Genomic DNA, 72,089 nt, shown 5'->3' with positions numbered 1-72,089 from the left:
ACCTATACAAATCTGGCTGAAATTATACAGAAAATACACTTCAATAACCATTAAAAGGCCCAAATGGCAAAAAAGTAGACCAATTCCCCACTTGCCCCTACATCTAAGATAAAGAGAGAAATATATTTTGGTGTATCAGTGTTTTTCCACAACCAAGGGTGAAAGTGCGGTTAGTGGAGCTCATGGAGCTGAATGTGGAGTTTGGGAAAGAGCAGGAGGAACACTGCTGGGGGTGGGAGAGCATTCCTCCCTCCCTGTGCTCTTTATCAGTGGAGATCAGATCTGGCCTCAGCTGCACTTACACTGATAAACAAGTCTATGATTCACTGCTGAACTGAGACATTTCTCTGCAACCAGTAACCTCACCAATGTGCCCCCACCCCCCACCACCCCAAATCTCAGGTCCTGAACTCTGATGACATTTCTGAATTATCTCTCAAATGTCTCAAAGAGATTTTATCTCATTGATTCTTTGCAATAATTTCCAAAGATGCTGTGCGATTACAGGGAATGGATTATCCCAGAATGCATGGGGATCTCCTCATCAGTATTAATGCAACATTGATCAACATGAATAAAAAAATAATAATTGTGATTTAGCCCTAGCCAAACCTTTAATATGGACAAAAATTTCATTCAACATATTTCATGTGTGGGCTAAGATTCTACGACCCCATCTCTGGTAAAGTGACCATAATTTTCAATTTCAGTCTTTTGTTCAATCTCTGCATATTTTTTTTGCCTTCTCAAGTGGTGATCGAGCTCCATTTCCTTTTTTTTCTTGAGGAAAGATTCAGAAAACTGATTCTGACCAATACTTTTGGCTGTGTGTTCCGTCAATGAAATGTTTTTTCCTATAAAATTACAATGGATTTTAAGAAAAAGCTTTGGATGATCTAACATTAACATTTACAGAAAGTGTTTTACGTTTGAGAATATTAGAGTTATTATTGGTCAAAGTAGTTCAGTGTTTTAGAGCAGAGCCCCTCAGTGTTACAGATCAGTGCCTCCCCCATAAGCACCTGCAGTAGGTCCCAGTTGCAGCAGTGTAGTCTCTGTGAAGTCTGACTGAGGGAGGTTTTTGTACGGCTCTGTATCACTGTGTGAACGGCCAGCTACTACCGATGTTATGTAAACTCTGACAGTAATAATCTCCAGCATCTTCAGCCTGGACTCCAGTGATTTTGAGTGAAAACTGAGTCCCAGATCCACTCCCACTGAAACGATCAGGAATCCCAGACTGGCAGGTTGAGATATAATAAATCAGAAGTTTAGCAGCCTGACCAGGTTTCTGAAGGTACCAGGAGAGGCAGTTGCTGTAAACACTCTGACTGAGTGTACAGCTGATAGAGACAGTGTCTCCCTGCTGAACAGCCTGAGCTGATGGAGACTGAGTCAGGACTACTTGAGCCATTGATTCTGAAAAAGAAAGCATGGAAATGGATGTCAATGCACATTAGTATTGTCTAACAAAACATTCAACCATAATGACACGGTTTTGAAAACACACATGTTGTTAAGAAACAGCAAAGATGATATAAAATACTCCCAAAATCCTGAGTTAAAATGAAAAATAATTTCTCACCCTGAGCAAAGAGTCCCAGCATCAGCAGCAGTAGAAAGACTGACTTCATCATAATGCTGCCTGTGTCAGTGTCTGTGAAAGGACTGGACAGTCACTGATCAGTACTGGGGGTCTTAAAGTGTGTGGAGCAGTGAGGCAGGACAGGTATGCAAAGCCCCTTCCTCTATACAAATCCTGTCACACACAGTTAGAGGAGCTCTGATGTGTGAACAGCAGTGGGTATTAATTGAAATTATATTACATTACATTCTTGTTACTGCTGAAATGTGACTGCATTTGTACTAATGTTTGTTAAAATGTGTTTATTAATACATTCCCATGTTGGGTGTTCCGATAGAAGTAGTTCTGAGAGATCAGGAAGTCAGTGCCCTGAGAATGATTCAAATGCAATCCATCTGAAATGTGAGCTAAGAACTAACTGTATTATGGTGTTTATTTCCCATTTGTCAACATGAACAGATACTTTCTTTATATTTGACATTGTAGTTTTCAGATGAGTAGAATGAGAGCCTTGTGTTAACACAGGGAATACTGTGCTAACTGTAGAAGGCACTAGAATGTTTTCCCATCATATTTTCAACAGTGATTTCTTTCTGTTGTCCTAATTTTTCATTTCTTCTCCCACACTGCAGTTCACTCACTCAGATGCAGAGCCATTGTGATGGAGGGCTGTACATCCTGTTCAGGGAGTGAATTATCCCAGAATGCCTCGGGATCTCCTCATCAATATTCATGTAACATTAATCAAAGTGAAAAAAAAAAACCTTTAGATCCTAAATTACTGGATGATGTACTCCTGGTAATCCTCAGAAAAGTACAAACACTCTTTTCATCATATTCACCATGTGTGTTGAGACTAGGGTCCCATCTCTGGTACAGTAAACATCATTCAATTGCAATTCACCATTTCTGTTTTGCTGAATCTTTGCATATTTTCCTTGTGTTTACAAAGTTGTGAGTCGCCCTTTCTTGGTATGTTTTAGAAAAGATGAAACAAGTTGGTTCTGACCAATTCCCATGTGTAAAGGCTGTTCTCTCAATTAAAAATGTTCGCTTATAAATGTATGGATTTTATGGTTTGGTTCTAACATTCACATTTAGAGAAAGTGTGTTAGGTCTGGGAATTGGAGAGTTATTATTGCACAAAGTAGTTCAGAGCAGAGCCCTTCAGTGTTACAGATCAGTGCCTCCCCCCTCAGCACCTGCAGTCGGTCCCAGCTACAGCAGTGCAGTCTCTGTGCAGTTTGACTGAGGGAGGTTTTTGTACGGCTCTGTAACACTGTGTGAACACATATTGACTGTTGATGATATGTAAACTCTGACAGTAATAATCTCCTGCATCTTCAGCCTGGACTCCAGTGATTTTCAGTGTAAACTGAGTCCCAGATCCACTCCCACTGAAACGATCAGGAGTCCCAGACTGGCGAGTTGTGGCGATATTTATCAGAAGTTTAGGAGCCTGACCAGGTTTCTGCTGGTACCAGTGGAGGTAGCTGCCACCGTGCACACTCTGACTGACTGTACAGCTGATAGAGACAGTGTCTCCCTGCTGAACAGCCTGAGATGATGGAGACTGAGTCACAACTATATCTGCCATTGATTCTGAAAAATAAAACAAAGAAATGGCTGTCAATGCTCATTAATATTATCAAACACTCAGCAATATTTGGTAATATTCTAAAATTCAACAAAAAATAATGGCATTGTTCTGAAAAGAGTTGTTTTGTGAAAACTCAGAAAATAAAACATCAAATTGAACCAAAATCACAAGTTAAAAAGTTTCAATCTTGCTCACCCTGAACAACGAGTCCCAGCATCAGCAGCAGGAGAAAGACTGACATCATCATAATGCTGCCTGTGTCAGTGTCTGTGAAAGGACTGGACTGTCACTGATCAGTACTGGGGGTCTTAAAGTGTGTGGAGCAGTGAGGCAGGACAGGTATGCAAAGCCCCTTCCTCTATACAAATCCTGTCACACACAGTGAGAGGAGCTCTGATGTGTGAACAGCAGTGGCTATTAATGGTCGCTTTTCTGAAACTATTTTACACTTTCAAATCCATGTTACTGGTGAAATGTGACTGCATTTGAACTAAAGTTTCTTTATAGTTTCTTTATAGTTCAGTTTAATCATACCTTCCCATGTTGTGTATTCAGATAGAAGTAGGACTATGAGAAATCAGGAAGTCAGTGCCCTGAGAATGATGCAAATGCAATCCATCTGAAATGTGATTTAAGAACTAACTATGGTGTTTATTTCCCTTTTGAACAGATACTTTCTTTATATTTGACACTGTAGTTTTCAGATGAGTAGTATGAGAAGTGTTGTATTAACACACGGAATACTGGGCTAACTGTAGAAGGCACTGGAACGTTTTCCCATAATATTTTCAACAGTGATTTTTTTTTATTTTATTTTGTATGTTGGATCATATTTATCAACAACTGTCATTTCTGCAATGTCCTCCATCACTTGGGGAGAGCACTGAAAAGCTGGTTCTCCCATACAGCACATTCTCCCAGCAGCCCCTTCTTTTCCCACACTGCAGTTCACTCACTCAGATGCAGAGCCATTGATCCATTGTGATGGAGGGCTGTACATCCTGTTCAGGGAGTGAAGTATCCCAGAATGCCTCAGGATCTGCTCATTAATATTTATGGAACATTGATGAAAGTGGAAAAAAAACCTTCTTCAGATCCTAAATTACTGGATGACGTACTCGTGGTAATCCTCTGAAAAGTCCAACACTCTATTCAACATTTTCACCATGTGCGTTGAGTCTAGGGTCCCATCTCTGGTACAGTAAATATAATTAAATTGCAATTTACCATTTCTGTTTTTTTCTCAATCTGTGCATCTTTTCCTTGCGTTTACAAAGTTGTGAGTCGCCCTTTCTTTGTATGTTTTAGAAAAGATTAAACAAGTTGGTTCTGACCAATTCCCATGTGTTCTCTCAATTAAAAATGTTTGCTTTTAAATGTATCGATTTTATGGTTTGGTTCTAACATTCACATTTAGAGAAAGTGTGTTAGGTTTGGGAATTGGAGAGTTATTATTGCACAAAGTAGTTCAGAGCCGAGCCCTTCAGTGTTACAGATCCAGTGATTTTCAGTGTAAACTGAGTCCCAGATCCACTATCACTGAAACGATCAGGAATCCCAGACTGGCGAGTTGTGGCGAGATATATCAGGAGTTTAGGAGCCTGACCAGGTTTCTGCAGGTACCAGTGGAGGCAGTTGCCACTGTAAACACTCTGACTGACTGTACAGCTGATAGAGACAGTGTCTCCCTGCTGAACAGCCTGAGCTGATGGAAAACAATGAAATGGATGTCAATGCACATTAATATTACCAAACACTCGGAAATATTTGTTAATATTCTAAAATTCAACAAAAAATAATGGCATCGTTCTGAAAAGAGTTGTTTTGTGAAAACTCAGAAAATAAAACGTAAAATTTAACCAATATCACAAGTTAAAATGTTTCAATCTTGCTCACCCTGAACAGCTTCAGCAGCAGTAGAAAGACTGACATCATCATAATGCTGCCTGTGTCAGTGTCTGTGAAAGGACTGGACAGTCAATGATCAGTACTGGGGGTCTTAAAGTGTGTGGAGCAGTGAGGCAGGACACGTATGCAAAGCCCCTTCCTCTGTACAAATCCTGTCACACACAGTGAGAGGAGCTCTGATGTGTGAACAGCAGTGGCTCTATTTTTTGGGGTGTATGAACTGAATGTATTCTGAAACCGAGCTGATTGACACCCTGCCACAGATCAGTTCTGTGTCCAATTCTGCTCTCCGTTGTGTGGCTGCTTCAAACAGTCAGCACTGGCCAGGTCTGAGTTTAACACCAGACTGTAGTTTCCTCTCTCTGATTATACTGCAGTGCTTTTACATCAGGAGCAACAGTAGAACTTTGTCTCCCTCCTGTGGTTGGAGAGTGTAATGCCAGCTTGTGTGGCGTAAACAGAGAGCTCTGGAAGCAGAACCCATCGCTGTTTCTCTACAGCCAAACAACACTGAATGATTTGGGATGGAGATCAATCCTTCATTACCTCTACAAATTTGGCTGAAATTATACAGAAAATCCCCTCCGAGGAATCGCCACCTTAACGTGGTGGAGGGGTTTGTGTGTCCCGGTGATCCTGGGAGCTAGGTTGTCGGGGGCACTGTTAGCCCCCAGTAGGGTCTCCCAAGGCAAATTGGTCCCGGGGGAGGGGCCGGACTAAGAGCGAATTCAAAGACTCCCATGATACGGCCACACAAAGACCCAGTTACCTCGCCCGGAAAAGGGAAACCGGGGCCCCCTGCTGGAGCCAGACCCGGGAGGGGAGCTCGTCGGCGAGCGTCTGGTGGCCGGGCCTTATCCCATGGGGCCCGGCCGGGCACAGCCCGAACTGGTCACGTGGGGTCGCCGCCCTGTGGGCTCACCACCTGCAGGGGTCGGCATCGGAGTCGGGTGCTTTGTCCAACGGGCAGTAGGCAAAGGCGGGGATCCGGGCGTGCTGATCCTCGGTGTCGCAGACTGGTTCTGGGGACGTGGAACGTCACCTCTCTGGTGGGGAAGGAACCGGAGCTAGTGCGGGAGGCGTAGCGGTACCAACTAGATATAGTTGGGCTCACCTCCACGCACAGTACTGCTTCCGGAACTCCTGGAGAGGGGCTGGACTCTGTTCTTTTCTGGAGTTGCTCAAGGTGAGAGGCGCCGGGCGGTTGTGGGGATACTCACAAGCCACCGGCTGAGCGCCACTGTGTTGGAGTTCCACCCGGGGAACGAGAGGGTCGCCTCTCTGCGACTACGTGTTGCTGGGGGGAAAGCTCTGACTGTCGTTTGTGCCCATTCACCAAATGGCAGTTCAGAGTATCCGGCCTTCTTGGAGTCACTGGGCGGCATCCTGGAAACGGTGCCACCCGGAGACTCCATAGTTCTGCTGGGCGACTTCAACGCTCACGTGGGCGATGACGGAGAAACCTGTAGGGGGGTGATTGGGAGGAACGGCCTGCCTGATCTGAACCCAAGCGGTGTTTTGTTATTGGACTTCTGTGCTGGTCATGGATTGTCGATAACAAACACCATGTTCGAGCATAGGGTAGCTCATAAGTGTATTTGGTACCAGAGCACCTCAGGCCAAAGATCGATGATCGACTTTGTGGTCGTATCATCAGACCTGCGGCCGTATGTCTTGGACACTCGGGTGAAGAGAGGAGCAGAGCTGTCAACTGATCACCACCTGGTGGTGAGTTGGATCAAGTGGCCGGGGAGGCTGCCGGACAGACCCGGTAAACCCAAAAGTGTAGTGAGGGTGAACTGGGAATGTCTGGCGGAGGCCCCTGTTCGCGAGTTCTTCAACTCCCACCTCCGGAAGAACTTCTCACGCATCCCGGGGGAAGCTGGGGACATGGAGTCCGAGTGGGCCATGTTCAAAGCCTCCATTGCAGAGGCGGCAAGCAGGAGCTGTGGCCAGAAGGTCATCGGTGCCTGTCGGGGCGGCAACCCAAGAACCCGCTGGTGGACACCAGCGGTGAGGGAGGCCGTCAAGCTGAAGAAGGAGGCCTTTCGGGCTTGGCTGGCCCGGGGGTCCCCTGAAGCAGCAGACAGGTACCGGGTGGCCAGAAGGGCTGCAGCTTCAGCAGTCGCTGAAGCAAAAACCCGGGTATGGGAGGAGTTCGGGGAGGCTACGGAGAAGGACTTTCGGTTGGCCTCGAGGAAGTTCTGGCAAACCATCCGACGACTAAGAAAGGGAAAGCAGGGCTTGTCTCAGGCTGTTTTCAGCAGGGGAGGAGAACTGCTGACCCGGACTGGGGATATTGTCGGGTGGTGGAAAGAGCACTTCGAGGAGCTCCTGAACCCAAACCACACATCCTCTGTGGAAGAGGCAGAGCCTGAAGACTCGGAGGAATCTGCACCTATATCCCTGGCGGAAGTTGCTGAGGTAGTCAAAAAGCTCCTTAGTGGCAAGTCACCGGGTGTAGATGAGATTCGCCCTGAGATGCTGAATGCTCTGGACATTGTTGGGCTGTCTTGGCTGACACGCCTCTTCAGTGTCGCGTGGAGGTCGGGGACAGTACCTGTAGAGTGGCAGACTGGGGTGGTGGTAACCATTTTCAAGAAGGGGGACCGGAGGGTGTGCTCCAATTACCGGGGTATCACACTCCTCAGCCTCCCTGGGAAAGCTTACTCTAGGGTACTGGAAAGGAGGCTCCGACCGACGGTTGAACCTCGGATTCAGGAGGAGCAATGTGGCTTCCGTCCTGGCCGTGGAACAGTGGACCAGCTCTTTACCTTGGCAGGGTTGCTGGCGGGGTCATGGGGGTCTATGTGCTTTGTGGACTTGGAGAAGGCTTTCGACCGTGTCCTGCGGGAGTATGGGGTACCGGGGCCGTTGTTACGCCAAGGTTGCCCCTTGTCACCGGTCCTGTTTGTGGTATTCATGGACAGGATCTCAAGGCGCAGCCGAGGTGAGGAGAGTGTCCGGTTTGGTGACCTCAGAATCGCATCTCTGCTTTTTGCGGATGATGTGGTTCTGCTGGCTTCATTGGACCGTGACCTTCAGCAAGCACTGGAGCGGTTTGCAGCCGAGTGTGAAGCGGCCGGGATGAGAGTCAGCACCTCCAAGTCCGAGGCCATGGTCCTCTGCCGGAAAACGGTGGATTGCTCCCTCCGGGTTGGGAACGAGTCTTTGCCCCAAGTGAAGGAGTTCAAGTATCTTGGGGTCTTGTTCACGAGTAAGGGTAGAAGGGAGCGTGAGATCGACAGGCGGATCGGTGCAGCGTCAGCAGTAATGCGGGCGTTGCACCGGACCGTTGTGGTGAAGAAGGAGCTGAGCCGGAAGGCGAAGCTCTCAATTTACTGGTCGATCTACCTCCCAACCCTCACCTATGGTAACGAGCTTTGGGTAGTGACCGAAAGAACGAGATTGTGTATACAAGCGGCCGAAATGAGCTTCCTCCGTAGGGTGGCCAGGCTCAGCCTTAGAGATAGGGTGAGGAGCTCGGACATCCGGAGGGAGCTCGGAGTAGAGCCGCTGCTCCTTCGCGTCGAAAGGAGCCAATTGAGGTGGTTTGGGCATCTGATCAGGATGCCTCCCGGGCGCCTCCCTTTGGAGGTTTTCCGGGCTCGTCCAACTGGGCGGAGAGGGATGCCTGGAATACCCGGCTTTGCCTACTGCCCCCGCGACCCGACTCCGGATAAGCGGGTGATGATGGATGGATGGATGGATATACAGAAAATAGACTTCAATATCCATTAAAAGGCCTCCTAAAACATGGCGAAAAAGTAGACCAAAGCCCCACTTGCCCCTACATCGAAGATAAAGAGAGAAATATATTTTGGTGTATCAGTGTTTTTCCACGACCAAGGGTGAAAGTGCGGTTAGTGGAGCTCATGGAGCTGAATGTGGAGTTTGGGAAAGAGCAGGAGGAACACTGCTGGGGGTGGGAGAGCATTCCTTCCTCCCTGTGCTCTTTATCAGTGGAGATCAGATCTGGCACAGCTGCACTTACACTGATAAACAAGTCTATGATTCACTGCTGAACTGAGACATTTCTCTGCAATCAGTAACCTCACCAACCTGCCCCCACCCCACCACCACCCCAAATCTCAGGCCCTGAACTCTGATGACCTTTCTAAATTATCTCTCAAATATCTCAAAGAGGTTTTTACCTCATTCATTCTTTGCATTAATTAATGCTGTGCGATTAAAGGGAATTGAGTATCCCAGAATGCATCTCCTCCTCAGTATTCACGTCACATTGATCAACATGAATATTTTAAACATAAATTATGATTTAGCCCTGGCCAAACCTTTAATATGTACAAAAATTTCATTCAACATATTTTATGTGTGGGCTAAGAGTCTATGACCCCATCTCTGGTACAGTGACCATAATTTACAATTTCAGACTTTTGTTCAATCTTTGCATATTTTCCTTGTCTTTTCAAAAAAAACTTTAACATTAACATTTAGAGAAAGTGTAATACCTTTGAGAATATTAGAGTTATTATTGCACAAAGAAGTTCAGTGTTTTAGAGCAGAGCCCCTCAGTCTTGCAGATCAGTGCCTCCCCCCTCAGCACCTGCAGTAGGTCCCAGCTGCAGCAGTGCAGTCTCTGTACAGTCTGACTGAGGAAGGTTTTTGTATGGCTCTGTATCACTGTGTGATTTCATACTGACTGTTGATGTAGATACAACTCTGACAGTAATAATCTCCTGCATCTTCAGCCTGGACTCCAGTGATTTTCAGTGTAAACTGAGTCCCAGATCCACTCCCACTGAAACGATCAGGAATCCCAGACTGGCGAGTTGTGGCGAGATATATCAGGAGTTTCGGAGGCTGACCAGGTTTCTGCAGGTACCAGTGGAGACGGTGGCCATAGCTTGAGTCGGAGTAAACACTCCGACTGGCTTTACAACTGATAGAGACAGTGTCTCCCTGCTGAACAGCCTGAGCTGATGGAGACTGAGTCACAACTATATCTGCCATTGATTCTGAAAAAGAAAATAAAGAAATGTAGGTCAGTGGACATTAATTAATTTCCAAACGCTGTGTCATATTCTGGCATATTTGAATGTACAATAATGGCACTTTTGTGAAACTTTGTACTGTGAAAAGTAGGAAAATAAAATTTAGAACCAAAATCACAAATTAAAATGTTTTAATCTTGCTTACCCTGCACAAAGAGTCCCAGCATCAGCAGCAGTAGAAAGACTGACATCATCATAATGCTGCTTGTGTCAGTGTCTGTGAAAGGACTGGACAGTCACTGATCAGTACTGGGGGTCTTAAAGTGTGTGGAGCAGTGAGGCAGGACACGTATGCAAAGCCCCTTCCTCTATACAAATCCTGTCACACACAGTTAGAGGAGCTCTGATGTGTGAACAGCAGTGGGTCTATAGAGGGCTGGGACACATGCACTATTTAACTATGTACATGGAGACATGGGAGGATGTGTACATGGTCAAGAAGGGATGAAGTTGTGGTAAAATACAAATCCTGTCACAAACAGTTAGAGGAGCTCTGATGTGTGAACAGCAGTGGGTATTAATTGAAGCTTTGCTGAAATTATATTCCACTTTCATATCCTTGTTACTGCTGAAATGTGACTGCATTCGTACTAATCTGTGTTAAATGTGTTTATTAATACATTCCCATGTTGGATGTTCTGATAGAAGTCGGACTATGAGAGATCAGGAAGTCAGTGCCCTGAGAATGATTCAAATGCAATCCATCTGAAATGTGAGCGAAGAACTAACAGTATTATGGTGTTTATTTCCCATTTGTCACCATGAACAGATCCTTTCTTTTTATTTGACACTGTAGTTTTCAGATGAGTAGAATGAGAGCCTTGTGTTAACACAGGGAATACTGGGCTAACTGTAGAAGGCACTGGAACGTTTTCCCGTCATATTTTCAACGGTGATTATTTTCTGTTGTCCTAATTTTTTCTGTTTCTTCTCCCACACTGCAGTTCACTCACTCAGATGCAGAGCCATTGTGATGGAGGGCTGTACATCCTGTTCAGGGAGTGAATTATGCCAGAATGCCTCAGGATCTGCTCATTAATATTAATGTGACATTGATCAAAGTGAAAAACAAAAACCTTGTTTAGATCCTAAATTACTGGATGACGTACTCCTGGTAATCCTCTGAAAAGTACAAACACTCTATTCAACATATTCACCATGTGTGTTGAGTCTAGGGTCCCATCTCTGGTACAGAAAACATAATTTAATTGCTATTCACCATTTCTGTTTTTTGTTGAATCTGTGCATCTTTTCCTTGTGTTTACAAAGTGGTGAGTCGCCCTTTCTTTGTATGTTTTAGAAAAGATGAAACAAGTTGGTTCTGACCAATTCCCATGTGTAAAGGCTGTTCTCTCAATTAAAAATGTTTACTTATAAATGTATGGATTTTATGGTTTGGTTCTAACATTCACATTTAAAGAAAGTGTGTTAGGTTTGGGAATAGGAGAGTTATTATTGCACAAAGTAGTTCAGAGCAGAGCCCTTCAGTGTTACAGATCAGTGCCTCCCCCATCAGCACCTGCAGTAGGTCCCAGCTGCAGCAGTGCAGTCTCTGTGCAGTCTGACTGAGGGAGGTTTTTGTACGGCTCTGTATCACTGTGTGAACACAGGACCACTGTGAACACTCTGACAGTAATAATCTCCTGCATCTTCAGGCTGGACTCCAGTGATTTTCAGTGTAAACTGAGTCCCAGATCCACTCCCACTGAAACGATCAGGAATCCCAGACTGACGAGTTGTGATATAATAAATCAGAAGTTTAGGAGCCTGACCAGGTTTCTGCAGGTACCAGTGGAGGTCGTTACTGTAAACACTCTCACTGAGTGTACAGCTGATAGAGACAGTGTCTCCCTGCTGAACAGCCTGAGCTGATGGAGATTGAGTCAGACTACTTGAGCCATTGATTCTGAAAAAGAAAGCATGGAAATGGATGTCAGTGCACATTAGTATTGTCAAACAAAACATTCAACCATAATGACACGGTTTTGAAAACACACATGTTGTTAAAAAACAGTAAAGATGAAAGTACGACCAAAATCTTGAGTTAAAATGAAATATAATTTCTCACCCTGAGCATGGAGTCCCAGCATCAGCAGCAGTAGAAAGACTGACATCATCATAATGCTGCCTGTGTCAGTGTCTGTGAAAGGACTGGACAGTCACTGATCAGTACTGGGGGTCTTAAAGTGTGTGGAGCAGTGAGGCAGGACAGGTATGCAAAGCCCCTTCCTCCATACAAATCCTGTCACACACAGTTAGAGGAGCTCTGATGTGTGAACAGCAGTGGGTCTATAGAGGGCTGGGACACGTGCACTATTCACTGCTATTTTTAACCAGGTAAAAACTTAATTTTCTGTAATCTCTGAGTCTTCTGAAATTGAATGACAGACATTGCAGAAAAGATATGTGTCTAAACGCATGCCAACTAAATTTTTATTTTTTTCTGATGGAGGTTTCAGTATTAGAAATAATATAGTCAGTGATACCTGTCTGAGTCTTTTAGTTTATTATTGTTCTTCTTGTAATTTATTATTTTTCATTATTATATCTGGTTTTCTGTTTCCCATCCATTACTGTTCATTACATTTCATCATCCCCTGTTATGTCTGTGTCAGGGTGTTTTTGTGCCATTGTCACTCCCCTGGCTGCGTGCTGCACTACTCGGGTGGTTTCGGTAGTTTCCAGATTTCCATCATTTCTTCCAGCCTCGCATTCCTTACTTGCTTGCATGCTTCTTTCGCTAGTTAATGTTGTAAAGCACTATTCTTACTAACAACTGCTGATTTATTGTACAGTCTAATCATATTAATACACTTACTGTCTGTCTCACTAATAAACTACACTTATTTTTGGGTATTTAGATTTAGACACGTAACTAACTCACTAACAATTATCTCCTGTTTCGAGTCTACTCTGTAACTCCGCCTCTCTGTTCTATCATTGATTACTTGCTAAGTTTCAGTGAAGTGTTCACACCTGTCTCTCACTATCACTATGTCTCCTAACCCTATGCAAATGTATACTCCCTAATCCGGAGCCGTCTGTATTACATCTTAATCTATGTGCATCCAGTCCGCATTTTAGTTTCCCCCTTGTTATTATATCATGACCAAATTATGTTCTCCACCTGTTGTCCATTTATTTAGCCCACCTCAGTCCTGTGCCCCGCCTAGTTTGTTAATTTCCCTCATGTATTTAAACCCCAGTCTCTGCATTATTCCTTGTCAGAACGTTGGTCAATATTCAGTCACTGATTGTGTGTAAGCCGGTTTATTTGAAATTCTGGAACGGCACCTTTCTGCCTTGATTTCGAGTTTGCCTTATCCTTTCTGTTTTGTCTGCATATCTGATTATTTGTTTTTGACATTTCTTCTGCTTTTAGCCACTGGTTTATTCTTTTGCATCTCAATTCTGGCATTGTCTGTTACTGGAATACCTGACTTTGACTTTGGACTGATTAAATGCAATGTTTTCTGTGTACTCCCTGGTCTGTGTCTGGGTCCTCTAAACAGTCCGTCACATTATCACTCATGGAGCTGAATGTGGAGTTTGGGAAAGAGCAGGAGGAACACAGCTGGGGGTGGGAGAGCATTCCTCCCTCCCTGTGCTCTTTATCAGTGGAGATCAGATCTGGCCTCAGCTGTACTTACACTGATAAACAAGTCTATGATTCACTGCTGAACTGAGACATTTCTCTGCAACCAGTAACCTCACCAACCTGCCCCTACCCCGCACCACCCCAAATCTTAGCTCTGACGACCTTTCTGAATGATCTCTCTCATGTCTCAAAGAGATTTTTATCTCATTGATTATTTGCAATAATTTCCAATGATGCTGTGCGATTACAGGGAATGGATTATCCCAGAATGCTTATGGATCTCCCCATCAATATTCATGTAATGTTGATTGACATGAAATAAACTAACAAAATTATGATTTAACCCTGGTCAAACCTCTGATATGTAAAAACACATTACATTCAAGATATTTCACGTGTATTTTTAGTCTAAGACCCCATCTCTGGTACGGTGACTAATTTACAAGTTCAGTAATTTCTTCAATCAGTGCATCTTGATTTTTCCTTTTGGTTACAAAGTGGTGATAGAGTCCCTGTTCTATTTTTTTGGTTTTAGAAAAGATGAAGAGAACTGATTCTGACCAATTCCTTTGTGTTCTTCAATGAAATGTTTTTGCTTATGAAATAAAAATGGATTTTAAGAAGAAGGTTTGGATGTGCTAACATGAACATTTAGAGAAAGTGTAATACATTTGAGAATATGAGAGTTATTATTGCACAAAGTAGTTCAGGGTTCTAGAGCAGAGCCCCTCAGTGTTACAGATCAGTGCCTCCCAGCTGCAGCAGTGCAGTCTCTGTGCAATCTGACTGAGGGAGGTTTTTGTACGGCTCTGTATCACTGTGTGAACACATATTGACTGTTGATGACATGGAAACTCTGACAGTAATAATCTCCTGCATCTTCAGCCTGGACTCCAGTGATTTTCAGTGTAAACTGAGTCCCAGATCCACTCCCACTGAAACGATCAGGAATCCCAGACTGCCGAGTTGTAGAATAATAAATTAGAAGTTTAGGAGGCTGACCAGGTTTCTGCAGATACCAGCTGAGGTAGTTGCCACCGTGCACACTCTGACTGACTGTACAGCTGAGAGAGACAGTGTCTCCCTGCTGAACAGCCTGAGCTGATGGAGACTGAGTCACAACTATATCTGCCATTGATTCTGAAAACGAAAACAAAGAAATGGCTGTCAATGCTCATTAATATTATCAAACACTCAGTAATATTTGGTAATATTCTAAAATTCAACAAAAAATAATGGCATTGTTCTGAAAAGAGTTGTTCTGTGAAAACTCAGAAAATAAAACATCAAATTTAACCAAAATCACAAGTGAAAAAGTTTCAATCTTGCTCACCCTGAACAAAGAGTCCCAGCATCAGCAACAATAGAAAGAGTGACATCATTATAATGCTGCCTGTGTCAGTGTCTGTGAGAGGACTGGACAGTCACTGATCAGTACTGGGGGTCTTAAAGTGTGTGGAGCAGTGAGGCAGGACAGGTATGCAAAACCCCTTTCTCTATGCAAATCCTGTCACACACAGTTAGAGGAGCTCTGATGTGTGAACAGCAGTGGGTCTATAGAGGGCTGGGACACGTGTACTATTCAATGCTTCATTTAATCTGTCAAACATTCAAATGTCAAAATAACAGTTTCTGGCATTCAACTGTGTACATGGAGACATGAGAAGATGTGTACATGGTCAAGAAGGGATGAAGTTGCGGTAACATACAAATCCTGTCACACACAGTTAGAGGAGCTCTGATGTGTGAACAGCAGTGGGTATTAATTGAAGCTTTGCTGAAATTATATTACACTTTCATATCCTTGTTACTGCTGAAATGTGTCTGCATTTGTACAAATGTTTGTTAAAATGTGCTTATCAATACATTCCCATGTTGGGTGTTCTGATAGAAGTAGTTCGATGAGAGATCAGGAAGTCAGTGCCCTGAGAATTATCCAAATGCCATCCATTTGAAATGTGATCTAAGAACTAACAGTATTATGGTGTTTATTTCCCATTTGTCACCATGAACAGATACTTTCTTTATATTTGACATTGTAGTTTTCAGAGGAGTAGAATGAGAGCCTTGTTTCCTCTCTCCGGTTATACTGTCGTGCTTTAACATCAGGAGCAGCAGTAGTTCTCTGTCTCTATCCTGTGGTTGGAGAGTGTAATGGCAGCTTGTGTGGTGTATAGAGAGAGAGCTCTGGAAGCAGAACCCATAGTGGTTCCTCTTCAGACAAACAACACTGAATTCTGGGGGATTTGGTGGACAGGTCAATCCTGCATTACTTATTCAAAATTTCACTGAACATAATCTTCGATAACCATGAAAGTGCCTCCTAAATCATGGCTACTACAAAGAACAATGCTTTCCCTTACCCTTAGATCTAAGATAAAGAAAGAGAAAAAACAAAATTATGATTTAGCCTTGGTCAAACCTTGAATATGTAAAAACATTCCTTTTAACATAATTCATATTTGGGCTATGAGTCTAAGACCCCATCTCTGGTATAGTGACCATAATTCACAATTTCAGTCTTTTGTTCAATCTCTGCATTTTTTCCTTGTGTTTCCAAAATATCCCTCTTCCTTATTTTTTTTAAGAAAATACGAAGTGACCAATTAATTCAATTCATTCATAAGTGTTTTCCTTCGACTACATATTTTTGTTTATGAAATAATAATGGATTTTAAGAGAAAGCATTGGATGTGCCAACATTTACATTTCGCAAACATGTGTTAGGTTTGAGAATATGAGAGTTATTATTGCACAAAATAGTTCACTGTCCGTGTTTTAGAGCAGAGCCCCTCAGTGTTACAGATCAGTGCCTCCCCCCTCAGCACCTGCAGTAGGTCCCAGCTGCAGCAGTGCATTCTCTGTGCAGTCTGACTGAGGGAGGTTTTTGTACGGCTCTGTATCACTGTGTGAATGCAGGAATATTATGGTAACTCTGACAGTAATAATCTCCTGCATCTTCAGCCTGGACTCCAGTGATTTTCATTGTAAACTGAGTCCCAGATCCACTCCCACTGAAACGATCAGGAATCCCAGACTGGCGAGTTGTAGCGAGATAAATCAGAAGTTTAGGAGCCTGACCAGGTTTCTGTAGATACCAGCTTAGCCAGTTGCCACTGTAAACACTCTGACTGACTGTACAGCTGATAGAGACAGTGTCTCCCTGCTGAACACCCTGAGCTGATGGAGACTGAGTCACAACTATATCTGCCATTGATTCTGAAAAAGAAATCAAAGAAATGTAGATCAATGGACATTCATATTTCCAAATGTTGTGTCATATTCTGTTGTATTTGAATATCCAACAATGGCACTGATGTGAAAAGTGTTGTATTGTGAAAAGTAAGCAAATAAAATCTAGAAGCGAAATCCCAAGTTAAAATGTTTAAATCTTGCTCACCCTGTACAACGAGTCCCAGCATCAGCAGCAGTAGAAAGACTGACATCATCATAATGCTGCCTGTGTCAGTGTCTGTGAAAGGACTGGACAGTCACTGATCAGTACTCGGGGTCTTAAAGTGTGTGGAGCAGTGAGGCAGGACAGGTATGCAAAGCTTCTTCCTCTATACAAATCCTGTCACACACAGTTAGAGGAGCTCTGATGTGTGAACAGCAGTGGGTATTTATGGGAGCATTGCTGAGACTATTTTACACTTTCATACCCATGTTACTGGTGAAATTTGACTACATTTTGGCTAAAGTTCTTTAAAATGTGTATTCATTTATTTCTATGTTGTGTGTTCTGATATAAGTTGTCGAATGAGTGATCAGGAAGTCAGTACCCAGAGAATGATTCAAACTCAGTTCATCCATCTGAAAGAAATGTGATGTAAGTCTCAGGATTATGGTGGGTTTTTTTCATTTCCAATACTGGGCTAACTGCAGAAGGACACTTTCTGCTCGCTACACTCTGACAACTGTGATATTTGCTGCAGGGCAGCTTTGGAATGTTTTCCATCTTATTTCCATCACAGCTTTTTTCTAGTGTCCTAATTTAGTATGGTGGATCATATTTATCAACAAATGTCATTTCTGCAATGTCCTGCATCACTTGGTGAGAGCACTGAAAAGCTGCTTCTCCCATACAGCACATTCTCCCAGCAGCCCCTTCTTCTCCCACACTGCAGTTCACTCACTCAGATGCAGAGCCATTGTGATGGAGGGCTGTTCATCCTGTTCAGCTAATACAGGCAGCCTGCAGACTGCAGGTGAGCAGAAGAAAGGCTCTTGTGTGATAAGACAGGGGAAAACGAGTCGATTGACACGCTCCCACGGATCAGTTCTGTGTCCAATTCTGCATTCCCTTGCGGGGCTGCTTCAAACAGTCAGCACTGGCCAGGTCTGAGTTTAACACCAGACTGTAATTTCCTCTCTCTGATTATACTGTAGTGCATCGACATCAGGAGCAACAGGAGCACTATGTCTCCCTCTTTTGGTAGGAGAGTGTAATGGCAGCTTGTGTGGCGTATGGAGAGTGCTGTAGAAGCAGAACCCATAGTGGTTCCTCTACAGTAAAACAACACTGAATTCTGGACGATTTGAGGGACAGGTCAATCCTTCATTACTTATTCAAGCTTTGCGAAAATTATACTGAAATTAGTCTTCCATAACCATGAAAGTGCCTCCTAAATCATGACTACAACAAAGAACAATGCTTTCCCTTACCCCAAAATCTAAGAAAAAGAAAGATAGAAATATATTTTGGGGTATCAGTGTTTTTCCACGACCAAGGGTGAAAGTGCGGTTAGTGGAGCTCATGGAGCTGAATGTGGAGTTTGGGAAAGAGCAGGAGGAACACTGCTGGGGGTGGGAGAGCATTCCTCCCTCCCTGTGCTCTTTATCAGTGGAGATCAGATCTGGCCTCAGCTGCACTTACACTGATAAACAAGTCTATGATTCACTGCTGAACTGAGACATTTCTCTGCAACCAGTAACCTCACAAATGTGCCCCCACCCCCCACCACCCCAAATCTCTGGCGTTGAACTCTGATGACATTTCTGAATGATCTCTCTAATGTCTCAAAGAGATTTTATCTCATTGATTATTTGCATTAATTTCCAAAAATGCTGTGTGATTAAAGGGATTTGAGTATCCCAGAATGCATCTTCTCCTCAGTATTAATGTAACATTGATCAACGTGAATATAAAAAAAAAAAAATGATTTAGCCCTGGCCAAACCTTTAATATGTACAAAGATTTCATTCAACATATTTCATGTGTGGGCTAAGGGTCTACGACCCCCATCTCTGGTACAGTGACCATAATTTACAATTTCAGTCTTTTATTCAATCTCTTCATATTTTCCTTGTCTTTTCAAAAATAGACTCTGTATGTGCGAACATTAACATTTAGAGAAAGTGTAATACCTTTGAGAATATTAGTTATTATTGCACAAACTAGTTCAGTGTTTTAGAGCCGTGTTACAGATCAGTGCCTCCCCCCTCAGCACCTGCAGTCGGTCCCAGCTGCAGCAGTGCAGTCTCTGTGCAGTCTGACTGAGGGAGGTTTTTGTACGGCTCCGTATCACAGTGTGAATACATATTGACTGTTGGGGTAGTGAAAACTCTGACAGTAATAATCTCCTGCATCTTCAGCCTGGACTCCAGTGATTTTCAGTGTAAACTGAGTCCCAGATCCACTCCCGCTGAAACGATCAGGAATCCCAGACTGGCGAGTTGAGATAGAATGAATCAGAAGTTTAGGAGCCTGACCAGGTTTCTGCAGGTACCAGGCGAGGTAGTTGCTGTAAACACTCTGACTGAGTGTACAGCTGATAGAGACAGTGTCTCCCTGCTGAACAGCCTGAGCTGATGGAGACTGAGTCAGGACTACTTGAGCCATTGATTCTGAAAAAGAAAGCATGGAAATGGATGTCAATGCACGTTAGTATTGTCAAACAAAACATAAGACCATAATGACAGTTTTGAAAACACACATGTTGTAAAAAAAACAGAAAAGATGATATAAAGTACTTCCAAAATCCTGAGTTAAAATGAAAAATAATTTCTCACCCTGAGCAAAGAGTCCCAGCATCAGCAGCAGTAGAAAGACTGACATCACCATAATGCTGCCTGTGTCAGTGTCTGTGAAAGGACTGGACAGTCACTGATCAGTACTGGGGGTCTTAAAGTGTGTGGAGCAGTGAGGCAGGACAGGTATGCAAAGCCCCTTCCTCTATACAAATCCTGTCACACACAGTGAGAGGAGCTCTGATCTGTGAACAGCAGTGGGTCTATACAGGGCTGGGACACATGCACTATTCAATGCTTCTTTTAATCTGTCAAACATTCAAATGTTAAAATAATAGTTTCTGGCATTTAACTGTGTACATGGAGACATGGGAAGATGTGTACATGGTCAAGAAGGGATGAAGTTGTGGTAAAATACAAATCCTGTCACACACAGTTAGAGGAGCTCTGATGTGTGAACACCAGTGGGTATTAATTGAAGCTTTACTGAATTTATATTACACTTTCATATCCTACTGTTACTGCTGAAATGTGACTGCATTTGTACTAATGTTTGTTAAAATGTGTTTATTAATACGTTCCCATGTTGGGTGTTCTGATAGAAGAAGTTCTATGAGAGATCAAGAAGTTAGTAGCCTGAGAATGATTCAAATGGAGTCCATCTGAAATGTGAGCTAAGAACTAACATTATTATGGTGTTTTTTTCCCATTTGTCACCATGAACAGATACTTTCTTTATATTTAACATTATAGTTTTCAGATGAGTAGAATGAGAGCCTCGTGTTAACACAGGGAATACTGGGCTAACTGTAGAAGGCACTAGAATGTTTTCCAGTCATATTTTCTACAGTGATTTTTTTCTGTTGTCCTCATTTTTTCTGTTTCTTTTCCCACACTGCAGTTCACTCACTCAGATGCAGAGCCATTGTGATGGAGAGCTGTACATCCTGTTCAGGGAGTGAATTATCCCAGAATCCCGATCTCCTCATTAATATTCATGTAACATTAATCAAAGTTAAAAAAAAAAACCTTCTTTAGATCGTAAATTACTGGATGACGTACTCCTGATAATCCTCTGAAAAGTACAAACACTCTTTTCAACATGTTCACCATGTGTGTTGAGTCTAGGGTCCCATCTCTGGTACAGTAAACATAATTTAATTGCTATTCACCATTTCTGTTTTTTGCTGAATCTGTGCATCTTTTCCTTGTGTTTACAAAGTAGTGAGTCGCCCTTTCTTGGTATGTTTTAGAAAAGATGAAACAAGTTGGTTCTGACCAATTCCCATGTGTAAAGGCTGTTCTCTCAATTAAAAATGTTCGCTTATAAATGTATGGATTTTATGGTTTGGTTCTAACATTCACATTGAGAGAAAGTGTGTTAGGTTTGGGAATAGGAGAGTTATTATTGCACAAAGTAGTTCAGAGCAGAGCCCTTCAGTGTTACAGATCAGTGCCTCCCCCCTCAGCACCTGCAGTAGATCCCAGCTACAGCAGTGCAGCCTCTGTGCAGTCTGGCTGAGGGAGGTTTTTGTTCGGCTCTGTATCACTGTGTGAACACCCAGCTATCACTGATGTGATGTGCACTCTGACAGTAATAATCTCCTGCATCTTCAGCCTGGACCAACATACGCTGACTAATAAATTTAACTTTACACAACTTAAAGCTACTCAAAAGATTAAACATGAATAGATAGTAATTCTATATGATTAATAGAACTAAACTTTAAAACTTTAAACTTAATCTAAATTCTGAAAAGAATACATTGATACAATACAAGTTATTTATTAAGTTGTAAAACAACCTGCCATTTCAGACATTAACTTTTAGCAGAATATTTCAGATCAGAATGAAAACATGGGCACTTTGCCCTCAATGAGCATAGTGTCTGCCTTAACAGTTGACTAGAAAGCAATACGTGGTACATACATAACAAGTTTATGGCATTGACAAAGCCTTTCCAAAGGTGCTCACAATCATTATCAATGGCTGAACCCCCTATGCATGACAACAAAGTGACAGCTTTTTAACAACACCAAAATGTTGGATGGTAGAAAATTAACCATCAAAAATCTCTTTTTGTTCATCCTCTGACACATCAAACAACTACATAATTTTAAATTCACCTAAAAAACATTTACAGGCTTCCTGTAACAAGCAGGGCAATGTTAACATTTACATGTGGGCCGCTCCTTTGAAAAAACAATATAAAAAACAATATAAATGCTTCAGTCAACCTTGGAAGATCCCTCAAAACAACCTCCCCCTCAACCACAACGAAGACCACAACCACTTCTTGGCACTGAAGGTGCCCGCCCCAGATGTGAGGAGAGCAACAGGAGCAGCGCTGATATCTTGCTCCTCTTCTTGCTGCAAAACATAATCAATGCAATTATCAGGTGTTCTAGAAGCAAGATCACAAGTCATAAACTATATGTACTCACTGTGGCTCCCTTCTGTTTTTCTGCATCACTCACATGTGACCATGTGTCACATGGTACAGTATATTGAAGGTTAATGGTGGTAGCAATCTTTTTTCCTGTCATTACTGGCTGTGTCATGAATCTTTTCTAATGTGACAATCATGTAACATTCAGATTCTGTAGAAGCTACAGTACCATGAGGCTGCAACAGTATGCATGACTTCTATCCTTATAGAAGAAATCCATGTCAGAAATTCTAAAAGTGCTGTGACCTTTAGGTTATTTCCATTCATCAAAAGGAACAAATGATTACATCCACTAATGACTTTAATTTGCACACATTTGTTTTTATGTTAGTATTATTTATATTAATAGTGCTTACATTGCAGGTCTTGAAGAACTCAGAATCATCCTCACGTAGGTAAAGAGGAAGTGCACAAAGGGACAAAGTGCATCTCATGTTCCTCCTTGATTAACAAATCAAAAATGATAATAATTGTAGAAATATTTCCCCACTTGTTCACTGCAGTCTAGGCCCTACCGACAATGATCCATAGATGTACAGGAAAGTAATCAAACAAGTGATACAGTCATGGACGAAAGTATTGGCACGCCCTCTGGAAGTTTTGGTTTTCTAACAAAATTTGCATACTTTTGGAAGTTTTTTGATGAAATAACCAAACCAGGACCATTTCAATGCAGATTGAAATGACACACCACTTGGCCTCTACTTGAGCCTAAGAGAGAGTACAAAACATAAATATAAGCTTCATACATTATTTGTTGGACATTTATCACAAACATAATCAGTCATGCTCATTTACTATCACGTAGCAACGTTGTGTATGCTGTAAATCTGTGGTTATGCCTAAATTAACTTCATATCTAACTCTAGGCTAATTGTCTACTTCTCATTACTTCTTTCTCATGACAATCGCACATATCAAAAATGACCGGGAAATTAACTCCGCGCCAGAATGACTCCCTCCAAAAACTGGACGGAAAAAAAGCTCCACCTCGGTCACTTTTCTTGCTCCAAACACACTCTCTTCATGCTCCAGTTTGCCACACACACTTAAGTAATTCCAGTTCGGCTAGTAGTGTCTACCAACCGGCTGTATTTTTCACATTCATTTCAGATAATGCTGTGACCCGAACATATTAGTGCATTACACGGTTGTCATGCTCACTACGTTTACTTTAACACTTACACCTGCCTATCTATAGTCACCTAGGTGGAAACAATACAAACTAAAAGCTGTTAAATTTATCTTCCATGGATACTTCGCTAGGCGGCACGGATGGTGCAGTGGGTAGCACTGCCGCCTCACAGCAAGGAGGTCCTGGGTTCGAATCCCCGTCGGCCGGGGCCTCTCTGTGCGGAGTTTGCATGTTCTCCCCGTGTCTGCGTGGGTTTCCTCCGGGTACTCCGGTTTCCTCCCACAGTCCAAAGACATGCATGTTAGGCTGATTGGAGAGTCTAAATTGCCCGTAGGTATGAGTGTGTGAGTGAATGGTGTGTGTGCCCTGCGATGGACTGGCGACCTGTCCAGGGTGTATTCCTGCCTTTCGCCCAATGTATGCTGGGATAGGCTCCAGCCCCCCTGCGACCCTGTTCAGGATAAGCGGGTTCAGATAATGGATGGATGGATGGATGGATGGATACTTCGCTAGCGAGCTGTTACCCACAGATAGCTAAGCTAGCAAACGGTCAACGGTACATAAAAAAGAAATCGATTTACTTACCAAATGAGAACGCTTATAACAAAAAGCAGGACAAAACTTGTGAAAATGATCGCTTGACTCGATGATGAGGCTTGCAGGTACATGCAAAAATATGTTAATATTCCTATCCGTTATGCTCGAAAATCTCTCATGCCCGCTCGAGGTTAGCCATCTTAATTTTTCTGAAAGCCTAGAAAGACGTTGATGACATCAGACGCTACGTACGACTAGATACTCAAAATTATTATGTAGCGGTGCAATGTTTACTCAAATAATTATATTCCAATAAAATTAAAACCTCATTGCTCATTGACAGAAAACAACAGTTTAGAGTTTGGTTAACTAAATATCAGGTTTTAAGTACTACATTGATGATATTTGTAAGTTAGTATAACTGTTGGGGTTTGCAGTGTGAGAGACCTCTGTGATTACACCAGTTACTCAACACCTGGGAGCAGCCCAGACAGAGCTCTGTGATTACACCAGTTACCCAACACCTGGAATGACTTCAGACAGCTGCACTGAGGGTGTGTGACCTTCCCCACAGATGCTGACCCAAGCCTGGAAGCCTGTGGCCCTCTGTGAACCCCATGAAACAGCTGGTCTGTTCTCACCTGCAACCCCTTCATATTCCTATGTTCAGGAGTTGGTAGTGTTCTGAATAATGCATCAGACACTGTCTTACTCAGCATTGGCTCACATTTATATGCAGTTTGGAAACTCAACACTTGCCAAATTCACTTTGATGAAGAAATAAAATAATTATTTCATCTTCTTTGAGGTCAAAGATAAAAACAGATGTTGAATTAATGAGGAGAACCCGGTATCCACTTCTTGATCAGCTTTCTGAATATCATTTTAACGGTCGTTTCACAATTGTCCAGCAGGGGACTTACGAACACTGCACAGTCGGTCGGATCAACCATCTGTACGACTGGCAGGTTTTTATACAGCCAGTTAACCAGACTTTCGGTGGCGGGGCCAAACTGGAAATCGGCAGTAAGTTTCTACACAATAAGACTTTTCAGGATTTTCCGCAAAAAGAGTTGGAAATTCGATCAGTTGTTATTGGCTAAATGAATTTTGATGGTTGGTTTTGCGAATTGCTAGCATTGTATATTTATATCTTATTACAACCGAGTCAGTCGTTAAAATAAACATAAAAACAACATGAATTTGAAAAGCTCAAGAGAGTAAGATACATTTGTGTAGCATATGCCTGGCCTACATAAATAGTTAATGGTGTGCTGTTACACATTATAAACGGTTGACTCAAAATCTGCGTTAAATCAGAATGAAAAAGGCACAGGACGGCTGTGTGTCTTGAGTGAGAGGTTTTTGTACGGCCGGTGAATGAGTCTGTATCACTGTGGTACACTTTCGGTAGCGGAACAAAATTGTCAATTGGACGTAAGTAATTTCTATTTCAGATACATCCATGTCGTTGTTTGTGTTTTCTTTTTCAATATATTGTCATTTTACGATGTTAGATGTCGTCCATCAAAATTGTAATAATTCTCGCGATGCTTAAATAACAGGAATCCTTGCAAGATTAACCATTGATTTCAAATGATTTCTAATCTCGCCAAAGAAACGCTTCGTAGAGTAGAATATATTTGCTTATGATGCGTAAAATCTAAAAAAATGTTACACATTTTTCAAGCAAATGATTGACTCGTTTGAAAAGCGACGTTAAGTTAGAATGCACTAGAAAAAGCAGTGTCTTTTGAGCAAGAGGTTTTTGTACAGCTGGTGAATGAGTCTCTTCACTCGGGTTCACTTTCGGTGGCGGAAAAAAACTGTCAATTGGAAGTAAGTAATCTCTCTTTCAGTTACGTCCGTATCGATATTTTTGCTGTATTTTTGAATATACTGTAATTTTCCGACGTTCAAACAAGATTATTTGAATAAGCTTGGCAATTTAAACTAGCTCACTAGATTCAAATAGTGTTTGTAACTATGGCGTTGATGTTCAGAATACAGTCCTGAATGAATTTTATTCCGTGCAGAACTAAATTAATTGCATTGGTTCATTCGGTTGAATAAAAGCGGCTCTGTAGCTGTTTGAAGTACAGCCAGATGTTATTTGCGTCACATTAAATGAAATATGATGATATAGCCTATCCATCATCATAACCTGACTATTTTGAATTCTAAAACTTAAAATTCCGAAGTTATTCATTACAGTTATTTATTTTACATAGGCTACTTGATTGAAATAAGACCGCGCTTGAAACGCGTTATGGTTGTATTGGTGATTAAATTGGATCGTTTTATCATATTCGACTTTATTTTTGATAATTGTATAATTATAACGTATGATCATATTATTAGATGAATAACACGTCTATTACATTACACATTTCTGTTCTTTAGTCCCAGGCTCGGTCATAACGTTCCGTAGCTACTCGACACCATTGGTTTGAGTCTTAAAAAACGTGAAATGTCAATTTACTGAACATTTTTGTTGAATTGGTTAATCTTTAAAAAAAAAAAAAAGATTATATTGTTGTCGTATTTAATGCGTATTTATTTAGTAAATGAGACGGAGCACAAATTAACCTTATTCTGAAGGTTTTCAGAGCATAATGCCATTGTCGATTAAAATATTTTTTAGTAAGTATAAATTATAAGGATATGGCAATCCAATCAGACAGTTGGAGCTGCAAAAGTGGAGCAAAATACAACTGTAACTACCCAAAAACATTTTTGTTGTGGTGCTGTCACAGGTTCTGATAATAATCGAATGCAAATAGATAGAACCTTTAAACAGGTCAATGTGGTTTATCCTGTACAAGATGAAGCAAACCAGGACACATTCTCTTCAGCCATTGCAAATGAGTAACACCTCATATTCTCTGTGTCACATTCATGTCTTGCTGTGAGGACAGAATGATTGGCGCATGGGGGTGTGTCCACTCTCTGAGCTCATGTCTCTCTGTGTCTCCCAGGTGACACAGTTCCCACCCTCACAGTCCTGCCCCCCTCCAGTGTGGAGCTGGAGCAGGGAAAGGCCACACTGGTGTGTCTGGCCAACAAGGGCTTCCCCTCAGACTGGACTCTGCGCTGGAAAGTGGATGACGCCAGCTGGAGCTCGGGCGTGGCCGGGAGTGTGGGGGTCCTGGGGAATGACGGCCTGTACAGCTGGAGCAGCTCGCTGACTCTCAGTGCGGGAGACTGGATGAAGGCGGCGTCACTGACCTGTGAGGCCACAAAGGGCTCCCAGTCTGCCCCCCCTCAGACACTGAGGAGAGCCCACTGTTCTTAGTAGGCCGGGTGGAGGCCCAGCTCACACACTCTGATCACACTGTTTTTACCCTGTTCTGCCCTCAGCCTCTCTGCTCCTTACTGCTGTCACACTGAGCTGAGCCTGTGTGTGAATCCTTCCTCCAGCCTGAGCTTCCAGTGCTAATATCTCTCATGTGCTCTGCTTGTGTTCATTAAAACAAATATGCACACGTGTGCTCTTATTTGTGTTTGTGTGGTTTTGAGAATAGCTGTTAGATCAATTTCATTGACATAATAAAGATTCTTTGAAGAACTACTGTGTCTCTGGCAGTTATTATAAAAATAGAGGTTTGTGCTTCTGATGATCCTGTGGTTTTGGGGGTTCCCTTTCTCTGATTCAATCATAATTATATTCTTGGCACTGAAAATACTTTTACAAAACACTCAAAAATGAATATGAGATGATAATGATAGTAAGTAAATTGACAAAAAGATATTTTTGTACCTATTTTTTAAATTCATATTAATTCTCAGATATGTAGAGTGATTCTGATGTAAGTGTCTGGAGAAACCACACAGAAATGCATGCTGGGTGTTCTTTTCTTTGAAAATACTGTAATAATTACATGGATTGCTTTGTCCAAATTAAAATTATAATAGCACATGATCTATAAGAAATACCCCAGCTCTGGAGGCCTGCTGAGAGGAGCAGTGATGTGTGCAGCGTGCTCAGAGCACTTCTGTACAGCAGGATGTGTGCTCAGCTCACACTAACCCCCTGGGGACGGCCCAGACACCTGGCCACAGTGCTGCTCTATTCTGAGATTGAGTCAGTCCCACTGAGGGACAGCAGAACCAGCCTGCCCCGCCCTGCACATGCAAATCTGAGTTTCACCCCCACTGCTCACAGTTTCTCAGCCCAAAATACCCAGCCCTGAGACAGCTGTTTGAACATGAGGAGGAGGAGGGCTCATTTATGTAGTGAGGTGAGAAAGGGAGGGGGCTGTACTTCACACATGCTTTAGCATCAGTCTCAGATTAGAGATTTCATGTCTGGAGGTTGGGTTTTGTTCATTCTTTTACCTCTGATACATCAATGTCAGCACCGAGGGCATTCATTACAATTAAAACAATGAAGTGAACAGATTTGCACTAATGCCTTCAACACTTCAACCTGGTGACATATCATGATTTGAAAAAGAGACGTCTGTTTGTGTTTCTTCCTTGACCTGTAAACCACCTTTGATATTTTGAGATCCATGAGATTCTGCTCTCATCGCTGTCTGGGATGGGTGTCACAGGATCTGCACCTCTCTGGTCGTTCCTACCAGGTGACATGGAGGTCCCACAGGGCTCAGTTCCTGGTCCTCTCCTCTTGTCTCCATACACCATGTCTCTTGGTTCTGTTATCTTTTGGCTTTTCTTACCATTCATATGCTGATGTCACTCAACTCTTTTGTTCCTTCCCTCCAAATACCTCGGTCACCATACAGATCTCTGCCTGCTTGGCTGATATCTCTATGTCTATGACTTCCCACCACCTGAAGCTTAACCTTGGCAAGACTGAGCTTCTCTACATCCCTGCCAAATCCTCTCCGACAATTGCCCTCTCACTGATTGTCGAGGACTTTGCAGTATCCTCCTGCCATACGGCCAAGAATCTTGGGGTGACTCTTGAGACCCACATCACTCTCGCTCCACGTGTGTCCTCCACTGCCAGAACCTGCAGGTTCTCCCTCTACAATATACGCCGTATCCATCATCTCCTGATGGAGAAAGCCACCCAGCTCCTAGTCCATGCGCTCATCATCTCCCTTCTGGATTACTGCAACTCCCTCCTGGCTGGTCTCCCAGCTTGTGCCATCAAGCCCCTCCAGCTGGTCCAGCATGCTGCAGCCCGCCTGACCACCAGTCAGCCCAGGTCGGCTCATGTCACCCCGCTCCTCATTGGCCTCCACTGTCTTCCTATTGCCGCACACATCCGCTTCAAGGCGCTAGTGTTGGCATTCCAGGCTACTAAGGGGACTGCCCCATTTTCAATCCAATCTTCAATTGCTCCCTACACCACAGCAAGACCACTCCGATCTGCCAGCTTTGGTCACTTGAAGGTTCCGTCACTACGAGCATCAGATGGTTGAGCTGCATGTTGATGCCTGTTTTCCGTTCTGGTGCATCAGTGGTGGAATGACTTGCCTACCACTGTCAGGACAGCAGAATCCCTCCCCATATTTTGACACAGACTAAAAACACAACTTTTCAGACTATACCTTTGTCCTCCCTCCTGATTTCCTCCCCCACTTCCGATTTCCCTCTTGTCTAACCGTAACCCATAAAGAAGTGTAAACAAATATTTTCTTTTTGTTTAGAACCGCTCTTCATGCATGTTTTGCTTGTTATGCATTTCATGCTTTTAACCTGTGGAAAACCTATTTACTTGTAAATCGCTTTGGATTAAAAGTGTCTGCCAAATGACAAAAATGTAAATGTAATGTAAAATGTGTAAATATCCCCTTTTAGAAAATTGAAGGTGCACAATGCCACATTTTTCACTGAACTTAAAGATGTTCTGGAAATAAAAATCCTTTCCTGAAATACTGTGATGTTTTGTTTCAGAAGTGTGTTTGGTACACTGTGTGATCGTACAGAAGTGTGTGTGGTTCAGCAGCAGCTCTGTGGTGGGGATTGTATGTGACACAGAGCAGAGAGGTGTGTATTCAGGGCTGTAGCTCATTGTTGCCCCCTACAGCCCTGCGTGCAGTATTGCTGTCCCAGATCAGTGCCTCCCCCCTCAGCACCTGCAGTCGGTCCCATCTGCAGCAGTGAAGTCTCTGCTGAGGGAGGTTTTTGTACGGCTCTGTATCACTGTGTGAGCACACCACCACCATGGTCACTCTGACAGTAATAATCTCCTGCATCTTCAGCCTGGACTCCAGTGATTTTCAGTGTAAACTGAGTCCCAGATCCACTCCCGCTGAAACGATCAAGAATCCCAGACTGCAGTCTTGTGATGCCAAAAATCAGAAGCTTCGGAGCCTCACCAGGTTTGTGCACGTACCAGGAGAGACAGTCCTGGTTATTGTTGGTATGGAAGCAGTTGGCAACCCCCTGACTGGCTCTACAGCTGATAGAGACAGTGTCTCCCTGCTGAACAGCCTGAGCTGATGGAGACTGAGTCAGGATGATTTCTGCCATTGATTCTGAAACAGAAACATGGAAAGCAATGTTAAAATAGAAATATGTATTTATTTATTTTTTAATTAAATGAAAAATGTCAAGTGAAAAAAATCCCAAGTGTTTAATTTCAATGAGATCTGGGTCTCTTACCCTGTGCAAAGAGTCCCAGCATCAGTAGCAGTAGAAAGACTGACATCATCATAATGCTGCCTGTGTCAGTGTCTGTCAAAGGACTGGACAGTCACTAATCAGTACTGGGGGTCTTAAAGTGTGTGGAGCAGTGAGGCAGGACAGGTATGCAAAACCCCTTCCTCTATGCAAATCCTGTCACACACAGTTAGAGGAGCTCTGATGTGTGAACAGCAGTGGCTATAAATGGTAGCTTTTCTGAAACTATTTCACACTTTCATATCCATGTTACTGGTGAAATTTGACTGCATTTGAACTAAAGTTTGTTAATATGTGTTTAATAATACCCATGTTGTGTATTCAGATAGAAGTAGGACTATGAGAGATCAGGAAGTCAGTGCCCCTAGAATGAGGCAAATGCAATCCATCTGAAATGTGATTTAAGAACTAACAGTTTTATCGTGTTTATTTCCCTTTTGAACGGATACTTTCTTTATATTTGACACTGTAGTTTTCAGATGAGTAGTATGAGAAGTGTTGTGTTAACACAGGGAATACTGGACTAACTGTAGAAGGCACTGGAACGTTTTCCCGTCTTATTTTCAACAGTGATTTTTTTCCCTTGTCCTAATTTTGTATGTTGGATCATATTTATCAAGAACCGTCATTTCTGCAATGTCCTCCATCACTTGGTGAGAGCACTGAAAAGCTGCTTCTCCCATACAGCACATTCTCCCAGCAACCCCTTCTTTTCCCAACTGCAGTTCACTCACTCAGATGCAGAGCCATTGTGATGGAGGGCGGTTCATCCTGTTCAGCTAATACAGGCAGCCTGCAGACAGACTGCAGGTGAGCAGAAGAAAGGCTCTTGTGTGATCAGACAGGGGAAACCGAGTCGATTGACACGCTCCCACTGATCAGTTCTGTGTCCAATTCTGCGTTCCCTTGCGGGGCTGCTTCAAACAGTCAGCACTGGCCAGGTCTGAGTTTAACACCAGACTGTAATTTCCTCTCTCTGATTATACTGTAGTGCATCTACATCAGGAGCAACAGGAGCACTCTGTCTCCCTCCTTTGGTAGGAGAGTGTAATGGCAGCTTGTGTGGCGTATGGAGAGAGCTCTAGAAGCAGAACCCATAGTGGTTCCTCTACAGTCAAATAACACTGAATTCTGGACGATTTGGGAGGCAGGTCAATCCTGCATTACTTATTCAAATATGACACTGAAATTAGTCTTCCATAACCATGAAAGTGCCTTCTAAATCACGATTACAACAAAGAACAATGCATTCCCTTACCCCAAGATCTAAGATAAAGAAAGAGAGAAATATCTTTTGGTCTATCAATGCTTTTTCATGACCAAGAGTGAAAGTGCGGTTAGTGGAGCTCCTGGAGCTGAATGTGGAGTTTGGGAAAGAGCCGGAGGAACACTGCTGGGGGTGGGAGAGCATTCCTCCCTCCCTGTGCCCTTTATCAGTGGAGATCAGATCTGGCCCCAGCTGCACTTACACTGATAAACAAGTCTATGATTCACTGCTGAATTGAGACATTTCTCTGCAACCAGTTACCTCACCATCCTGCCCCCACCCCCCACCACCCCAAATCTCAGGTCCTGAACTCCGATGACATTTCTGAATTATCTCTCAAAAATCTCAAAGAGATTTTATCTCACTGATTCTTTGCAATAATTTCCAAAGATGCTGTGCGATTACAGGGAATGGATTATCCCAGAATGCATGGGGATCTCCTCATCAGTATTAATGCAACATTGATCAACATGAATAAAAAAATAATCATTGTGATTTAGCCCTGGCCAAACCTTTAATATGTACAAAAATTTCATTCAACATATTTCATGTGTGGGCTAAGATTCTACGACCCCATCTCTGGTAAAGTGACCATAATTTACAATTTCAGTCTTTTGTTCAATCTCTGCATATTTTTTTTGCCTTCTCAAGTGGTGATCGATCTCCATTTCCTTTTTTTTCTTTGAGAAAAGATTCAGAAAACTGATTTTGACCAATACTTTTGGCTGTGTGTTCCGTCAATGAAATGTTTTTTCCTATAAAATTACAATGGATTTTAAGAAAAAGCTTTGGCTGACCTAACATTAACATTAACAGAAAGTGTTTTACGTTTGAGAATATTAGAGTTATTATTGGACAAAGTAGTTCAGTGTTTTAGAGCAGAGCCCCTCAGTGTTACAGATCAGTGCCTCCCCCCTCAGCACCTGCAGTAGGTCCCAGCTGCAGCAGTGCGGTCTCTGTGCAGTCTGACTGAGGGAGGTTTTTGTACGGCTCTGTATCACTGTGTGAACACCCAGCTACCACTGATGTGATGTGCACTCTGACAGTAATAATCTCCTGCATCTTCAGCCTGGACTCCAGTGATTTTCAGTGTAAACTGAGTCCCAGATCCACTCCCACTGAAACGATCAGGAATCCCAGACTGCCGAGTTGTAGAATAATAAATTAGAAGTTTAGGAGCCTGACCAGGTTTCTGCAGATACCAGCTGAGGTAGCTGCCACCGTACACACTCTGACTGACTGTACAGCTGAGAGAGACAGTGTCTCCCTGCTGAACAGCCTGAGCTGATGGAGACTGAGTCACAACTATATCTGCCATTGATTCTGAAATAGAAAACGAAGAAATGTAGGTCAATGCGCATTTATATTTCCAAACCCAGTGTAATATTCTGACATATTTGAATATAGAAAAATGGCAATGTTGTGAAAAATGTTTTGTGAAAAGTAATCAAATGAACGGAAAAATATGACAAATCACAAGTTAAAATGTTTGAATCTTGCTTACCCTGAGCAAAGAGCCCCAGCATCAGCAGCAGTAGAAAGACTGACATCATCATAATGCTGCCTGTGTCAGTGTCTGTGAAAGGACTGGACAGTCACTGATCAGTACTGGGGGTCTTAAAGTGTGTGGAGCAGTGAGGCAGGACAGGTATGCAAAGCCCCTTCCTCTATACAAATCCTGTCACGCACAGTTAGAGGAGCTCTGATGTGTGAACAGCAGTGGGTCTATAGAGGGCTGGGACACGTGCACTATTCACTGCTATTTTTAACCAGGTAAAAACTTAATTTTCTGTAATCTCCGAGTCTTCTGAAATTGAATGACAGACATTGCAGAAAAGATATGTGTCTAAACGCATGCCAACTAAATTATTCTGTTTTTCTGATGGAGGTTTCAGTATTAGAAATAATATAGTCAGTGATACCTGTCTGAGTCTTTTAGTTTATTATTGTTCTTCTTGTAATTTATTATTTTTCATTATTATATCTGGTTTTCTGTTTCCCATCCATTACTGTTTATTACATTTCATCATCCCCTGTTATGTCTGTGTCAGGGTGTTTTTGTGCCATTGTCACTCCCCTGGCTGCGTGCTGCACTGCTCGGGTGGTTTCGGTAGTTTCCAGATTTCCATCATTTCTTCCAGCCTCGCATTCCTTACTTGCTTGCATGCTTCTTTCGCTAGTTAATGTTGTAAAGCACTATTCTTACTAACAACTGCCGATTTATTGTACAGTCTAATCATATTAATACACTTACTGTCTGTCTCACTAATAAACTACCAGTCACTTATTTTTGGGTATTTAGATTTAGACACGTAACTAACTCACTAACAATTATCTCCTGTTTCGAGTCTACTCTGTAACTCCGCCTCTCTGTTCTATCATTGATTACTTGCTAAGTTTCTGCGAAGTTTTCACACCTGTCTCTCACTATCACTATGTCTCCTAACCCTATGCAAATGTCTACTCCCTAATCCGGAGCCGTCTGTATTACGTCTTAGTCTATGTGCATCCAGTCCGCATTTTAGTTTCCCCCTTGTTATTATATCATGACCATATTATGTTCTCCACCTGTTGTCCATTTATTTAGCCCACCTCAGTCCTGTGTCCCGCCTAGTTAGTCAATTTCCCTCATGTATTTAAACCCCAGTCTCTGCATTATTCCTTGTCAGAACCTTGGTCAATATTCAGTCACTGATTGTGTGTAAGCCTGTTTATTTGAGATTCTGGAACGGCACCTTTCTGCCTTGATTTTGAGTTTGCCTTATCCTTTCTGTTTTGTCTGCATATCTGATTATTTGGTTTTTGACATTTTTTCTGCTTTTATCCACTGGTTTATTCTTTTGCATCTCGATTCTGGCATTGTCTGTTACTGGAATACCTGACTTTGACTTTGGACTGATTAAATGCAATGTTTTCTGTGTACTCCCTGGTCTGTGTCTGGGTCCTCTAAACAGTCCGTCACATTATCACTCATGGAGCTGAATGTGGAGTTTGGGAAAGAGCAGGAGGAACACTGCTGGGGGTGGGACAGCATTCCTCCCTCCCTGTGCTCTTTATCAGTGGAGATCAGATCTGGCCCCAGCTGCACTTACGCTGATAAACAAGTCTATGATTCACTGCTGAACTGAGACATTTCTCTGCAACCAGTAACCTCACCAACCTGCCCCCACCCCCCACCACCCCAAATCTCAGGCGTTGAACTCTGATGACATTTCTGAATGATCTCTCTAATGTTTCAAAGAGATTTTACCTCATTGATTATTTGCAATAATTTCCAATGATGCTGTGCGATTACAGGGGATGGATTATCCCAGAATGCTTATGGATCTCCCCATCAATATTCATGTAATGTTGATTGACATGAAATAAACTAACAAAATTATGATTTAACCCTAGTCAAACCTCTGATATGTAAAAACACATTACATTCAAGATATTTCACGTGTATTTTTAGTCTAAGACCCCATCTCTGGTACGGTGACTAAATTACAATTTCAGTAATTTCTTCAATCAGTGCATCTTGATTTTTCCTTTTGGTTACAAAGTGGTGATAGAGTCCCTGTTCTATTTTTTGGTTTTAGAAAAGATGAAGAGAACTGATTCTGACCAATTCCTTTGTGTTCTTCAATGAAATGTTTTTGCTTATGAAATAAAAATGGATTTTAAGAAGAAGGTTTGGTTGTGCTAACATGAACATTTAGAGAAAGTGTAATACATTTGAGAATATGAGAGTTATTATTGCACAAAGTAGTTCAGGGCTCTAGAGCAGAGCCCCTCAGTGTTACAGATCAGTGCCTCCCAGCTGCAGCAGTGCAGTCTCTGTGCAGTCTGACTGAGGGAGGTTTTTGTACGGCTCTGTATCACTGTGTGAACGGCCAGCTACTACCGATGTTATGTAAACTCGGACAGTAATAATCTCCTGCATCTTCAGCCTGGACTCTGAGTCCCAGATCCACTCCCACTGAAACGATCAGGAATCCCAGACCGGCGATGTATGGAGCGATAAATCAGAAGTTTAGGAGCCTGACCAGGTTTCTGCAGGTACCAGTGGAGGAAGTGGCCTCGGGAGTCACTGTAAACACTCTGACTCACTGTACAGCGGATAGAGAGAGTGTCTCCCTGCTGAACAGCCTGAGCTGATGGAGACTGAGTCACAACTATATCTGCCATTGATTCTGAGAAAGAAAGCATGGAAATGGATGTCAATGCACGTTAGTATTGTCAAACAAAACATTCGACCATAATGACACGGTTTTGAAAACACACATGTTGTTAAAAAACAGCAAAGATGAAAGTACTACCAAAATCTTGAGTTAAAATGAAAAGTAATTTATCACCCTGAGCAAAGAGTCCCAGCATCAGCAGCAGTAGAAAGACTGACATCATCATAATGCTGCCTGTGTCAGTGTCTGTGAAAGGACTGGTGAGCCACTGATCAGTACTGGGGGTCTTAAAGTGTGTGGAGCAGTGAGGCAGGACAAGTATGCAAAGCTCCTTCCTCTATACAAATCCTGTCACACACAGTTAGAGGAGCTCTGATGTGTGAACAGCAGTGGGTCTATAGAGGGCTGAGACACGTGCACTATTCACTGCTGCTTTAACTGAGTGTGCTGCAGAGACTGGATGCCCCGCCCCCAGATCTTTTCTTTCTCTCTCTCTCTCTCTCTCTCTCTCGCTCTCTCTCTCTCTCTCTCTCTCTCTCTCTCTCTCTCTCTCTCTCTCTCTCTCTCTCTCTCTCTCTCTCTCTCTCTCTCTCTCCTGTCACCTCCCCCAATTCCCAATGTCTGCAGCACCATGGACAGCACACACAGGCCAGAGTGGAGCAGCCCAGACAGAGCTCTGTGATTACACCAGTTACTCAACACCTGGGAGCAGCCCAGACAGAGCTCTGTGATTACACCAGTTACTCAACACCTGGGAGCTGCCCAGTCAGAGCTCTGTGATTACACCAGTTACTTAACACCTGGGAGCAGCCCAGACAGAGCTCTGTGATTACACCAGTTACTCAACACCTGGGAGCAGCCCAGAGAGACCTCTGTGATTACACCAGTTACTCAACACCAGGAGTTACTTCAGCAGCACCGAGAGGCTCCCCAGCGCCAGATAAAGGGGCCACTGCCCACAGCCTGGGGCCCTCAATGTGGGACTGCTGCACTGAGGGTGTGTGACCTTCCCCACAGATGCTGACCCAAGCCTGGAAGCCTGTGGCCCTCTGTGAACCCCATGAAACTGCTGGTCTGTTCTCACCTGCACCCCCTGCACTGCAGCTGAAGACATGAGGGAACATAAACCCTTTTTATTTTTCCTAACTGCTTGACCTTTCTGTTCATCAAATACACAAGTCCTAATTTGAGCTCTGCTATTGGTTTTCCTTGTCTGCCTCTCTGTTGCACTCACTGTATAAAGATTTCAACATTTGTTTTATTCCTGTTCATCACAGGGTGGAATGCTATCTATGCTTTACTGTTTCAGCGCCACAAAGATATATATGTTCAGGAGTTGGTAGTGTTCTGAATAATTAATCAGACGCTGTTTTACTGAACTTTGGCTCACATTTATATGCAAATCTGAATGTGTTCTGTACAAGCAGTTTGGAAACTCAACACTTTCCAAATTCACTTTGATGAAGAAATAAAATAATTACTTCATCTTCTTTGTGGTCAAATATAAAAACAAATGTTGAATTAATGAGGAGAACCCTGTATCCACTTCTTGATCAGCTTTCTGAATATCATCTTAATGGTCGTTTCAAAATTGTCCAGCAGGGGACTTACGAACACTGCACAGTCGGTCGGATCAACCATCTGTACAACAGGCAGGTTTTTGTACAGCCAGTTAATCAGACTCAACCACTGTGGTGGACTTTCGGTGGCGGGACCAAACTGGAAATCGGCAGTAAGTTTCTACACAATAAGACTCTTCAGGATTTTCCGCAAAAAGAGTTGTTATTGGCTACATGAATTTTGATGTAAGGTTTTGAGAATTGCTAGCATTGCATGTTTTTATCGTATTACAACCGAGTCAGTCGTTAAAAGAGACATAAAAGCAACATGAATTTGAAAAGCTCAAGAGAGTAAGATACATTTGTGTAGTATATGCCTGGCCTACATAAATAGTTAATGGTGTGCTGTTACACATTATAAACGGTTGACTCAAAATCTGCGTTAAATCAGAATGAAAAAGGCACAGGACGGCTGTGTGTCTTGAGTGAGAGGTTTTTGTACGGCCGGTGAATGAGTCTGTATCACTGTGGTCCACTTTCGGGAGCGGAACAAAATTGTCAATTGGACGTAAGTAATTTCTATTTCAGATACATCCATATCGTTGTTTGTGTTTTCTTTTTCAATATATTGTCATTTTACGATGTTAGATGACAATCAAAATTGTAATAATTCTCGCGATGCTTAAATAACAGGAATCCTTGCAAGATTAACCATTGATTTCAAATGATTTCTAATCTTGCCACAGAAACGCTTCGTAGAGTAGAATATATTTGCTTATGATGCGTAAAATCTAAGAAAATGTTTTTCTCAAGCAAATGATTGACTCGTTTGAAAAGCGACGTTAAGTTAGAATGCACTTGAAAAGGCAGGTTTTTGTACGGCTGGTGAATGAGTGTTGACTCGGGTTCACTTTCGGTGGCGGAAAAAAACTGTCAATTGGAAATAAGTAATCTCTCTTTCAGATACGTCCATATCGGTATTTTTGCTGTATTTTTGAATATACTGCAATTTTCCGACATTCAAACAAGATTATTTGAATAAGCTTGGCAATTTAAACTAGCTCACTAGATTCAAACAGTGTGTGTAACTATCGCGTTGATGTTCAGAATACAGTCCTGAATGAACTTTATTCCGTGCAGAACTAAATGAATTGCATTGCATTGAATCAAAGCATTTCTGTAGCAGTTTGAAGTGCAGCCAGATGTTATTTGCGTCACATTAAATTAAATACGATCAGATAGCCCATCCATCATCAGAACCGGACTATTTTGAATTTTAAAACTTAAAATTCCGAAGTCAAAGGGTTCTTTATTTTACATAGGCTACTTTATTGAAATAAGATCGCGCTTGATACGCGTTATGGTTGTATTGCTGATTGAATTTGATCGTTTTATCACATGCAACTTTATTTTTGATAATTTTATAATTATAACGTATGATCGTATTATTAGAGGAATAACACGTCTATTACATGACACATTTCTGTTCTTTAGTCCCAGGCTCGTGTCATAACGTTCCGTAGCTACTTGACACCATTGGTTTGAGTCTTAAAAAAACGAGAAATGTCAATTTACTGAACATTTTTGCTGAATTTTTAAAAAAAGGTTATATTGTTGTCGTATTTAGTGCGTATTTATTTGGTTTTTAATTTGAGCACAAATTAACCTTATTCTGAAGGTTTTCGGTGCATAATGACATTATCGATTAATATATTATTTTTTAAGTATAAATTATAAGGATATGGCAATACAATCAGACAGTTGGAGCTGCAAAAGTGGAGCAAAATACAACTGTAACTACTCCAAAAATAAATTGTTGTGGTGATGAATTTGTCATTGTAAAGTGCAGTCACAGGTTCTGATAATAATGGAATGCAAATAGATAGAACCTTTAAACATGTCAATGTGCTTTATCCTGTACAAGATGAAGCAAACCAGGACACATTCTCTTCAGCCATTACAAATGAGTAACACCTGATATTCTCTGTGTCACATTCCTGTCTTGCTGTTAGGACAGAATGATTGGCGCATGGGGGTGTGTCCACTCTGAGCTCATGTCTCTCTGTGTCTCCCAGGTGACACAGTTCCCACCCTCACAGTCCTGCCCCCCTCCAGTGTGGAGCTGAAGCAGGGTAAGGCCACACTGGTGTGTCTGGCCAACAAGGGCTTCCCCTCAGACTGGACTCTGCGCTGGAAAGTGGACGACGCCAGCTGGAGCTCGGGCGTGGCCGGGAGTGTGGGGGTCCTGGGGAATGACGGCCTGTACAGCTGGAGCAGCTCGCTGACTCTCAGTGCGGGAGACTGGATGAAGGCGGGGTCACTGACCTGTGAGGCCACAAAGGGCTCCCAGTCTGCCCCCCCTCAGACACTGAGGAGAGCCCACTGTTCTTAGTAGGCCGGGTGGAGGCCCAGCTCACACACTCTGATCACACTGTTTTTACCCTGTTCTGCCCTCAGCCTCTCTGCTCCTTACTGCTGTCACACTGAGCTGAGCCTGTGTGTGAATCCTTCCTCCAGCCTGAGCTTCCAGTGCTAATATCTCTCATGTGCTCTGCTTGTGTTCATTAAAACAAATATGCACACGTGTGCTCTTATTTGTGTTTGTGTGCTTTTGAGAATAGCTGTTAGATCAATTTCATTGACATAATAAAGATTCTTTGAAGAACTACTGTGTCTCTGGCAGTTATTATAAAAATGGAGGTTTGTGCTTCTGATGATCCTGTGGTTTTGGGGGTTCCCTTTCTCTGATTCAATCATAATTATATTCTTGGCACTGAAAATACTTTTACAAAACACTCAAAAATGAATATGAGATGATAATGATAGTAAGTAAATTGACAAAAAGATATTTTTGTACCTATTTTTTAAATTCATATTAATTCCAAGATATGTAGAGTGATTCTGATATAAGTGTCTGGAGAAACCACACAGAAATGCATGCTGGGTGTTCTTTTCTTTGAAAATAGTGTAATAATTACATGGATTGCTTTTTCCAAATTAAAATGATAATAGCACATGATCTATAAGAAATACCCCAGCTCTGGAGGCCTGCTGAGAGGAGCAGTGATGTGTGCAGCGTGCTCAGAGCACTTCTGTACAGCAGGATGTGTGCTCAGCTCACACTAACCCCCTGGGGACGGCCCAGACACCTGGCCACAGTGCTGCTCTATTCTGAGATTGAGTCAGTCCCACTGAGGGACAGCAGAACCAGCCTGCCCCGCCCTGCACATGCAAATCTGAGTTTCACCCCCACTGCTCACAGTTTCTCAGCCCAAAATACCCAGCCCTGAGACAGCTGTTTGAACATGAGGAGGAGGAGGGCTCATTTCTGTAGTGAGGTGAGAAAGGGAGGGGGCTGTACCTCACACCTGCTTTAGCATCAGTCTCAGATTAGAGATTTCATGTCTGGAGGTTGGGTTTTGTTCATTCTTTCACTTCTGATACATCAATGTCAGCACCAAGGGCATTCATTGTGCAAGCAGAGAGGTGTAATAGAGAGGAGAGGCGATCACCATCTAAAGTAAAGATGTCAATGAATAATACTGTACATGAATAATCTTTATGTCCACATGAAAGCACATACATTTACATTTACATTTTTGTCATTTGGCAGACGCTTTTAATCCAAATTTACAAGTGCATAGGTTCTACCACAAGTCAAAGCATCACATCCATAACTAGGAAAATACACATGGAATGCTGTTCTAAACATACAGTCGTCATCAGCAGTGCAAAAATATTATTATTATTATTATTATTTTTTTTTTTTGGGTTAGACAAGAAGGATAGGGATATCAGAAAGGGGGGCGGGGGAAATCAGGAGGGAGGACTAAGGTAGAGTTTGAAATGGTGTGTTTTGAGTCTGCGTCGAAATAAGGGGAGGGATTCTGCTGTCCTGACAGTGGTAGGCAAGTCATTCCACCACTGAGGAACCAGAAGGGAAAACAGGCGTGAACGTGCAGCTGGACCGCCAGGTGCACGTAGAGAGGGAACCATAAGGCCACCAGAGCTGGCAGACCGGAGTGGTCTAGCTGGGGAGTAGGGAGTGATCAAGGATTGTATGTAAGGTGGGGCAGTCCCCTTAGCAGCCTGGAATGCCAACACTAGGGCCTTGAATCTGATGCGTGCGGCAATAGGAAGCCAGTGAAGGCCAATGAGAAGTGGAGTGACATGAGCCGACCTGGGCTGACTGGTGATCAGGCGGGCTGCAGCATTCTGGACCAGCTGGAGGGGCTTGATGGCACACGCTGGGAGACCGGCTATGAGGGAGTTGCAGTAATCCAGGCGGGAAATGACGAGCGCCTGGACTAGGAGCTGGGTGTCTTTCTCCGTCAGGAGATGACGGATACGGCGTATATTATACAGAAAGAACCTGCAGGTTCTGGCAGTGGAGGATACTTGTGGAGCCAGGGTGAGGCAGTTATCAAGAGTCACCCCAAGATTCTTGGCCGTACGGGAGGAAAACATAGAGAAGCAGTAGAGATGCTAAGTGCAAGTTCTAAAGAGTCTTGAGACTGAAATAGGCTGCTGGGTAGATCACTCAGTAAAATCTCCACTCGTGGTAAGTGAGTGAGCACCATAGTCTCAGACTGACTGACTGGCAGCCCTGCAAGGGTCGGTCCACATGGGCTTTGCGTCACCCAAGGGAACGAAAACAAAGAACCTATAGGAAGGTGTCAGCCGTGAACACACACTAACCAACTGAACACCTTCCTTACCTTTTCTTTTCTTTTTAAGATTGTCAGAAAAACTAACCAGCACATTACCTGACTCAACCAGCTCTGAGTCTACCTTGTGCATACCAGCTTTGTACCAGAGCGAACAGTGGACATCAAAGCGCCGATCGAATGTCAGCACAATACTCTGAGGGGAACGCTTCCCTGGCACTAATGAGGCCAGGTGAAGGCAATGAGCCCCCTGCCCCCTGGTGGCCCTATTCGGTCACTACACCATGACATGTGCAGCTTGTGCCTGCAGTGTGAATAGAAGGGTGTGGCTGGCGTTGGGCGTTACTTTTGGAAGAGAACCGCCAGTCTTCTGCTGGTGATGCTTGGTGAAGCTCTCAAATTGGGCGTTCATAATTTGGTGGGATTGGAGATGACACATTTAGAATGAAAACAGTGAAGTGAACAGGTTTGCACTAATGCCTTCAACACTTCAACATGGTGACATATCCCAGTGTGGGTGCTTTACTGATATTCACATTCATTTTAATCCTGTGCGAATAACAAATGTATTTTTGTTTACATATGCCCTTTTAGAAAATTCAAGGTACTCAGTGCCACATTTGTGCACTGAACTCAAACATGTTCTGGTAATAGCAATCCACCACTAAATCATGTCTGAAATATAATGGATGCATGTGCCTGTATAAAAATCCATATATGAATAGTATCTGATATTCTCATGGATTTAAGTTCATGCTGGTTTATGCAAAGTAATTAAGGGGGTACATAATCACATTATTTGATATTTTATGCTTGTTAAACGCTTAAGGAAAATGTTTCATATTCCCTGGTGTGGATGATCCAGTCATGCCATGGACACTATTACAAAAATGATGATCGGGTCAATTTAGGTAAAAAATTATATCGCTGTACATTTTGATTCTCTGATTCAGTCCAGCAAAGGTGAGAGTCACTTGTATTGCATCTGAACAGACACAGCTTTGATGACATAAATGTGGATTTGTGTACTGAACTCAAATCCTCTGAAAGTAATCTACTTGAAAGCCCACTCACTGCACCTCTGGGAGTTTGTACACATCCTCTGCATTTGGGTGAGCTCAGGGCACCCGGGTGAACATTACCAGAGGCCTTACCCACCTTCCCTGCGTTCTGGACAAGGGTGGCCAGACCCTGCACCATGATGATGTTGACAATGTCTGGGACCCCCCGCCCCCCATTCCGCTCCTCCTTGAGGAGGGTGACGCGTTTCAGCTTTTCCATGGTGCTCCCCCAGACAAAGCGGAAAGCCATCCGGGTAATTAGCTTCCCGGTGGCTTTGTCTGGGGGAAACACCCTCTCCACATAGAGCAGAATGGGTAGGACTATTGCCTTCAGGAAAAGGATCTTACATGGTCAAGGTAGCAGTGAGCTAAAAATGGTGAATGTGATGTCACCATGAGCTGGTCCTTCCAAAACATGGAATCAGCCAATCGTGCTGGCACACAACCAACCAGAGGATTGACTCTTCCTCATTGAGGAAGGGACAACTGGGCCAAATGAAGCCCTCCCTCCTGTGGTGAAGAAGCATACAGTTAGACGAGGCCCTTTCACACAGCTGCTCACAGGATTGGACAGGACTGCATATCAGAGTGAAGTTTCAGCTCTTTTATGATGGTGCTGGAGTATGGAGTCTGTGCCAATTCCAAATCAATGGTGTGGATGAACTGAAATTGATATGTAGTTGCACATGTTCTGATTAAAGACCCTGACAGATTTAATAATAATCCCCTGCAGCTCATTGTTTTAGAGCAGAGCCCCTCAGTGTTACAGATCAGTGCCTCCCCCCTCAGCACCTGCAGTAGGTCCCAGCTGCAGCAGTGCAGTCTGACTGAGGGAGGTTTTTGTACGGCTCTGTAACACTGTGTGAATACATATTTACTGTTGAGGTAGTGTGAACTCTGACAGTAATAATCTCCTGCATCTTCAGCCTGGACTCCAGTGATTTTCAGAGTAACTGAGTCCCAGATCCACTCCCACGGAAACGATCAGGAATCCCAGACTGGTGATTTGTGGAGAATCAGAAGTTTAGGAGCCTGACCAGGTTTCTGCAGGTACCAGTGAAGATAGTGGCCATAGCCTGAGTGGTGGTAAACATTCTGACTGACTCTACAGCTGATAGAGACAGTGTCTCCCTGCTGAACAGCCTGAGATGATGGAGACTGAGTCACAACTATATCTGCCATTGATTCTGAAAAAGAAAACAAAGCACATTCAAAGCACATTAATATTATCAAACACTCTGCAATATTCGGTCCTATTCTAAAATTCAACAAGAAATAATGGCATTGTTCTGAAAAGAGTAGTTTTGTGAAAACTCAGAAAATAAAATGTCCAATTTTACCAGAATTACAAGGTAAAATGTTTCAATCTTGCTCACCCTGTGCATCTTTTCCTTGTGTTTACAAAGCAGTGAGTCGCCCTTTCTTTGTATGTTTTAGAAAAGATGAAACAAGTTGGTTCTGACCAATTTGCATATGTAAAGGCTGTTCTCTCAATTAAAAATGTTCGCTTATAAATGTATGGATTCTATGGCTTGATTCTAACATTCACATTTAGAGAAAGTGTGTTAGGTTTGGGAATAGGTGAGTTATTATTGCACAAATTAGTTCAGAGCAGAGCCCTTCAGTGTTACAGATCAGTGCCTCCCCCCTCAGCACCTGCAGTAGGTCCCAGCTGCAGTCTCTGTGCATTCTCTGTGCAGTCTGACTGAGGGAGGTTTTTGTACGGCTCTGTATCACTGTGTGAATACATATTTACTGTTGAGGTAGTGTAAACTCTGACAGTAATAATCTCCTGCATCTTCAGCCTGGACTCCAGTGATTTTCAGTGTAAACTGCGTCCCAGATCCACTCCCACTGAAACGATCTGGAGTCCCAGACTGGCGAGTTGTGGCAGTATATATCAGAAGTTTAGGAGCGTGACCAGGTTTTTGCTGGTACCAGTGGAGGTAGCTGCCACCGTGCACACTCTGACTGACTGTACAGCTGATAGAGACAGTGTCTCCCTGCTGAACAGCCTGAGATGATGGAGACTGAGTCACAACTATATCTGCCATTGATTCTGAAAAAATAAAACAAAGAAATGGCTGTCAATGCTCATTAATATTATCAAACACTCAGCAATATTTGGCAATATTCTAAAATTCAACAAAAAATAATGGCATTGTTCTGAAAAGAGTTGTTTTGTGAAAACTCAGAAAATAAAACATCAAATTGAACCAAAATCACAAGTTAAAAAGTTTCAATCTTGCTCACCCTGAACAATGAGTCCCAGCATCAGCAGCAGTAGAAAGACTGACATCATCATAATGCTGCTTGTGTCAGTGTCTGTGAAAGGACTGGACTGTCACTGCTCAGTACTGGGGGTCTTAAAGTGTGTGGAGCAGTGAGGCAGGACAGGTATGCAAAGCCCCTTCCTCTATACAAATCCTGTCACACACAGTGAGAGGAGCTCTGATGTGTGAACAGCAGTGGGTCTATAGAGGGCTGGGACATATGCACTATTTAACTGTGTACATAGAGACATGGGAAGATGTGTACATGGTCAAGAAGGGATGAAGTTGTAGTAAAATACAAATCCTGTCACAAACAGTCAGAGGAGCACTGATGTGTGAACAGCAGTGGGTATTAATTGAAGCTTTGCTGAAATTAAATTACACTTTCATATCCTTGTTACTGCTGAAATGTGACTGCATTCGTACTAATCTGTGTTAAATGTGTTTATTAATACATTCCCATGTTGGATGTTCTGATAGAAGTCGGACTATGAGAGATCAGGAAGTCAGTGCCCTGAGAATGATTCAAATGCAATCCATCTGAAATGTGAGCTAAGAACTAACAGTATTATGGTGTTTATTTCCCATTTGTCACCATGAACAGATCCTTTCTTTTTATTTGACACTGTAGTTTTCAGATGAGTAGAATGAGAGCCTTGTGTTAACACAGGGATTACTGAGCTAACTGTAGAAGGCACTGGAACGTTTTCCCGTCATATTTTCAACGGTGATTATTTTCTGTTGTCCTAATTTTTTCTGTTTCTTCTCCCACACTGCAGTTCACTCAGTCAGATGCAGAGCCATTGTGATGGAGGGCTGTACATCCTGTTCAGGGAGTGAATTATGCCAGAATGCCTCAGGATCTGCTCATTAATATTAATGTGACATTGATCAAAGTGAAAAACAAAAACCTTGTTTAGATCCTAAATTACTGGATGACGTACTGCTGGTAATCCTCTGAAAAGTACAAACACTCTATTCAACATATTCACCATGTGTGTTGAGTCTAGGGTCCCATCTCTGGTACAGAAAACATAATTTAATTGCTATTCACCATTTCTGTTTTTTGTTGAATCTGTGCATCTTTTCCTTGTGTTTACAAAGTGGTGAGTCGCCCTTTCTTTGTATGTTTTAGAAAAGATGAAACAAGTTGGTTCTGACCAATTCCCATGTGTAAAGGCTGTTCTCTCAATTAAAAATGTTTACTTATAAATGTATGGATTTAATGGTTCGGTTCTAACATTCACATTTAGAGAAAGTGTGTTAGGTTTGGGAATAGGAGAGTTATTATTGCACAAAGTAGTTCAGAGCAGAGCCCTTCAGTGTTACAGATCAGTGCCTCCCCCCTCAGCACCTGCAGTCGGTCCCAGCTGCAGCAGTGCAGTCTCTGTGCAGTCTAACTGAGGGAGGTTTTTGTACGGCTCTGTATCACTGTGTGAACACACCACTACTGTGGTAACTCTGACAGTAATAATCTCCTGCATCTTCAGCCTGGACTCCAGTGATTTTCAGTGTAAACTGAGTCCCAGATCCACTCCCACTGAAACGATCAGGAATCCCAGACCGGCGAGTTGTGGCGAGATATATCAGGAGTTTAGGAGCCTGGCCAGGTTTCTGCAGGTACCAGCTGAGGCGATTGCCACTGTAGACACTCTGACTGACTGTACAGCTGATAGAAACAGTGTCTCCCTGCTGAACAGCCTGAGCTGATGGAGACTGAGTCACAACTATATCTGCCATTGATTCTGTTAACAAAAACAAAGAAATGGATGTCAATGCACATCAATATTATCAAACACTGTGTCATATTCTGATACTTTTTTATTAGAAAAAAAGGCACTGTTATGAAAAGAGTTGTAATGTGAAAAGTTAGCAAATAACATTTAAAATAGTAAAAAAAATTTTTAACTTGCTCACCCTGAACAAAGAGTCCCAGCATCAGCAGCAGTAGAAAAACTGACATCATCATAATGCTGCCTGTGTCAGTGTCTGTGAAAGGACTGGACAGTCACTGATCAGTACTGGGGATCTTAAAGTGTGTGGAGCAGTGAGGCAGGACAGGTATGCAAAGCCCCTTCCTCTATACAAATCCTGTCACACACAGTTAGAGGAGCTCTGATGTGTGAACAGCAGGGGGTCTATAGAGGGCTGGGACACGTGTATCATTCACCGCTGTTTTTACTCTGTCAAACATTTAAATGTCAAAGTAACGGTTTCTGACATTGACCTGTGTACATGAAGACATGTGAATATGCGTACATGGTCAAGAAGGGCTGAAGTGGATAGATTGTGTAAAACATGAGTTGACTAAATGTACATGTTTTGAATTCTGATTGCAGTTTTTATGGGTGTTCAGAAAGTCAAGGACCTCAGTCAGGCTCATGGAATTATTCAGTTACACTTTATCCATATACATTTAATGAAAAGTGAAATACTGCATTTTTGTGTTTTTACGTGAATTCACTCTGAAGAGCATCTTTCTCTGAATATAATACAATAACATTTCAATGACTGAAAATTAAGCAGCTTGGGGGAAACAGAGTTGACCACAGAAACCCTTATTGCATGTTTACACCAGGATTGATGTGTAATTCCTCCCTGATCTGTCTTTCCTCCATCAATGCTGGATGCACAGAGAAGCCAGCAGCCATGATGTTCATTCAGCTCTGGAGCAGCTGAGCAGCACAGACACTGTGTCTGTGAGCTCACATTGTGCAGTTGGCTCAGGCAGACCACTGGCACACAACCAACCAGAGGATTGACTTTTCCTCACTGAGAAAGGGACAACTGGGCCAAGTGAAGCCCTCCCTCCTGTGGTGACGATGCACACAGTTATACGAGGCCCTTTCACACAGCTGCTCACAGGATTGGACAGGACTGCATATCAGACTGTAGTTTCAGCTCTTTTATGATGGTGCTGGAGTATCAGATCAGAAGCAGCAGTGATGCTCTGACTGGTCAGGGTGTGTAACAGCAGCCTGTGTAATGTGTGCTGGGAGTGTTCTGGACAGAGTGACTCACTGTTCTGGACTGTGTGCTGTTCACAGCTGCTGGGTTCTGTGGCATCTTGTGTTCTACTCACTTACAATTAATACATTTTGAAATTGGTATCTTATGTCAGAGTGCTGCTTCAGAACTACTGACATCTTTTGCCAATGGGAATAATTATGAAGCAAAGAAAATATATATAAATATATAAATATATATAAATTCTTCCCAATTCCCAATCAATGGTTTGGATGTTCTGAAATTGATATGTCGTGCCGCATGTTTTGATAAGAGGCCCAGAAAGATTGAATAATAATCCCAATGAGCTCATTGTTTCAGAGCAGAGCCCTTCAGTGTTACAGATCAGTGCCTCCCCCCTCAGCACCTGCAGTAGGTCCCAGCTGCAGCAGTGCAGTCTCTGTGCAGTCCGACTGAGGGAGGTTTTTGTACGGCTCTGTATCACTGTGTGAACGCACCACTACTGTCGTAAGTCTGACAGTAATAATATCCTGCATCTTCAGCCTGGACTCCAGTGATTTTCAGTGTAAACTGAGTCCCAGATCCACTCCCACTGAAACGATCAGGAATCCCAGACTGGCGAGCTGAGATATAATAAATCAGAAGTTTAGGAGCCTGACCAGGTTTGTGCAGGTACCAGTGGAGGCAGTTGCTGTAAACACTCTGACTGAGTGTACAGCTGATAGAGACGGTGTCTCCCAGCTGAACAGCTTGAGCTGATGGAGACTGAGTCACAACTATATCTGCCATTGATTCTGTAAAAGAAAACAAAGAAATGTAGATCAGTGGACATTAATTAATTTCCAAACGCTGTGTCATATTCTGGCATATTTGAATATCCAATAATGGCACTTTTGTGAAACTTGTTGTACTGTGAAAAGTAGGCAAATAAAATTTAGAACCAAAATCACAAGTAAAAATGTTTCAATCTTGCTCACCCTGAACAAAGAGTCCCAGCATCAGCAGCAGTAGAAAGACTGACATCATCATAATGCTGCCTGTGTCAGTGTCTGTGAAAGGACTGGACAGTCACTGATCAGTACTGGGGGTCTTAAAGTGTGTGGAGCAGTGAGGCAGGACAGATATGCAAAGCCCTTTCCTCTATACAAATCCTGTCACACACAGTTAGAGGAGCTCTGATGTGTGAACAGCAGTGGGTCTATAGAGGGCTGGGACACGTTCCTTATTCACTGCTGTCTTTAACCAGAAAAAAAAATGTCTGTGTTGAGGCTGCCCTATTAGTGGATGGATAAGTATTCCTTCCGTGTCCAAAAAACAAACAGATATCCAGACAATAATTCCGATTGAGTGGTGTTTCCATTTATTCCAATCCTCTTGTTCACAGATATGTTTACGTTACCGGTGCTGGTGATTGAATGTTGCTGTGCTGGATGCTGTAGCTGTGTGTTAGCGGCTGTTGCTCCTGTGCGTGTTCGTCTCCGAGAACGCTAAGAACCGCATCTCTTCACCATTCACACACCTTGTCCCCTTACCTGTTATCATCTGACCTAATATGCACCCACCACCTCCTGTGAATACCTGACACACCCAGTGTAGTGTGCCCCCAAAGTGGCTACAATAAATAAACTTATAAACAAGTAAATACAACTTTCTGAAATTGGATTGCGCTATTAGTGCTGTGTCATTGGTCACAGGGGACTAAGATTGTGAAGAATGTGTGTCTGATGAATGTTTCAAATTAACTTTGGTGTGAGGACTGATGGAGGTTTCACTATTAGAAATAAGAAAGTCAGTGTGATCACACATGAACAGGCAATGATTCAAATTTGAAGTAACACAATATAATGGTGAGTGTTTTGTCACCAGGAGCTGGTCCTTCCATAACATTTGACACTTTCAGATTATTAGAATGAGAAAAGAGGGAATACTTGGCTAACTGTAGAAGGACGATTTCTACTTCATCTCTCTGATTACTCTGACAATTTCTCCAGTCCAGCTTTGGAATTATTTCCAACATATTTTCATAAGTGATTTTTTTCTGTTGTCCTAATTTAGTATGTTGGATCATATTTACCATTTATCATTTCTGCAATGTCCTGCATCACTTGGTGAGAGCACTGAAAAGCTGTTTTTCCCATACAGCACATTCTCCCAGCAACCCATTCTTTTCCCACACTGCAGTTCACTCACTCAGATGCAGAGCCATTGTGATGGAGGGCTGTTCATCCTGTTCCGCTAATACAGGCAGCCTGCAGACAGACTGCAGGTGAGCAGAAGAAAGGCTCTTGTGTGATAAGACAGGGGAAACCGGGCCGATTGACACCCTCCCACTGATCAGTTCTGTGTCCAATCCTGCGCTCCCTTGTGGGGCTGCTTCAAACAGTCAGCACTGGCCAGGTCTGAGTTTAACACCAGACTGTAGTTTCCTCTCTGATTATATTGTAGTGCTTCAACATCAGGATCAACACTAGCACACTGTCTCCCTCCTGTGGTTGGAGAGTGTAATGGCAGCTTGTGTGGTGTATGGAGAGAGAGCTTTGGAAGCAGAACCCATCGCAGTTCATCTACAGTCAAAAATCATTTAATTCTGGCGGATTCGGGGTACAGGTCAATCCTGCATTACTGATTCAAGTTTTGCTCAATTTTGAGACATTTCTCTGAAACCAGTAACCTCACCAACCTGCCCCCACCCCCCACCACCCCAAATCTCAGGCGTTGAACTCTGATGACATTTCTGGATGATCTCTCTAATGTCTCAAAGAGATTTTATCTCATTGATTATTTGCATTAATTTCCAAAAATGCTGTGCGATTAAAGGGAATTGAGTATCCCAGAATGCATTGGGATCTCCTCCTCAGTATTAACGTAACATTGATCAACGTGAATATTTAAAAAATAAATTATGATTTAGCCCTGGCCAAACCTTTTATATATACAAAAATTTAATTCAACATATTTCATGTGTGGGCTAAGAGTCTATGACCCCATCTCTGGTACAGTGACCATAATTTACAATTTCAGTCTTTTGTTCAATCTCTGCATATTTTCCTTGTCTTTTCAAAAATAAACTTTGTATGTGAGAACATTAACATTTAGAGAAAGTGTAATACCTTTGTGAATATTAGAGTTATTATTGTACAAAGTGCGGCACGGATGGTGCAGTGGGTAGCACTGCTGCCTCACAGCAAGGAGGTCCTGGGTTCGAATCCCCGTCGGCCGGGGCCTCTCTGTGTGGAGTTTGCATGTTCTCCCCGTGTCTGCCTGGGTTTCCTCCGGGTACTCCGGTTTCCTCCCACAGTCCAAAGACATGCAGGTTAGGCTGATTGGAGAGTCCAAATTGCCCGTTGGTATGAGTGTGTGAGTGAATGGTGTGTGTGCCCTGCGATGGACTGGCGACCTGTCCAGGGTGTATTCCTGCCTTTCGCCCAATGTATGCTGGGATAGGCTCCAGCCCCCCTGCGACCCTGTTCAGGATAAGCGGGTTCAGATAATGGATGGATGGATGGATGTTCAATCTCTGCATATTTTCCTTGTCTTTTCAAAAATAAACTTTGTATGTGAGAACATTAACATTTAGAGAAAGTGTAATACCTTTGTGAATATTAGAGTTATTATTGCACAAAGTGCGGCACGGATGGTGCAGTGGGTAGCACTGCTGCCTCACAGCAAGGAGGTCCTGGGTTCGAATCCCCGTCGGCCGGGGCCTCTCTGTGCGGAGTTTGCATGTTCTCCCTGTGTCTGCGTGGGTTTCCTCCGGGTACTCCGGTTTCCTCCCACAGTCCAAAGACATGCATGTTAGGCTGATTGGAGAGTCTAAATTGCCTGTCGGTATGAGTGTGTGAGTGAATGGTGTGTGTGCCCTGTGATGGACTGGCGACCCGTCCAGGGTGTATTCCTGCCTTTTGCCCAATGTATGCTGGGATAGGCTCCAGCCCCCCTGCGACCCTGTTCAGGATAAGCGGGTTCAGATAATGGATGGATGGATGGATTGCACAAAGTAGTTCAGTGTTTTAGAGCAGAGCCCTTCAGTGTTACAGATCAGTGCATCCCCCCTCAACACCTGCAGTAGGTCCCAGCTGCAGCTGTGCAGTCTCTGTGCAGTCTGACTGAGGGAGGTTTTTGTACGGCTCTGTATCACTGTGGAACGGCCAGCTACTACCGATATTATGTAAACTCTGACAGTAATAATCTCCTGTATCTTCAGCCTGGACTCCAGTGATTTCCAGTGTAAACTGAGTCCCACATACACTCCCACTGAAACGATCAGGAATCCCAGATAGGCGACTTGTTGAAAATTTTATCAGAAGTTTAGGAGCCTGACCAGGTTTCTGCAGGTACCAGTGGAGATAGTGGCCATAACCTGAGTCGGAGTAAACACTCTGACTGGCTTTACAACTGATAGAGACAGTGTCTCCCTGCTGAACAGCCTGAGCTGATGGAGACTGAGTCACAACTATATCTGCCATTGATTCTGTAAAAGAAAACAAAGAAATGTAGATCAGTGGACATTAATTAATTTCCAAACGCTGTGTCATATTCTGGCATGTTTGAATATCCAATAATGGCACTTTTGTGAAACTTGTTGTACTGTGAAAAGTAGGCAAATAAAATTTAGAACCAAAATCACAAGTTAAAATGTTTGAATCTAGCTTACCCTGAGCAAAGAGTCCCAGCATCAGCAGCAGTAGAAAGACTGACATCATCATAATGCTGCCTGTGTCAATTTCTGTGAAAGGACTGGACAGTCACTGATCAGTACTGGGGGTCTTAAAGTGTGTGGAGCAGTGAGGCAGGACAAGTATGCAAAGCCCCTTCCTCTATACAAATCCTGTCACACACAGTGAGAGGAGCTCTGATGTGTGAACAGCAGTGGGTCTATAGAGGGCTGGGACACATGCACTATTCAATGCTTCTTTTAATCTGTCAAACATTCAAATTTCAAAATAACAGTTTCTGGCATTTAACTGTGTACATGGAGACATGGGAAGATGTGTACATGGTCATGAAGGGATGAAGTTGTGGTAAAATACAAATCCTGTCACAAACAGTTAGAGGAGCACTGATGTGTGAACAGCAGTGGGTATTAATTGAAGCTTTGCTTAAATTATATTCCACTTTCATATCCTTGTTACTGCTGAAATGTGACTGCATTCGTAGTAATCTGTGTTACATGTGTTTATTAATACATTCCCGTGTTGGGTGTTCTGATAGAAGTCGGACGATGAGAGATCAGGAAGTTAGTGCCCTGACAATGATTAAAATGCAATCCATCTGAAAAGTGATCTAAGAACTAACAGTATTATGGTGTTTATTTCACATTTGTCACCATGAACAGATACTTTCTTTATATTTGACATTGTAGTTTTCAGATGAGTAGAATGAGAGCCTTGTGTTAACACAAGGAATACTGGGCGAACTGTAGAAGGCACTGGAACATTTTCCCCTCATATTTTCAACAGTGATTGCTTTCTGTTGTCCTAATTTTTTATGTTCAATCATATTTATCAGAAAATGTCATTTCTGCAATGTCCTCCATCACTTGGTGAGAGCACTGAAAAGCTGCTTCTCCCATGTAGCACATTCTCCCAGCAACCCCTTCTTTTCCCACACTGCAGTTCACTCACTCAGATGCAGAGCCATTGTGATGGAGAGCTGTACATCCTGTTCAGGGAGTGAATTATCCCAGAATGCCTCAGGATCTGCTCATTAATATTAACATAACATTCATCAAAGTGAAAAAAAAAAACCTTGTTTAGATCCTAAATTATTGGATGACGTACTCCTGGTAATCCTCTGAAAAGTACAAACACTCTATTCAACATATTCACCATGTGTGTTGAGTCTAGGGTCCCATCTCTGGTACAGTAAACCTAATTTAATTGCAGTTCACCATTTCTGTTTTTTTCTCAATCTGTGCATCTTTTCCTTGTGTTTACAAAGTGGTGAGAAGCCCTTTCTTTGTATGTTTTAGAAAAGATGAAACAAGTTGGTTCTGACCAATTCCCATGTGAAAAGGCTGTTCTCTCAATTAAAAATGTTTGCTTATAAATGTATGGATTTTATGGTTTGGTTCTAACATTCACATTTAGAGAAAGTGTGTTAGGTTTGGGAATTGGAGAGTTATTATTGCACAAAGTAGTTCAGAGCAGAGCCCTTCAGTGTTACAGATCAGTGCCCCCATCTCTGGTACAGTGACCACAATTTTTCAATTTCAGTCTTTTGTTCAATCTCTGCATATTTTCCTTGACTTTTCAAAAATAGACTTTGTATGTGCGAACATTAACATTTAGAGAAAGTGTAATACCTTTGAGAACATTACAGTTATTATTGCACAAAGTAGTTCATTGTTTTAGAGCCGTGTTACAGATCAGTGCCTCCCCCCTCAGCACCTGCAGTAGGTCCCAGCTGCAGCAGTGCAGTCTCTGTGCAGTCTGACTGAGGGAGGTTTTTGTACGGCTCTGTATCACTGTGTGAACACATTTTTACTGTTGATGTAGTGGTAACTCTGACAGTAATAATCTCCTGCATCTTCAGCCTGGACTCCAGTGATTTTCAGTGTAAACTGAGTCCCAGATCCACTCCCGCTGAAATGATCAGGAATCCCAGACTGGCGAGTTGAGATAGAATGAATCAGAAGTTTAGGAGCCTGACCAGGTTTCTGCAGGTACCAGGAGAGGTAGCTGCCGTGCACACTCTGACTGAGTGTACAGCTGATAGAGACAGTGTCTCCCTGCTGAACAGCCTGAGCTGATGGAGACTGAGTCAGGACTACTTGAGCCATTGATTCTGAAAAAGAAAGCATGGAAATGGATGTCAATGCACGTTGGTATTGTCAAACAAAACATTAGATCATAATGACCCGATTTTGAAAACACGCATGTTGTTAAAAAACAGCAAAGGTGATATAAAGTACTACCAAAATCCTGAGTTAAAATGTTTCAAGCGTGCTCACCCAGTACAACGAGTCCCAGCATCAGCAGCAGTAGAAAGACTGACATCATCATAATGCTGCCTGTGTCAGTGTCTGTGAAAGGACTGGACAGTCACTGATCAGTACAGGGGATCTTAAAGTGTGTGGAGCAGTGAGGCAGGACAGGTATGCAAAGCCCCTTCCTCTATACTAATCCTATCACACACAGTTAGAGGAGCTCTGATGTGTGAACAGCATTAGGTCTATAGAGGGCTGAGACACGTGCACTATTCACTGCTATTTTTAACCAGACAAAAAAATGTATTGTGTGTGTGGAGGCTACCCTACAAGTGGATGGGTAAGTATTCCTTTTGCGTCCAATATACAAATAGATTTCCAAACAATAATTCCGTTTGAGTGGTGTTTCCATTTATTCCAATCCTCTTGTTCACAGATATGGGAGAGTTTACATTACCGGTGCTGGTGATTGAAATGTTGCTGTGCTGGATGCTGTAGCTGTGTGTTAGCGGCTGTTGCTCCCATGCGTATTTGTCTCCGAGGACGCTAAGAACCGTATCTCTTCACCATTCACACACCTTGTCCCCTTACCTGTGATCACCTGACCTAATATGCACCCACCACCTCATGTGAATACCTGACACACCCAGTGTAGTATGCCGCCCCAAGTGGTTACAATAAATAAACTTATAAACAAGTAAATACAACTTTCTGAAATTGGATTGCACTATTAGTGCTGTATCATTGGTCACAGGGGACTAAGATTGTGAAAAATGTGTGTCTCATCAATGTTTCAAATTAACTTTGGTGTGTGTTCTGATGGAGGTTTCACTATCAGAAATAAGAAAGTCAGTGTTATCACACATGAACAGGCAATGATTCAAAAGTGAAGTAACACAATATAATGGTGAATGTGTTGTCACCATGAGCTGGTCCTTCCATAACATTTGACACTTTCAGATTATTAGAACGAGAAATCTTGCTTTAAAAGAGGGGATACTTGGCTAACTGTAGAAGGACACTTTCTACTTCATCTCTCTGATTACTCTCACATTTTGTCCAGTTGAGCTTTGGAATTATTTCAACCTATTTTCATTAGTGATTTTTTTCTGTTGTCCTAATTTAGTATGTTGGATCATATTTACCAACAAATGTCATTTCTGCAATGTCCTCCATCACTTGGGGAGAGCACTGAAAAGCTGCTTCTCCCATACAGCACATTCTCCCAGCAGCCCCTTCTTCTCCCACACTGCAGTTCACTCACTCAGAGGCAGAGCCATTGTGATGGAGGGCTGTACATCCTGTTCAGCTAATACAGGCAGCCTGCAGACAGACTGCAGGTGAGCAGAAGAAAGGCTCTTGTGTGATAAGACAGGGGAAACTGAGCTGATTGACACTCTCCCACTGATCAGTTCTGTGGCCAATTCTGCGCTCCCTTGTGGGGCTGCTTCAAACAGTCAGCACTGGCCAGGTCTGAGTTTAACACCAGACTGTAGTTTCGGCTCTCTGATTATACTGTAGTGCTTTTAGATCAGGAGCAGCAGTAGCTCTCTGTGTCTCTCCTGTGGTTTGAGAGTGTAATGGCAGCTTGTATGGTGTACGGAGGGAGAGAGCTCAGGAAGCAGAACCCATAGTGGTTCCTCTTCAGACGAACAACACTGAATTCTGGAGGATTTTGGGGGGCAGGTCAATCCTGCATTACTTACTCAAAATTTCACTGAACATAATCTTCAAAAACCATGAAAGTGCCTCCTAAATCCTGGCTACAACAAAGAACAATGCTTAATGCTTTCCCTTACTCCTACATCTAAGATAAAGAAAGATAAAAAACAAAATTATGATTTAGCCCTGGTCAAACCTGAAATATGTACAAACATTCCATTAAACATATTTCATGGGTGGGATATGAGTCTAAGACCCCATCTCTGGTACAGTGACCATAATTCACAATTTCAGTCTTTTGTTCAATCTCTGCATATTTTCCTTGTGTTTCCAAAATGGTGAAAGAGTCCCCCTTTTTTTGTTTTAGAAAATACGGAGTGAATTGATTCTGACCAATTCACTGTCATGAGTGTGTTCCTTTCAATGTCATATTTTTGCTTATGAAATAATAACGGATTTTAAGAGAAAGCATTGGATGTGCCAACATTAACATTTAGCAAACATGTTTTGGTTTGAGAATATGAGAGTTGTTATTGTACAAAATAGTTCAGTGTCCGTGTTTTAGAGCAGAGGCCCTCAGTGTTACAGATCAGTGCCTCCCCCCTCAGCACCTGCAGTAGGTCCCAGTGCAGCAGGGCAGTCTCTGTGCAGTCTGACTGAGGGAGGTTTTTGTACGGTTCTGTATCACTGTGTGAACACCCAGCTACCACTGATGTAATGTAAACTCTTACAGTAATAATCTCCTACATCTTCAGCCTGGACTCCAGTGATTTTCAGTGTAAACTGAGTCCCACATCCACTCCCACTGAAACGAACAGGAATCCCAGACTGGCGAGTTGTGGCGAGATATATCAGAAGTTTAGGAGCCTGATCAGGTTTCTGCAGGTACCAGAGGAGATTGTGGCCAGTGCTTGAGTGGTAGTGAACACTCTGACTGACTGTACAGCTGATAGAGACAGCGTCTCCCTGCTGAACAGCCTGAGCTGATGGAGACTGAGTCACAACTATATCTGCCATTGATTCTGAAAAAGAAAACAAAGAAATGTAGATCAGTGGACATTAATTAATTTCCAAACGCTGTGTCATATTCTGGCATATTTGAATAGACATTGGCACTGTTGTGAAGAGTTGTATTGTGAAAAATCAGTTAATGAAATCAAAAATATTTGCATGGAAATGGATGTCAATGCACATTAGTATTGTCAAACAAAACATTTGACCATAATGACACGATTTTGAAAACACACTTGTTGTTAAAAAACAACAAAGATGATATAAAATACTACCAAAATCCTGAGTTAAAATGAAAAATAATTTCTCACCCTGAGCAAAGAGTCCCAGCATCAGCAGCAGTAGAAAGACTGACATCATCATAATGCTGCCTGTGTCAGTGTCTGTGAAAGGACTGGACAGTCACTGATCAGTACTGGAGGTCTTAAAGTGTGTGGAGCAGTGAGGCAGGACAGGAATGCAAAGCCCCTTCCTCTATACAAATCCTGTCACACACAGTTAGAGGAGCTCTGATGTGTGAACAGCAGTGGGTCTATAGAGGGCTGGGACACGTGTATCATTTACTGCTGTTTTTACTCTGTCAAACATTTAAATGTCAAAGTAACGGTTTCTGACATTGACCTGTGTACATGAAGACATGTGAATATGCGTACATGGTCAAGAAGGGCTGAAGTGGATAGATTGTGTGTCACGTTTCAGGTCTGTCTCGCCATGTTTTATGTTTATTCATGTTGTCTTAGTCACGTAGTGTCTTATCATGTATTATGTTAGTCTAGGTTCGTCATGTTGTTTAGTTTATTTCTTGTTACGATTTATTTTCTCGTCATGTCTAGTTATGTTTCGTTACGATTATATTACCTTGTTATGTTGAATGGTTATCGTCTTAGTTTCGTTTTGTATTATGTTTTGATTTATGTTTATTGTTACGTTAACTGGTCGTTGTTTATGCATACACTTTTACATGTCTTTCCGCAAACCTTGCGTTCCGCCTTTTCTCTCTCGCTCCTTCTGTCATTCACTCCCTAATTATTTCCATTTGTCTATTTACTAAAACGACTAACGCTAGATCAGGATTGGATAGAAACTAACAAGACTAATCATGTGTTCATGTTACCTTACGTTTCTCGTGCATGTCATTTACTAATTTACTAATGCTAGGGCAGGATAGGTTTATTACTAACGATTACTAATCTCCTTGTTAAACTTGTCATCCATCGCACCTGTTTTCCATTTCCTTGCTACGCTCTAACTAATTGTCTACACCTGTCTACACCCGCATTTATAGCCCAGTCGCGCAACTGTTCACTGCGAAATTGTCTGCCTCTGTTTACCACGCAACTCTTGAGCATTTACCACGATTGATTACACGTTACGATCCAAGCCTGTTACCGACCATTGTTTATTGATTTCTGTTTTGTGACCATCGTTTGTTTTTTGACTCCGTCCTCGCCTACCGTTTTTGTACTTTTGCTTCGCTGATTGTTTCATGGTTTCGACTCCCGCTTCGTCCACGACTACGCCTCTGCCTGCCGTCCGTCTGTTCATCTGCCTCGCTGACCGCTCTCCTGCTACCGGACCTCCCTGCACGTCTACCGACTACGAGTTTGCCTCTTCCCTCGGCACCGTGCTTTTTGTTTGGCTGGATCTACGTGTATGGACTTTGCTTGTGTTGACTACTCCCCTGGGATTCGTCCCGAATAAAGCCCTGAGGGGTCTTTATATTACTATTGTTTCTGAGTCGTGCATTTTGGGTCCAACCCCCACGCACCCGTCTCATTGTGTAAAATATAAGTTGAGTAAATGTAGAAGTTTGTATTCTGATTGCAGTTTTTATGGGAGTTCAGAAAGTCAAGGACCTCAGTCAGGCACATGGAATTATTCAGTTACACTTTATCCATGTACATTTAATGAAAAGTGAAATACTGCATTTTTGTGTTTTTATGTGAATTCAGTCTGAAGAGCATCTTTGTTTCTTTTTTTTAACCAGGATTGATCTGTATTTCGTCCCTGATCTGTCTTTCCTCCATCAATGCTGGATGCACAGAGAAGCCAGCAGCCATGATGTTCATTCAGCTCTGGAGCAGCTGAGCAGCACGGACACTGTGTCTGTGAGCTCACAATGTGCAGTTGGCTCAGGCAGACCGCTGGCACACAACCAACCAGAGGATTGACTTTTCCTCACTGAGAAAGGTACAACTGGGCCAAGGGACGCCCTCCCTCCTGTGGTGAAGATGCACACAGTTATACGAGGCCCTTTCACACAGCTGCTCACAGGATTGGACAGGACTGCATATCAGACTGTAGTTTCAGCTCTTTTATGATGGTGCTGGAGTATCAGATCAGAAGCAGCAGTGATGCTCTGACTGGTCAGGGTGTGTAACAGCAGCCTGTGTAATGTGTGCTGGGAGTGTTCTGGACAGAGTGACTCACTGTTCTGGACTGTGTGCTGTCCACTGCTGCTGGGTTCTGTGACATCTTCTGTTCAACTCATTACAATTCATACATTTTGAAATTGGTATCTTATGTCAGAGCGCTGCTTCGGAACAACTGACATCTTTTGCCAATGGGAGTAATTATGAAGCAAAATATAAATTCTTCCAAATTAAATTCCCAATCAATGGTTTGGATGAACTAAAACTGAAATGTAGTGCCACATGTTTTGAGTCGAGACCCTGACAGATTTAATAATAATCTCCTGTACCTCAGTGTTTTAGAGCAGAGCCCCTCAGTGTTACAGATCAGTGCCTCCCCCCTCAGCACCTGCAGTAGGTCCCAGCTGCAGCAGTGCAGTCTCTGTGCAGTCTGACTGAGGGAGGTTTTTGTACGGCTCTGTATCACTGTGTGAACACACCACCACTGTGGTAACTCTGACAGTAATAATCTCCAGCATCTTCAGCCTGGACTCCAGTGATTTTCAGTGTAAACTGAGTCCCAGATCCACTCCCACTGAAACGATCAGGAATCCCAGACTGCCGAGTTGTGGCAGTATATATCAGAAGTTTAGGAGCCTGACCAGGTTTGTGCAGGTACCAGTGGAGGTAGCTGCCACCGTGCACACTCTGACTGACTGTACAGCTGATAGAGACAGTGTCTCCCTGCTGAACAGCCTGAGCTGATGGAGACTGAGTCACAACTATATCTGCCATTGATTCTGAAAACGAAAACAAAGAAATGGATGTCAATGCTCATTAATATTATCAAACACTCGGTAATATTTGGTAATATTCTAAAATTCATCAAAAAATAATGGCATTGTTCTGAAAAGAGTTGTTTTGTGAAAACTCAGAAAATAAAATGTCAAATTTTACCAAAATCACAAGTTAAAATGTTTCAATCTTGCTCACCCTGAACAAAGAGTCCCAGCATCAGCAGCAGTAGAAAGACTGACATCATCATAATGCTGCCTGTGTCAGTGTCTGTGAAAGGACTGGACAGTCACTGATCAGTACTGGGTGTCTTAAAGTGTGTGGAGCAGTGAGGCAGGACAGATATGCAAAGCCCCTTCCTCTATACAAATCCTGTCACACACGGTTAGAGGAGCTCTGATGTGTGAACAGCAGGGGGTCTATCCAGGGCTGGGACAAGTGCACTATTCACTGCTGTCTTTAACCAGAAAAAAAAATGTGTGTGTTGAGGCTGCCCTATTAGTGGATGGATAAGTATTCCTTCCGTGTCCAAAAAACAAACAGATATCCAGACAATAATTCCGATTGAGTGGTGTTTCCATTTAGTCCAATCCTCTTGTTCACAGATATGTTTACGTTACCGGTGCTGGTGATTGAATGTTGCTGTGCTGGATGCTGTAGCTGTGTGTTAGCGGCTGTTGCTCCTGTGTGTGTTCGTCTCCGAGAACGCTAAGAACTGTATCTCTTCACCATTCACACACCTTGTCCCCTTACCTGTGATCACCTGACCTAATATGCACCCACCACCTCATGTGAATACCTGACACATCCAGTGTAGTGTGCCCCCAAAGTGGCTACAATAAATAAACTTATAAACAAGTAAATACAACTTTCTGAAATTGGATTGCACTATTAGTGCTGTGTCATTGGTCACAGGGGACTAAGATTGTGAAAAATGTGTGTCTGATGAATGTTTCAAATTAACTTTGGTGTGAGTACTGATGGAGGTTTCACTATTAGAAATAAGAAAGTCAGTGTTATCACACATGAACAGGCAATGATTCAAATTTGAAGTAACACAATATAATGGTGAGTGTTTTGTCACCATGAGCTAGTCCTTCCATAACATTTGACACTTTCAGATTATTAGAATGAGAAACCTTGCGTTAAAAGAGGGAATACTTGGCTAACTGTAGAAGGACACTTTCTACTTCATCTCTCTGATAACTCTGACATTTTCTCCAGTCCAGCTTTGGAAGTATTTCCAACATATTTTCATCAGTGATTTTTTTCTGTTGTCCTCATTTAGTATGTTGGATCATATTTATCAACAAAAGTTATTTCTGCAATGTCCTGCATCACTTGGGGAGAGCACTGAAAAGCTGCTTCTCCCATACAGCACATTCTCCCAGCAGCCCCTTCTTCTCCCACACTGCAGTTCACTCACTCAGATGCAGAGCCATTGTGATGGAGGGCTGTTCATCCTGTTCAGCTAATACAGGCAGCCTGCAGACAGACTGCAGGTGAGCAGAAGAAAGGCTCTTGTGTGATCAGACAGGGGAAACCGAGGCGATTGACACCCTCCCACTGATCAGTTCTGTGGCCAATTCTGCGCTCCCTTGCGGGGCTGCTTCAAACAGTCAGCACTGGCCAGGTCGGGGTTTAACACCAGGCTGCAGTTTCCTCTCTCTGATTATAATGTAGTGCTTTTGGATCAGGAGCAGCAGTAGCTCTCTGTCTCGCTCCTGTGGTTTGAGAGTGTAATGGCAGCTTGTATGGTGTACGGAGGGAGAGAGCTCAGGAAGCAGAACCCATAGTGGTTCCTCTACAGTCAAATAACACTGAATTCTGGAGGATTTTGGGGGGCAGATCAATCCTGCATTACTTAATCAAAATTTCACTGAACATAATCTTCAAAAACCATGAAAGTGCCTCCTAAATCCTGGCTACAGCAAATAACAATGCTTAATGCTTTCCCTTACCCCTACATCTAAGATAAAGAAAGAGAAAAAACTAAAATTATGATATAGCCCTGGTCAAACCTCGAATATGTACAAACATCCCTTTGAACATATTTCATGGGTGGGCTAAGAGTCTAAGACCCCATCTCTGGTACAGTGATCATAATTCACAATTTCAGTCTTTTGTTCAATCTCTGCATATTTTCCTTGTGTTTACAAAATGGTGATAGAGTCCCCGTTCCTTTTTTTGTTTTAGAAAATACGGAGTGAATTGATTCTGACCAATTCACTGTCATGAGTGTGTTCCTTTCAATGTCATATTTTTGCTTATGAAATAATAACGGATTTTAAGAGAAAGCATTGGATGTGCCAACATTAACATTTAGCAAACATGTTTTGGTTTGAGAATATGAGAGTTATTGTACAAAATAGTTCAGTGTCCGTGTTTTAGAGCAGAGGCCCTCAGTGTTCCAGATCAGTGCCTCCCCCTCAGCACCTGCAGTAGGTCCCAGTGCAGCAGTGCACTCTCTGTGCAGTCTGACTGAGGGAGGTTTTTGTACGGCTCTGTATCACTGTGTGAACACCCAGCTACCACTGATGTAATGTAAACTCTTACAGTAATAATCTCCTACATCTTCAGCCTGGACTCCAGTGATTTTCAGTGTAAACTGAGTCCCACATCCACTCCCACTGAAACGAACAGGAATCCCAGACTGGCGAGTTGTGGCGAGATATATCAGAAGTTTAGGAGCCTGATCAGGTTTCTGCAGGTACCAGAGGAGATTGTGGCCAGTGCTTGAGTGGTAGTGAACACTCTGACTGACTGTACAGCTGATAGAGACAGCGTCTCCCTGCTGAACAGCCTGAGCTGATGGAGACTGAGTCACAACTATATCTGCCATTGATTCTGAAAAAGAAAACAAAGAAATGTAGATCAGTGGACATTAATTAATTTCCAAACGCTGTGTCATATTCTGGCATATTTGAATAGACATTGGCACAGTTGTGAAGAGTTGTATTGTGAAAAATCAGTTAATGAAATCAAAAATATTTGCATGGAAATGGATGTCAATGCACATTAGTATTGTCAAACAAAACATTTGACCATAATGACACGATTTTGAAAACACACTTGTTGTTAAAAAACAACAAAGATGATATAAAATACTACCAAAATCCTGAGTTAAAATGAAAAATAATTTCTCACCCTGAGCAAAGAGTCCCAGCATCAGCAGCAGTAGAAAGACTGACATCATCATAATGCTGCCTGTGTCAGTGTCTGTGAAAGGACTGGACAGTCACTGATCAGTACTGGAGGTCTTAAAGTGTGTGGAGCAGTGAGGCAGGACAGGAATGCAAAGCCCCTTCCTCTATACAAATCCTGTCACACACAGTTAGAGGAGCTCTGATGTGTGAACAGCAGTGGGTATTAATGGTAGCTTTGCTGAAATAATATTTCACTTTCATATCCTTGTTACTGGTGAAATGTGACTGCATTTGTACTAATGTTTGTTAAAATGTGTTTATTAATACACTCCCATGTTGGGTGTTCTGATAGAAGTAGTACTATGAGAGATCAGGAAGTCAGTGCCCCGAGAAAGATCCAAATGTAATCCCTCTGAAATGTGATCTAAGAACTAAGAGTATTATGGTGTTTATTTCCCATTTGTCACCATGAACAGATACTTTCTTTATATTTAACATTGTAGTTTTCAGATGAGTAGAATGAGAGCCTCGTGTTAACACAGGGAATACTGGGCTAACTGTAGAAGGCACTGGAACGTTTTCCCGTCATATTTTCAACGGCGATTTTTTTCTGTTGTCCTAATTTTTTCTGTTTCTTCTCCCACACTGCAGTTCACTCACTCAGATGCAGAGCCATTGTGATGTAGGGCTGTACATCCTGTTCAGGGAGTGAATTATCCCAGAATGCCTCAGGAACTGTTCATTAATGTCAATGTAACATTGATCAAAGTGAAAAAAAAAAACCTTCTTTAGATCCTAAATTACTGGATGACGTACTCCTGGTACTCCTCTGAAAAGTACAAACACTCTTTTCAACATATTCACCATGTGTGTTGAGTCTAGGGTCCCATCTCTGGTACAGTAAACATCATTAAATTGCAATTCACCATTTCTGTTTTGCTGAATCTTTGCATCTTTTCCTTGTGTTTACAAAGTAGCGAGTCGCCCTTTCTTGGTATGTTTTAGAAAAGATGAAACAAGTTGGTTCTGACCAATTCCCATGTGTAAAGGCTGTTCTCTCAATTACAAATGTTCGCTTATAAATGTATGGATTTTATGGTTTGGTTCTAACATTCACATTGAGAGAAAGTGTGTTAGGTTTGGGAATAGGAGAGTTATTGCACAAAGTAGTTCAGAGCAGAGCCCTTCAGTGTTACAGATCAGTGCCTCCCCCCTCAGCACCTGCAGTAGGTCCCAGCTACAGCAGTGCAGCCTCTGTGCAGTCTGACTGAGGGAGGTTTTTGTATGGCTCTGTATCACTGTGTGAAAACCCAGCTACCACTGATGTGATGTGCACTCTGACAGTAATAATCTCCTGCATCTTCAGCCTGGACCAACATACGCTGACTAATAAATTTAACTTTACACAACTTAAAGCTACTCAAAAGATTAAACATGAATAGATAGTAATTCTACATGATTAATAGAACTAAACTTTAAAACTTTAAACTTAATCTAAATTCTGAAAAAAATACATTGATACAATACAAGTTATTTATTAAGTTGTAAAACAACCTGCCATTTCAGACATTAACTTTTAGCAGAATATTTCAGATCAGAATGAAAACATGGGCACTTTGCCCTCAATGAGCAGAGTGTCTGCCTTAACAGTTGACTAGAAAGCAATACGTGATACACACATAACAAGTTTATGGCATTGACAAAGCATTTCCAAAGGTGCTCACAATCATTATCAATGGCTGAACCCCCTATGCATGACAACAAAGTGACAGCTTTTTAACAACACCAAACTGAACATGTTGGATGGTAGAAAATTAACCCTCAAAAATCTTTTTGTTCATCCCCTGACACATCAAACAACTACATAATTTTAAATTCACCTAAAAAACATTTACAGGCTTCCTGTAACAAGCAGGCCAATGTTAACATTTACATGTGGGCCGCTCCTTTGAAAAAAAAAACAAAAAAACAAGCCTTCTGTATGAGCACAAGAATGTATGGAGCCTTTATGTATAATTACACTGAAGCTTTCTGTTTAGTTCAACAAATCATTTTTCAAATTCAGTAGGGATGGTTTCAGTGGTTTGTTCTCCAGACACATCTGTATTTTCCGAATGAACGTGAATGTGTGGATGAGTTTCTTTGGATACTCCAAATTGAAAGCATAAATGAGGCCAAACAATATAAATGCTTCAGCAAACCTTGGAAGATCCCTCAAAACAACCTCCCCCTCAACCACAACGAAGACTACAACCACTTCTCGGCACTGAAGGTGCCCGCCCCAGATGTGAGGAGAGCAACAGGAGCAGCGCTGATATCTTGCTCCTCTTCTTGCTGCAAAACATAATCAATGCAATTATCAGGTGTTCTAGAAGCAAGATCACAAGTCATAAACTATATGTACTCACTGTGGCTCCCTTCTGTTTTTCTGCATCACTCACATGTGACCATGTGTCACATGGTACAGTATATTGAAGGTTAATGGTGGTAGTAATCTTTTTTCCTGTCATTACTGGATGCGTCATGAATCTTTTCTAAAGTGATAATCACGTAACATTCAGATTCTGTAGAAGCTACAGTACCATGAGGCTGCAACAGTATGCATGACTTCTATCCTTATAGAAGAAATCCATGTCAGAAATTCTAAAAGTGCTGTGACCTTTAGGTTATTTCCATTCATCAAAAGGAACAAATGATTACATCCACTAATGACTTTAATTTGCACACATTCAAGTTTGTTTTTATGTTAGTATTATTTTATATTAATAGTGCTTACATTGCAGGTCTTGAAGAACTCAGAATCATCCTCACGTAGGTAGACAGGAAGTGCACAAAGGGACAAAGTGAGTCTCATGTTGACATCATGTTCCTCCTTGATTAACAAATCAAAAATGATAATAATTGTAGAAATATTTCCCCACTTGTTCACTGCAGTCTAGGCCCTACCGACAATGATCCCTAGATGTACAGGAAGGTAATCAAACAAGCGATACAGTCATGGATGAAAGTATTGGCTCGCCCTCTGGAAGTTTTGGTTTTCTAACAAAATTTGCACACTTTTGGAAGTTTTTTGATGAAATAACCAAACCAGGACCATTTCAATGCAGATTGAAATGACACACCTCTTGGCCTCCACTTGAGCCTAAGAGAGAGAACAAAAACATAAATATAAGCTTCATACATTATTTGTTGGACATTTATCACAAGCATAATCAGTCATGCTCATTTACTATCACGTAGCAACGTTGTCTATGCTGTAAATCTGTGGTTATGCATAAATTAACTTCATATCTAACTCTAGGCTAATTGTCGACTTCTCATTACTTCTTTCTCATGACAATCGCACATATCAAAAATGGGTACGGCTAGTAGTGTCTACCAACCTGCTGTATTTTTCACATTCATTTCAGATAATGCTGTGACCCGAACATATTAGTGCATTACACGGTTGTCATGCTCACTACGTTTACTTTAACACTTACACCTGCTCATCTATAGTCACCTAGGTGGAAACAATACAAACTAAAAGCTATGTTAAATTTATCTACCATGGATACTTCGCTAGCGAGCTGTTACCCACAGATAGCTAAGCTAGCAAACGGTCAACGGTACAGAAAAAAGAAATCGACTTACTTACCAAATGAGAACGCTTATAACAAAAAGCAGGACAAAACTTATGAAAATGATCGCTTGACTCGATGAAGAGACTTGCAGGTACATGCAAAAATATGTTAATATTCTTATCCGTTATGCTCGAAAATCTCTCATGCCCGCTCGAGGTTAGCCATCTTGATTTTTCTGAAAGCCTAGAAAGACGTTGATGACATCACACGCTACGTACGACTGGATACTCAAAATAATTATGTAGCGGTGCAATGTTTACTCAAAGAATTATATTCCAATAAAATTAAAACCTCATTAGTCATTGACAGAACACAACAGTTTAGAGTTTGGTTAACTAAATATCAGGTTTTAAGTACTACATTGATGATATTTGTAAGTTAGTATAACTGTTGGGGTTTGCAGTGTGAGAGACCTATGTGATAAACACAGATAAACATAAACCGTTTTTATTTTTCCTAACTGCCTGACTTTTCTGGTCATCAAATACACCCACAAGGCCTAATTTTATCTCTGCTGTTGCTTTTCCTCTGCTGCCTCTCAGTTACACTCACTGTATAAAGATCCCAACATGTGTGTTATTCCTGTTCATCACAGGGTGTAATGCTATGTAATATCTATGTTCAGGAGTTGGTAGTGTTCTGAATAATGCATCAGACACTGTGTTACTCAGCATTGGCTCACATTTATATGCAGTTTGGAAACTCAACACTTGCCAAATTCACTTTGATGAAGAAATAAAATAATTATTTCATCTTCGTTTAGGTCAAAGATAAAAACAGATGTTGAATTAATGAGGAGAACCCTGTATCCACTTCTTGATCAGCTTTCTGAATATCATCTTAACGGTCGTTTCACAATTGTCCAGCAGGGGACTTACGAACACTGCACAGTCGGTCGGATCAACCATCTGTACAACTGGCAGGTTTTTAAACAGCCAGTTAATCAGACTCAACCACTGTGGTGGACTTTCGGTGGCGGGACCAAACTTTCAGTTTCTACACAATAAGACTTTTCAGGATTTTCAGGAAAGAGTTGGAAATTCGATCAGTTGTTATTGGCTACATGCATTTTAGGTTTTGCGAATTGCTAGCATTGTATATTTCTATCTTATTACAACCGAGTCAGTCGTTAAAATAAACATAAAAACAACATGAATTTGAAAAGCTCAAGAGAGTAAGATACATTTGTGTAGCATATGCCTGGCCTACATAAATAGTTAATGGTGTGCTGTTACACATTATAAACGGTTGACTCAAAATCTGCGTTAAATCAGAATGAAAAAGGCACAGGACGGCTGTGTGTCTTGAGTGAGAGGTTTTTGTACGGCCGGTGAATGAGTCTGTATCACTGTGGTACACTTTCGGTAGCGGAACAAAATTGTCAATTGGACGTAAGTAATTTCTATTTCAGATACATCCATGTCGTTGTTTGTGTTTTCTTTTTCAATATATTGTCATTTTACGATGTTAGATGTCGTCCATCAAAATTGTAATAATTCTCGCGATGCTTAAATAACAGGAATCCTTGCAAGATTAACCATTGATTTCAAATGATTTCTAATCTCGCCAAAGAAACGCTTCGTAGAGTAGAATATATTTGCTTATGATGCGTAAAATCTAAAAAAATGTTACACATTTTTCAAGCAAATGATTGACTCGTTTGAAAAGCGACGTTAAGTTAGAATGCACTAGAAAAAGCAGTGTCTTTTGAGCAAGAGGTTTTTGTACAGCTGGTGAATGAGTCTCTTCACTCGGGTTCACTTTCGGTGGCGGAAAAAAACTGTCAATTGGAAGTAAGTAATCTCTCTTTCAGTTACGTCCGTATCGATATTTTTGCTGTATTTTTTAATATACTGCAATTTCCCGACGTTCAAACAAGATTATTTGAATAAGCTTGGCAATTTAAACTAGCTCACTAGATTCAAACAGTGTTTGTATCTATCGCGTTGATGTTCAGAATACAGTCCTGAATGAATTTTATTCCGTGCAGAACTAAATGAATTGCATTGGTTCATTCGGTTGAATCAAAGTGGCTCTGTAGCAGTTTGAAGTGCAGCCAGATGTTATTTGCGTCACATTAAATGAAATATGATGATATAGCCTCTCCATCATCATGACCGGACTATTTTGAATTCTAAAACTTAAAATTACGAGGTCAAATAGCTATTTATTTTACATAGGCTACTAGATTGAAGATCGCGCTTGATACGCGTTATGGTTGTTTTGCTGATTCAATTTGATCGTTTTATCATATTCGACTTTATTTTTGATAATTGTATAATTATAACGTATGATCGTATTATTTGATGAATAACACGTCTATTACATTACATGTTTTTTAGTCCCAGGCTCGTGTCATAACGTTCCGTAGCTACTCGACACCATTGGTTTGAGTCTTTAAAAAAACGAGAAATGTCAATTTACTGAACATTTTTGCTGAATTGGTTAATCATTAAAAAAAATAAAAAAGAAGAAGAAGAAGGTTATATTGTTGTCGTATTTAGTGCGTATTTATTTGGTAAATGAGACGGAGCACAAATGAACCTTGTTTTCAGAGCAAAATGTCATTATCGATTAATATATATTTTTAAAGTATAAATTATAAGGATATGGCAATACAATCAGACAGTTGGAGCTGCAAAAGTGGAGCAAAATACAACTGTAACTACTCAAAAAAAAATGTTGTTGTGGTGATTAATTTTTCATTGTAAAGTGCAGTCACAGGTTCTGATAATAATGGAATGCAAATAGATAGAACCTTTAAACATGTGAATGTGCTTTATCCTGTACAAGATGAAGCAAACCAGGACACATTCTCTTCAGCCATTGCAAATAAGTAACACCTGATATTCTCTGTGTCACATTCCTGTCTTGCTGTAAGGACAGAATGATTGGCGCATGGGGGTGTGTCCACTCTCTGAGCTCATGTCTCTCTGTGTCTCCCAGGTGACACAGTTCCCACCCTCACAGTCCTGCCCCCCTCCAGTGTGGAGCTGGAGCAGGGAAAGGCCACACTGGTGTGTCTGGCCAACAAGGGCTTCCCCTCAGACTGGACTCTGCGCTGGAAAGTGGACGACGCCAGCTGGAGCTCGGGCGTGGCCGGGAGTGTGGGGGTCCTGGGGAATGACGGCCTGTACAGCTGGAGCAGCTCGCTGACTCTCAGTGCGGGAGACTGGAAGAAGGCGGGGTCACTGACCTGTGAGGCCACAAAGGGCTCCCAGTCTGCCCCCCCTCAGACACTGAGGAGAGCCCACTGTTCTTAGTAGGCCGGGTGGAGGCCCAGCTCACACACTCTGATCACACTGTTTTTACCCTGTTCTGCCCTCAGCCTCTCTGCTCCTTACTGCTGTCACACTGAGCTGAGCCTGTGTGTGAATCCTTCCTCCAGCCTGAGCTTCCAGTGCTAATATCTCACATATGCTCTGCTTGTGTTAAAACAAATATGCACACGTGTGCTCTTATTTGTGTTTGTGTGGTTTTGAGAATAGCTGTTAGATCAATTTCATTGACATAATAAAGATTCTTTGAAGAACTACTGTGTCTCTGGCAGTTATTATAAAAATGGAGGTTTGTGCTTCTGATGATCCTGTGGTTTTGGGGGTTCCCTTTCTCTGATTAAATCATAATTATATTCTTGGCACTGAAAATACTTTTACAAAACACTCAAAAATGAATACGAGATGAAAATGATAGAAGTAAATTGTCAAAGAATAGATATTTTTATATCATTCATCCATTAATTAATTCATTCATTCATTCATATTAATTTCCAGATATGTAGTGTTGCTGACATAAGTGTCTGGAGAAACCACACAGAAATGCATGCTGGGTGTTCATTTCTTTGAAAATACTATAATAATTACATGGATTGCTTTGTCCAAATAAAATGATAATAAGCACATGATCTATAAGAAATACCCCAGCTCTGGAGGCCTGCTGAGAGGAGCAGTGATGTGTGCAGCGTGCTCAGAGCACTTCTGTACAGCAGGATGTGTGCTCAGCTCACACTAACCCCCTGGGGACGGCCCAGACACCTGGCCACAGTGCTGCTCTATTCTGAGATTGAGTCAGTCCCACTGAGGGACAGCAGAACCAGCCTGCCCCGCCCTGCACATGCAAATCTGAGTTTCACCCCCACTGCTCACAGTTTCTCAGCCCAAAATACCCAGCCATGAGACAGCTGTTAGAACATGAGGAGGAGGAGGGCTCATTTCTGTAGTG

The 72,089-nt window shown here is 42.3% G+C and overlaps 1 protein-coding gene, 1 long non-coding RNA gene and 3 gene segments (V, D, J or C); 3 read left to right on the top strand and 2 right to left on the bottom strand.

Moving 5' to 3' along the window:
- Positions 1–22,162: 22,162 nt before the first annotated feature.
- On the top strand, positions 22,163–27,366 carry LOC133114611 (Ig kappa-b4 chain C region-like). The segment is given in 3 exon segments: positions 22,163–22,174; positions 24,713–24,824; positions 26,777–27,366. Coding segments are annotated over 3 exon segments (441 nt in total).
- Positions 27,367–37,618: 10,252 nt separating this feature from the next.
- Positions 37,619–39,980, top strand: LOC133114604 (Ig kappa-b4 chain C region-like). The segment is given in 3 exon segments: positions 37,619–37,630; positions 37,877–37,952; positions 39,460–39,980. Coding segments are annotated over 3 exon segments (405 nt in total).
- A 4,761-nt stretch (positions 39,981–44,741) lies between these two features.
- On the bottom strand, positions 44,742–47,373 carry LOC133114597 (immunoglobulin lambda-1 light chain-like). Its single transcript, XM_061224122.1, has 5 exons — positions 47,303–47,373; positions 46,818–47,130; positions 46,330–46,342; positions 45,366–45,453; positions 44,742–45,171 (listed from the first exon to the last, which is right to left on the bottom strand). Exons 1-5 carry the CDS (start codon positions 47,352–47,354, stop codon positions 44,846–44,848), a joined length of 792 nt encoding a protein of 263 aa, XP_061080106.1. The 5' UTR covers positions 47,355–47,373; the 3' UTR covers positions 44,742–44,845.
- Positions 47,374–65,920: 18,547 nt separating this feature from the next.
- On the bottom strand, positions 65,921–68,135 carry LOC133111397 (uncharacterized). The gene is made up of 3 exons (XR_009704990.1): positions 67,883–68,135; positions 67,022–67,387; positions 65,921–66,579 (listed from the first exon to the last, which is right to left on the bottom strand). It is a non-coding gene; the product is annotated as an uncharacterized LOC133111397 (long non-coding RNA).
- A 1,067-nt stretch (positions 68,136–69,202) lies between these two features.
- LOC133114587 (Ig kappa-b4 chain C region-like) lies at positions 69,203–71,400 on the top strand. The segment is given in 3 exon segments: positions 69,203–69,221; positions 69,611–69,661; positions 70,815–71,400. Coding segments are annotated over 3 exon segments (387 nt in total).
- Positions 71,401–72,089: the final 689 nt, after the last annotated feature.

This window comes from Conger conger, chromosome 2 (assembly GCF_963514075.1).
Source record: "Conger conger chromosome 2, fConCon1.1, whole genome shotgun sequence".
Taxonomy (NCBI): domain Eukaryota; kingdom Metazoa; phylum Chordata; class Actinopteri; order Anguilliformes; family Congridae; genus Conger; species Conger conger.
The sequence above is the reverse complement of the archived record's forward strand: the minus strand, read 5'-3'. Positions and strand labels throughout refer to the sequence as shown.

Excerpts from the sequence above, each read along its gene's own strand:
- LOC133114597 (XM_061224122.1), bottom strand. The coding sequence starts at position 47,354 with ATGATGATGTCAGTTTTTCTACTGCTGCTGATGCTGGGACTCTTTGTT. Across the intron at positions 47,131-47,302 it reads GCTGGGACTCTTTGTTCAGG|AATCAATGGCAGATATAGTT; the intron begins GTGAGCAAGTTA and ends TTTTGTTAACAG. Across the intron at positions 45,172-45,365 it reads GCTGGGACTCATTGTTCAGG|AATCAATGGCAGATATAGTT; the intron begins GTGAGCAAGATT and ends TTATTTTTTCAG.